Raw genomic sequence first — 72,089 nt, forward strand, 5'->3', positions numbered from 1 at the left:
AACACCAGCCTATCTTCAAAAATTTGTAAAAACGGTTCTTTCACCGAAAGTGCCTGAAGCTCGCTAATGCGTCTGGCTGTGGAAATAGCCACTAGGAACACTGTTTTAAGCGTGATCCATTTCAAGGAAAGTTCTTCTTCCCGAGACTTTTTCACCCATCCCTGTAACACAATTGACAGGTCCCATTTGGGTAAAATTTTGAAAGGAACAGGTTTAATCCTGGTCAACCCCTTAAAAAACCTGCTGACTAGCGGGTCTATCGCCAGGGGTTGATCCAAAAAAACAGACAGGGCCGCAATTTGTACCTTTAAGGTACTGATGGCCAGTCCCTTATCTACCCCGTCTTGTAAAAACTCCAAGACCGTCGGGATACTTATAGACACCTTTTTAGTGTCCAACCATGAACAAAAAACCTTCCAATACTTAACATAAATTGCTTGGGTTACTTTCTTTCTACTAGAAAGTAGTGTTTTAATTACACTATCCGAGAGCCCCTTAGACTTCAAGAGACTCTCTTCAGACGCCAGGCCGATAACTTTAGGGTCTGTAGCTCTGGCAACAGAACTGGACCCTGGGACAGCAGATCCTCTCTCTCGGGCAGTATGAGGGGAGGCTCGTCTGTCAGACCCAGCAGCATTGAGAACCATGGTCTCTTCGGCCAATACGGAACCACCAGTATCAATGTGGTCCATTCCTGCAAAAACTTCCTCAGGACTAGAGGTATTAGTTTGAATGGGGGGAAGGCGTAGCAAGTGCGAAACGCCCAGTTTTGTGCCAAGGCGTCTATCCCTTTTGCCCCTGCCTCCCTCTCTAGGGAGAAGTATACTGGGACCTGGGTGTTCGCTTTCCTGGCGAACAAGTCCACCTCTGGAAGACCCCATTCAGCTGGAAACTCTCCCTGTTCAGTGACCATTCTGATTCGTACACCCGGTGTCGACTCAGAAAGTCTGCCAGGTGGTTGTCCACCCCCTTTAGATGGACCGCTGAAACCGATTTTAGGTTTTCTTCTGCCTAATGCATGATCGTAATTGTTAGCTTGATCAAGGACGGGCATCTTGTTCCTCCCTGCTTGTTTAGGTAGGAAACCGCCACTACACTGTCCGAGAGGACCTGTACATGGTGGTCCTTCAGATCCCTGGCAAAAACCCTTAAGGCTTCCCAGATTGCCTGCAACTCCCTCCAATTGGCCGACCTCTGGGACTGTGTCTTCCCCCAGCAGCCTTGGGCTACTTTCGACCCCAAGTGGGCCCCCCAGCCCCAAGCACTGGCATCCATGGTAATGCGAACAGACACTGGAGGAGACAACCATAGACCCCGTACTAGTTTCTCCTCCCTCTTCCACCACCAGAGAGACCTTCTGGTCTTTGAGGATAGATGGATAGTCCCGTCCAGGGATTCTTGTGTCCCGTCCCAGCTGTTCAGGATATTGGCCTGAAGGCACCTGAAATGAGCTCTTGCCCAGGGAACTGCAGGGATTGTTGCTACTAACAGGCCCAACCCTGCCATAGCTGATCAGATGGAAATTGTCCGATTGGACTGCAAAAAGGTTACCGTCTCTTTCACCTTTTCTACTTTTTCCCCTGTGAGGAAGACTTTCTGTGACACTGAATCTACCAGAAAACCTAGATACTGTATGGCCTGTGTTGGTATCAAGTGCGACTTTTCTTCGTTTACCAACCACCCCAGCCTTTTTAGGCAAGAGATGGCTACCCTCAGATCTCCCTGCAGTTGGAGCTTTGAGGGGGCGAAGAATAAAAGGTCATCCAAGTATGGTATGACAGCGATCCCTTTCAATCTTAGGGGGGCCAACGCTTCTGCCAGGACCTTGGTAAATATCCTGGGAGAAGAAGACAGACCGAATGGCAGAGCCCTGAATTGGAGGTATCGAATCTGTCCTCCCCAAAGAATCGCTATCCTCAAATACTTTTGAGAGTCTTCTCGAATTGGGATGTGTAGATACGCATCCCTTAGATCGAGAGAGGCCATGAACCAATTTGGAGGGAGTACTGTTCTCACTGTAAGTTACCCACTTGTTCAGTAACTTCAGATTCAAAATCAAATGGAATTTGCCTGATGGTTTCTTCACTACAAACACGTGCGAATAGAAACCGTGGTTTATTTCTTGTGGCGGGACTGGCACTAGAACCCTCTGGTCTATTAAATCGCCAATTTGCGACAGTAAAGCTGTCGCTTTCTGGGGATCCTTGGGAGGCTTGGTCAGACACATCCTTGTAGGTGGGGTGTGCTTGAACTGTATTTTGTAACCCTCCTTGATGATCCTCAGAATAAAAGAATTTGGGGTAGTCTTTTGCCACTGTGGGAGGAACTGCCCCAGTCTTCCCCCCACAGGAACCAAGTCACTGTGATTTAGTGTTTTTTTTAGAAGAGGAAAAGAGATTGCCTTTCTGTTTTCCTCCTACCCACTGTTTCTTAGGGGTTGACTCTTTAAGGGTCTGTCCTTGTGACTGTCCCTGCCTTTGAGGACAAAAAAAGCGTTTACCTGTAGTCTTTTTGGGTTTGACAGGAAAGGCCTTCTTTTTGTCCGCAGTACGGTCCAGGACTTTCTCAAGATCCTGTCCGAACAAGAGGTCTCCCTCAAAGGGGATGCCACATAACCTCACTTTTGAGGCCGAGTCGCCTGACCAAGACTTCAACCAAAGTGCCCTGCGAGATGAATTTACGAGGGCAGAGGTCCTGGCTGACAATTTAACAGACTCTGCAGAGGCATCTGCTATATAACCTGCTGCTTTATGTAGCATAGGAAGGGAATCCAGAATTTCCTTTCTGGAGGTCCCCCCTTCCAAATGGCCTTGTAATTGTTCCAGTAGCTTTTTCTCTGGCTCCTCCCACTCTTTCTTGATTGAATCTATCAGTGTGCTATGAACCGGAAAGACCCTAACTGAATCTGCCTTTAGGGTCTGATACATCCGGTCATGCAAGGACAGGGAGACTGGCTCTTCTCTAATTTCGAGCGTCTCATAGATCACCCCCAATAAGGCATCAACCTCCTCGAGTGAGAGCCTGTATCTGGGAGAGCTTGACCCTTGAACAGGAACATCTCTGGATGATGCCGCCTCACTTAGGCCATCCAGAGAATCCAATTCCTCTTCCCCTGATTCGTCACCTTCCACTGGGGTGGAAGCAGGGGGAACTGCGGTTGGTTTTGGGGTTTCAAGGTTCGCTAACATCGCTTTGATGGACTCCATTTCTTTCTGTACTCCAGAAATCAAATCCTTACAAGCTCCCGTAGCTTCCTTATAGACCAATTTGTCTATGCATGGTTTACAAAGGGGCTTAGACCATCCTTCATTTAATTTACTCATACATGAAGGACATCTCTTCTTCCCCCCTGACTTCTCTGGTTCTTTGGGCAGAGCCTAAGGCAAGAGAAGGAGAGAAAAAGGAAGGGAAAAACAGACAAGCCAACGTCAGCGAAACCTTAGCAAAAATAGGACGCCTTCACCAAACACCTATGTGCACCCCACCAACCGCTAACAGGATTCGCAAGACTCTTTAGTCCGGATCCTGTTTGAGAGAGGGAGGGAGGAAAAACATACCTAGACCATTTCAAAATGCCTTTGCATTGATTAGTCCATCACTCCCCCCCCCCCCCCCTCTCTCCCAGCCCTGTAGGTACAAGACACCACTGTGTTTGCCTACCTGATTTGGTTCGGCTCCACTGCCACACTCCACTGCATCCATATTCGCTCGGAATCTTGCCTAACTGCCTGGAGGCTTTTCCCTTCGTAAGAGATGCAGCACGAACGCTATGTGGCCGAGGCTTTTTAAAATAGCCGCCAAGGTTCCGAACGTCCACGCTCGCCGCGCGACCCGGAACCGGTAGTGGATTGCCGGAAGTCCTCTATCCTCCTCCTGCGTTCCACAGGCCGGAACTCGATGCCTGTGCCCGCCCCCCGCCTGACTTCGCACCCAATTTTGAACCTATCGTCAGACGGGGAAACGCCAGCCCTCCCCGGGCTTCAGAAGGAGAACGCCGGTTCGTAGCTGCTGTCAACCCGACCGGAGGACTTCAGATGTCTGTTACGAACAACAGGTACCCAGAACTCCTTCCCCGTCTCTTATGGGCAATCCCACCGTCAGGGGAAGGAGAGCTCCTGATCCAGCCTCCTCCTCCGGTGGAGGAAACACAAAGACTGAAGGGGAAGGGACGGAGACCACCCTTTAAAGATCTGGTTTGTGTTTCCTGCCTCTGGAGGTGGAGCCTATCTCTCTCTAGTGCTGTCCTGGACAGACGACTAGAGAAATATATATTTTACTTTTTGCTATAGTAAATATTCTCAAAAATAAAAAAACAAAATTTCTTCATCAGTTTAGGCCAATAAATATTTTTCTACATTTTTGGTAAAAATAAATAAATCGCAATAAGCGTATATTTGTTTACGCAAACGTCATAGCATCTGCAAACTATCGCATACTAGCACATTATGAAATATTTTAGTTGGAACAAAGCCTTTCAGCCGCACCCTGTCACCGCTGAGAGGGCTGACATCTTCCCCCGGTCTTTCTTCTAAGTTTGCACGCTCTGGCTATGTGATTGCCCAGAGTCACGATGATGTCACTCCCACGCATGTGTGCAGGAGCCCTCGGTTCCACCACGAAGCTCTGAAGGTCCGACAAGGTATGCCAGACCTTCAGAGCGCATGTGCTAGCGACGTCACTGGCTGCATTCAGGGTGAATATCTCCTAAACCGTGCACATTTGTCCACTTTCACGCTGCAGCCTTTTAGAGATAAAAAGTGCCTGTAAACTGCCTCTTCTGCAATCTGGCTTTCACACTGAGGCAGTGCACTTGCAGGACAGGAAAAAAAAGGTACCAGTTACTTACTGGTAGCTGTGTTTCTGGGAAATCTTCCAGGACGGCACACCTGAGAGATGAGAGGCTCCTCCCTACAGGAAACTGTCAGAAACCATGAATCAGACCGAGGCAGAAGTACAATTAAATCACACTTGTTTATTAAATAAAAATGTAAATAGAGAAAGCGTAGTCAAAGCATAGCCAGAGTCCAGTAACCAAATCGAGTAGTCAGTCCAGAGTTCAATAACCAGATCGGGCAATCAGCCAGGCAAGAAGTCAGGGATCCAAGTAGAGCAACAGCAAGCAGGATAAGGAGCCAGAAGGGATGTCAGCAATCCAGTCTTTGAACAGAACCGCAGGAGATAGTTTCTAGTGATGTGACCAAGGTGAAGGCAGATATGAAGTGAGCTGGACAGCTTTAAGTAGGCAGGTCAGACGAGCTGGATCAGGAACAGCTGGTAACTGTGGAGAGAGATGAGAGTTGGCAATTAGCTGACAGCTGAGCAGCCAGCCCAGAGAAGGAAGGGCTAAGCCAGCTCTGACAGAAACACAATCAATCAATCGACAGCTGTTTTAAGTCCCCGCACTTCCCCTTGATCCTCAGTTTGTAGAGGAGTAACTACTGAACCCGGTTCACAAGGGAAATCATTCCTCATAGGCACTCACCTTCTAGTGTTCTACAGTTTTCTACAATTTTCCCTCCTCCAACGGGTGGGAAGTAGGCCTGCCGTCCTGGAAGATTTCCTAGAAAGACAGCTACCGGTAAGTAACTGGTATCTTTCTCAAGTCATCTTCCAGGACGGCACACCTGAGAGGATAAAAAAGTACCTCAGGCCTACCTTAGGGTGGGGCCACTGCAAGACTCTCTTGGTGAACCTTGGTTCTGCAGTGAGCTTTACCTCCACTCCATATGCTTGATGAAGGTATCTTAGCTGAATCATGCGGCTGATCTGCAGGTCTGCTCCACAGATGTGCCTGCCTTTTCCACTTCAGATGCAGGATCTAGGTGGAATGGGCTCTTAAAGATGGAATCAGAAAACATGTTAAACTTGTAGGTTAGCAATGTTGCCTGTCTCACACATCTAACAACCATGGTCTATTGTGCCTGTAGGTGCTACTTAGAACCACTAAAAAGATAAATCAGAGACCTGTGTTGTAAGACAAGGACACTACATTGATCAATAAGAGGGCTTGTCTTAACACTACCCTGTTCGGGGAAATAAAACTGTAAAAAAAGGGGGGCCCTGACAGACAACCTTTTTTGTTCCTTTTTACCTTTACGTCAGCAAAGACTAAAGGGAAGCCTACTTAAAAGGTAATAGATTAACAGAAGCTTGATCCCTGGGTTTAAGGCATGCCCAGTCTATGGCTTAAAGTCCATAGCAGGAGTAGAACACCCATATTGCTACACCTAGTTTTGCTAGAAGGGCAAAATGAAGGCCATGCACCGAGCCGAAACCTATTTGGTCGGGTATACATCTTTATACTTCAATCTTCAGGCCCTAAAACTTAACTAGAACAGAACTTCCCAAGTTCTTACTAAACACTATTCATTATCCCCTTCCTCCAGTGTCCCATAACCCTACTGGGCTTCAACCCTAGGAAATGGTTCTGGCATCCCTGAATGTAAGGGGTTGAGGCTTTCTGACATGTGACGTCTGCAGCCAGAACTCCTGGCCCCTCCATGGAAAAGGCGGCTGAAATACAAAAAAAGTGATACATGTATTATTAATGAAAATAAAAAGATTGTGCTATGGTGTAACAGGTGTGTTGATGGTATGAGCTGCCTCTACCTAATATTTCCACCCAATAGGTGAAAAATTAGTGAAAAAAGAAAAAGTAGACTAGGCGCTATACCTTTAAATATAGTGGTATAACCAAATATTAATAGTTTTTTTTTTGTAAGGGTAAAAACCAAAAATATATTCCAGCATTTCAGCTATAAACAGTGAAAAAGCAATAAATGGTGAAAGAAATATGTAACGTGAATATTAAAGTGAGGGGTGTGTCCCCAATCTAAAATAGAAAACTATGTAGTTACAAATCCCCTAAGTGTGACATTCTCACCTGTGAGAATTTTTTTTTTTTTTTAAATATATATATAATATGATATTAGTGTACGTGTATGTATATTATTTATACAACCAAGCTATGAAAAAAATCTTAAACTTAGATGCTAATAAAAACCAGATGGTAAAAAGAAAGGTAGAATCAGTCCATAAATCGCCAGACAACATGCGATAATAATATTGCAAAAAGACGCTGATTGAAAAAAGTTCCAAAGAATGTAGAAGCAAGCTGTGCAGTAGGTATGTGTTCACTAATACAGCAACTTCCCGGTGCGTATGACAAGTATTGATATTGCCCTCACCAGATTTCTTACCCCTGCTGGGGTGGAATAGCCTCCACAGTGTGAGCCCCTGTGTCGCTGTTTGTGGATTCTCTGGGGAGTTCGTTTGTCATCCGCCGGGGAAATGTTACTAGGCTCTCAATGGGAAAGAAGAATGTCCATAGTGTGACCGTTTTTTTTAACAAAACTTTTATTATATTAAAAAATTTTTACTCACATTCAAGTAAAGATAACACCGCCTATATATAAAACTGTCTGCCGGCTGCTACAGCTGATTGTGGAGAGTGTGCGTCCTGTGGCCATGTATTATTAATATCACAAATAAAAAGGATCATAGATTGTGGGCACTGCCCAATAGATTTAGACAGAGGACACAAGCATAGACAACAATGTTGTGTATCTGAGTGTGACCAGCTAAACCAATATATCAAAATACGGGAAGAGACCCAAATCTGAACCTCAATGTAGACAAACAGTCCTCACAGTCTGGTCTTCTGATGTGCTGCCAAGATGTAAAACCATTAAGACACAAGCAAACCCTAAATGCTGCGTATTTCTGAAGTGCAGCTAGCTAGGTCATAACTGATATATAAATACAGAAAGGACAGGAACCCCCCTTACTGTTGTGCTTTACTGATGTACAGCAAAACAAGGCTATAAATATAAGACAGAAAGACCCAAACTTCTATGTTGCGTATTTCTGACAAACCACCAAATACAGTTATAAGATCAATGTGAACACCAACTCCCGTGTTGTGCATTTCTGCTATGCCACAGGGTAAACTAATATGTAACACAAGACAATCCTATCTGTTATGCAGTTCTGAAGTGTAGTCAGATAGAACCAACACTGAGAAAGGACACAAGCAACCTGCAGCATTGTGTTTTTCTGAAGAGCAGTAAGGCAAGGCAATATGAAACAGAAAGCACCAACACGATCAATCTTGAGTATTTTTGCTGTGCAACAACATAAAAACAGAGACACTGAGAAAAAACAAACAGACAGCCTTTACAGCTGCAATCTTTCTGGTCTGATGCAAAATAAGACAACATGATGAGTATTCCTGCTGCGTAGCAAAACCTCAACCAGAAGGGACAGATAAGCTTAGGGCTCCCACACCCATGCGACCCAACCTGCGACTGCAAGACGCATGAGAATTCATACACTATGGCTTCCAATGGGTACCATTCGTGTCTGTGCGACTCCAGCAGTTACCGATTCCTGGATCCACAGACCTCAAGATTACTATTTTTTTCCCTGCGCCTGTGTAATCTACAGGTCGAACAAGTGAGGGGTCCCCAATGCTGTGACTCCCTGGAGGAGTGCAGCCAACAACCCCCTGCTGTGTATCCCTAAGAAGCAGCAAGGTAGATCAATGAGAAACACCGCTCACTGCTGTGCCTGATATACAGAAGAATATCCTACCAGACCCAGAGGCTTACCAAGCTTGTGGTCCAGCTCCCAGTGGGAGACCACCAGCCCCAGGCTTCAGGTCATTTGGAAAAAAAAAACTGTTTTGCTGTGTAGAGAGAAAAACAATAAAAAACTGAGGATCAAGGGGAAGGGTGGGGACTTAAAACAGCTGTCGATTGATTGTGATTCCTGTAGGGAGGAGCCTCTCATCTCTCAGGTGTGCCGTTCTGGAAGATAACTTGAGAAAAGTCCTGCAAGCAGCATCGGTGTACACACAGCACCTAAATCACCCCTGCCATTTAAATCAATGGCCAGTGCTTGCGAATCGCTTGCGGGTTAAAAGCGCCCCACTAGTTCCTGAAAAACGCTGCTAAAACTACGGTAAAGCCCTTTTTGGGGGGGGGGGGGGTTTGTACAAGCTTTATTTGAGTGTACAACACGTACACTTCATTCTCATTGCAGTGTGATTCAGGCTGGTGCGCTTCGATAAAATGCAGCATGTCTGCATTTTAGCACAGCACTAGGCTGCGTTGCAGTGTGAATGGGTCACATAGGAAACAATTGTTTCTTATGTATCCATGCGGTAAAACACCTGTCACTGTACATAGGGCTAGAGTTACTAAAACTGAAGCATTTGGAATCTGGTGCAGCTGAACATGGTAGCCAACACCTTCTAACTTCAGCTTGTTCAATTAGACCCCTTTCACACTGGTACTACACGTCAGTCGTACAACTGTGGATCCGACATTGCCATGCGACTTGAAGTCTGACATGCGTTCGACTTCAATGAATAGGGATCCGACTTTGATCCCCGACAATACCATGCACTGTCTGGTATGAATCTTTAGGGGGAACTCCATGCCAAATTAAAGCTGCTAATAAATAACTTTAAAAACCTGTGTACTGTGTTTTATTTTTGACTTTTTTTTTTCTCTAGGGGAATGGGTAGGAGTAAAATGTACCCGATACTCACTAACATAGGATAGGGGGCCGGAATCTGGGGGCCCCCTTGTTAAAGGAGGCTTCCAGATTCTGATACGCTCCCCAGCCGCAGACCCCAACAACCAATGCCCAGGGTTGTCAGGAAGAGGCCTTGTCCTCATCAACATGGGGACAAGGTGGTTTGGGGTAGTAGGCGCAGGGTTCCCCCCGCCCCAAAGCACCCCCCCCATGTTGAGGGCATGCAGCCTGGTACAGTTCGGGGGGGGGGGCTCACTCGTCCCCACCCCCTTTCCTGACCTGCCAGGCTGTGTGCTCGGATAAGGGTCTGGTATGGATTATGGGGGGACCCCCACGCAGTTTTTTTTAAATCCATACCAAACCAAAGGGCCTGGAATGCTCTTGGGAGGGAGAACCCATACCGTTTTTTGTTTTTTATTTGGTGTGGGGTTCCCCTTCAAGATCAGAGCACAATTTATTTATTTTTTTACATTTTATTTTTTATTTTTTATTTTTTTAGGTACTCCTATCGAAGTCTATTGGAGTCAAACAGTGAGGCTGGGTTCACACTAGTCCAAATTAGGATGTGGGTTTCCCCGCTTTCCAATTCACATGATAGGAGAGTTTGCCCGGCTCTCTATGGATCTGATTTACACATCTCTGGGGCGGCTGCAGAGCGACTTGCACAGGAATCTTGTGCGTCTTTGGCTCCATTTCAGGTCTGAATTCCGGCCTGATTCGCCCCTGAAATCGAGAACAGAGACACACCGAACCCCTACCGTGAGCCGCATGCAGAGACAGTGTGAACCCAGCCTGAGACTCAGAATAAACTTGTGTACTTGTTCAAGCAAACAAGCAACACTATGCTCGGGTGTGAATGGGCACCAGTCAATAGTACAGAAATCCAACGGTGAGCATTGAAGCACTTCTAGAGAAGCTTCAAAATGACCTCACCCTCTAAAAATGCCAGCTATCTGGCTGCCTTCCTTACTTCCTCAACCACTGCCCTGAAACAAATACAGAAATAAACAAATCCGACTTCCAAACCACCAAATGTAGCAATCAGCACCTACCATTTTTCCTAAGGGCTTGTTCACACAGACGGCAGTAAAAACAGGCGGATAGGCCGCAGTTTTTACCATCCCCTGACTGCCCACATTAGGGCTCGTTCACATGTTATTATTGCTGTAAGTGTTCCGTGGTTCCATGTGTTTGGAAGGTGCTGAGGAGGTAAAATGTTGCCTCTTCACCACCTGTTTTAACCCTCAAAATGCCAACCCACTACACCTCAACTAAATGCATTGAATGTGGTTGTTGCACAGCCAGCTTAATTTACATAAATGGGTCCCATTCAGTCATTTTCAGATCCTCAGAGTTCTTTGCAATGAGGTGCTATGTTGAACTTCCAGTGACCAGTATGAGAGAATGAGAGCGATAACACCAAATTTAACACACCTGTTCCCCATTCACGCCTGAGACCTTAGAACACTAACGAGTCACATGAAAACGGGGAGGGAAAATGGCTAATTGGGCCCAATTTGGACATTTTCACTTAGGGGTGTACCCTGCCAGTGTCATTAGTACAGGGACAGTGCATGTTTTTTTTTTTGTTTTGTTTTTTTAGCACTGGTCACTGTATTGGCATCACTGGTCCCCAAAAAGTGTCACCGAGCCAAGGTTTACACTGAGCGGCAGGAATAAAGCCATGCGGGTTCAGCTGAACTCGCACAATTTCACCCCCGCATATCAATCCCGATTTCTCCCAGGATTTCAGAGACATTTGTGCAGGTTTCTGCACAGATGTCAATGTAAATCGCAGCCTGAAATCGCAAAAAGTAGTAGGGGTTAAACGATGTAACTTGATTTTTTTCTCTATTAGCTAATAAAAAAAAACGCTTTAAAAAAAACAAAAGAAAAACTCAGGCTGGGTTCGCAAATTGGATGTGGGTTCCCCGTGTGCAAATTGGATGTGGGTTCCCCGTGTGCAAATTGGATGTGGGTTTCCCTGTGTGCAAATTGGATGTGGTTTTCCCCGTGTGCAAATTGGATGTGGCTTTCCCCGTGTGCAAATTGGATGTGGCTTTCCCCGTGTGCAAATTGGATGTGTGGTTCCCCGTGTGCAAATTGGATGTGGGTTCCCCGTGTGCAAATTGGATGTGGTTTTCCCCGTGTGCAAATTGGATGTGGCTTTCCCCGTGTGCAAATTGGATGTGGGTTTCCCCGTGTGCAAATTGGATGTGTGGTTCCCCGTGTGCAAATTGGATGTGTGGTTCCCCGTGTGCAAATTGGATGTGTGGTTCCCCGTGTGCAAACTGGATGTGCGGTTCCCCGTGTGCAAATTGGATGTGGGTTTCCCCATGCGCAAATTGGATGTGGATTTTCCGCATCCAATTCGCATGGCAGGAGATTGTGACCCACTCTCTATGGATCTGATTCACATATCTCTGGAGTGGCTTCGGTGTGAATGGCACAGGGGGGTCCTGTGCGTTTTCAACCCAAAAATTCAGTGAATGAGTCGCTCGTTCCTCAGTAAGGATGAGCTCCGGCGTGTTTGCATACTCCACGTGCACAGCCCGCCAGGAAGTTGGCACTGTGCTGTGCTAATCACAGGCAGTGAGACATTGCCCGGATGCGCGGCTGCAAAGAGCCCGCCAACTTCCTGGCGGGCTCTGCACGTGGGATGAGCTATCCCTATTCCTCAGTGTGAAACCACCCTTAAACTCCCATGCAAACCCCTGAAATTTGCCCAAATTAACCCTTGAAAATATGACACTCAGGTGTGAATGCAGACTAGAGGAGAACAAACTGTTCAAGGCAAAAATGAAACCATGTGTCGCCAACTGGCAGGTATCCCGACTGCCAAACACGACCCATTCAAGCGAACGGGGGGCGCAAAGCGCGTTGCACCATGCTTTTAGGCTTAAAACAGGCAGTGAGGAGGCGACATATGACTTTTTATAGGGGGCTGCAAGTGTGAGGGAAGGGGCTCAGTAATGGCATAGGAGGGGTTTGTGTGAGCACAGGTAATAGAGGTGATGCTCCTCACTGAGGAGTGTGTGTGGGCCATGGTCAGGTACAGGTATGGAGGGCTCCGTGTGCAGCGCTGATTGGTGGGAGGGGGAGCCGGCCGCACACAGGGGGGTCTCCGGCTTCTACAAGGGAGGCGCTGTTCGAGAATTCCGAGGCTTTTGCAGCCGGCTCTTTGCACCCGGCGCTCCATTCACACGGACTCCCCCTAGGAGATAAAGAGAGCGAGAGACACACAGCGCTGAGTATACCCCTGGGAGAGCAGGATGGACGGAGACGAGACGCTGCACCTCATCAAAGAAGACTCACGGTGAGAACTTCCTACAGTCCCAGAACTTCCCACTCATCTCCTCCACACCTGCTGAGTACCGTGCATGTTTGTACACCCCCAACCTCCATGTATGTACCCCTCACCTCCACCATGTGTGGACCCTGCCTTCCCCCTCCCATGTGTGGCCCCTGCCCTCCCCCTCATTTTGTGTAGAAGCCACCACAGCCATGGTTGTCCATAGCAACATAGAGTCCTAACAACTGAAACTTTGCTATGGTCAACTAGTCCACCCAATCAAAACAAAACCAAAAAAAAGAGTTTATATTATATATATATATATATATATATATATATATATATATATATATCAGTGTGTTTTAAATTCATGCACAATGGAGAGCTGCCGCAGCGCTTTGCTTTCGTTTGTGTTTTTTTTTTTTTGTGTTAACTTTAACATTTAAAAAACCTGCACTTCATTCATGACTATGTATAGCTGTGCAATGCATTCGCTGCGCTGTTGTACACATTTCATTTTTTTTAAAATGCAGCATGTTACATAGTTTTACATAGTAGGTGAGGTTGAAAAAAAAGACACAAGTCCAACCTATGTGCGTGATTATTAAGGATGAGCTCCGGCGTGTTCGCACAGCCCACGTGCAGAGCCCGCCAGGAAGTCGGCACTGCGCTAATCACACGCAGTGAGACATTTCCTGATCTCTGCAGCCGCACATCGGGACAATGTCTCAATGCTTGTGATTAGAGCTGTGCCGACTTCCTGGCTGGCTCTGCACGTGGGAACACGCCTGAGCTCATCCTTAGTGATTATATGTCAGTATTACATTGTATATCCCTGTATGTTGCGGTCATTCAGGTGCTTATCTAATAGTTTTTTGAAACTATCAATGTCCACCCCCCCCCCCCCCCACTGAGACCACCGTCTGTGGAAGGGAATTCCACATCCTTGCCACTCTTACAGTAAAGAACCCTCTATGTAGTTTAAGGTTACATTTCTCTTCTAATTTTAATGAGTGTCCACGTGTCTGGTTAAACTCCCTTCCCATGAAAAAGTTTTATCCCTATTGCGGGGTCACCAGTACGGTATTTGTAAATTGAAATCATATCCCCTCTCAAGCATCTCTTCTCCAGAGAGAATAGGTTCATGTCTGCATGTTAGCGCAGTGTGGATGGGACACCTAGAAGATCATTTTGTTTCTTTCATGCCCCTGCAGCGACAGACATTTTTATCATGCAGTCTATAGCCGCCTCTAGTGTGAATTCACCTCACACCTGAGCGGACCGATTTTTATTTTTGTAATTCTTTTTTAAATTTATATATTTATTTTTCCAGGCAAATTTTGAGCATTTTCATACAAGCGTTCTAGAAGTGTATTTCACGTGTTTTACAAGCTTCCGGCGCTTTTGTTTTGTTTGGCTGGGTTCGCACTGATGCAGCTGTGGGTCCCAGCAGGGTGTCTTGTATAATGATTCAGGTGCAAATGAGGTCCGATTTTTACATGTGTGTTTTTTTTTTTTTTGCCTGAATTCTCAACTGAAATGGAGCCAAAGATGCACAAGCCCCTTTTCCAATGCAGACTGCGGCCGCCCTGGAGCTGTGTGAACTGGTTTCACTGAGACAGTGACAATTCACATGAAGCCTGTTTCACACCTATGCGTTTTTTTTTTTTTTTTTTTTTTTTTTTTTGTGCATATTCAGTTTTGCAGAAACACACTACAGTCCATTTAACATGGTTTCCTATGGTTGCAGTTCACATCTGTGCATTTTATGGAAGGGGCCAAAAGCGTGTATTGAAAAACACAAAATGCACCTGGAATATGCAAACTGCATAGAAGTGAATCAGGCCTAAGACTCGATACACACTATTAGATTGTCTGCAGGTTTTTGTATTCAGATTTGCCAAAATCATGTAGCGAAAGGGCCTGTCTGATGCCAAACAAATTGAAACTCTTAAAGAGGGCCACCCTAAAAAAAAAAAAAATAGCATTAATATTCTTAATTTTTATTTTTTATTTTTTTTTATTTGAAGAAAATATATATTTCTCCAATTATCTTCCAGGACGGCACACCTGAGAGATGACTGGTCCACCTGACAGGAAACACAATCAACAACAAGTTTAAAAGTTCCCACCCCTCCCTCAGACCTTCAGTTCTTGATTGTGTTTCCCACAGGATGGCAGCGAAACCAAGTTTCTCCTTTTTTGTTTCTGAGGGGTCTGGGACCCCGTTTTTCTCTAAACAGGATTATTTTTCCTGGGACTCAGGCAGACAGGGTCTGTGATGGTCTCGTGTAACCCCCAGGGGCACCTGGGGGGGATAGGGTAATCCTCACTCAAGGTCTTTCCTCAGGAAAGCCTTGTTTTCAGCCGCAGGGGACAGGGGAGTTGTCCTAATCGTGCTGCTCCCCATTTGTGTTTGCGCCTTACCTAGAACTGTGTTCGTTGGTGGAGGCGGTGAGCTGCATCTTTCCAAGCAGTGCTGAACGCGGATGGCGTGCGTTCCAGCACTACTGCACATGTCCGGAAGTTCGTCGAAAGACGCGTCACTTCCGAGCATCGAGTTTCCGGATAGAGGAGATCTTGCTGGGTCTGGACGCCGGCGTGCGTTCCAGCATCACTGCGCAAGACCGGCGGTAGGGCCCGACGTCATTTACGGGCGACGGACCTCCAAAAAATGGCGCCATTCAGCGGTCATTTAAACGGCAGAGGGTGCAGTGGAAAGTACCCAGGCAGCATTTCTGGTGAAGCGCTTCATGCATTGCAGCATCTCCAAGACAAACAAGGGGAACGCTCAAGACAGCACCTGATCCAGCGATCCTGCAGGGCAGCTAAATCGCTATGGAAGTGGAAGGTCCGTCTGAGCAAACAGTGATTGAGGTCACCACATCCAGCTGTGTTTTGTAGGGGCAGGGTACTCTGAGGCAGACCCACCTTGCCCCTTTAGGACATGAGTAGCTAATTGTTTATTTTCTACTGTTTCCAGGGACTGAAGGCTCTACCCAGGGGTCAGCCTGTAGGTCTAAAGGAAAGGCTACTTCGAAGTCCAGGCGTTGTGGTTATTGTAATTCTAAATTGGCACAAGACCACAGCAAGCCTTTCTGCGATAGATGTATCTTTAAGCTCGCAGGCAAGGAGACCGCCCAGGTTGTGAAAGAATGTAGGGCCTTACAGTCAGAGATGTTAGCCACCCTCCAATCTTTCCAAACTACTCTATTGAAGAGTCAGGATGAGGGTTCTTCTGGGAGAGAGACCCCTCATTCACAGGAAAACTTTTCCACATCTTATACGGAAAGTTCCCAGGGCCAGGTCTCCCTGTTGTCTGAGGTGGAGGAAGGTCAGGTCCCAGATTTTAGTACTGGGAGGAAGATTCAGACCAGGATAGCCAGGGGGAGGCTAAGCCTAGGGGACTTTTGCTCTCGACTGAGGACATGCAAGGCCTATTAAAGGCCATTTACACCTCAGAAGATATCCAGGTCCCCTCTGCACAGGATAGGGTGTATAGGGGCCTAGGAAGGTTACAGGCCAGAACCTTTCCCATCCACCAGTCTCTGAAGGATATAGTCCTCAGAGAATGGAAGGAACCTGAACGTAAGCTCCTCAAACTGAAAGCTTGGGTGTCCCTTTAAGGATGAGGAGGAGGAGGAGAAATTTTTTAAAACTCCTCGTTTGGATGCAGCCCTAGCACAGGTGTCTAAGAGGTCTGATTTATCCTTAGACTCTGGAAACATCCAGGATCAGATGGATAAAAAGTCTGAGACATTACTCAAAAGGGCCTGGGAGGCGAATGGCGCCGGCCCTAGCCTCTGCCCGTGTAGCCAGAAATGCAGACACCTGGCTTGGCAGATTGATGGATCACGTCTCCCGGGGTAAGGAGAAATTGTAGACTCGCTGGAGGTAATCAGTCGAGCGGTAGCGTATGTGGCAGATGCAGCGGTGGAGACTGTTAGGACCACAGCTAAGTCAGCACCACTTCTAAACTCCACCAGGAGGGCCCTATGGGTAAAGACCTGGGATGGAGATTTCACTTCTGAGTCTCGCTTATGCGGCATTCCCTTTGAGGGTTCCCTGTTTGGGTCAGGGCTAGATCATATCCTGTCCCGTTCTACTGAAAAGGGAAAGAAGTTCCCTGTGAGGCCCAAGAGGGAAAGGGGTAAGATTTTTTTCGAGGCCCCCACTCAGACTGATCATAAGGGGAAAGTTGAACAGAGGAAGAAGTGGAACCTTGGAAAGGGGAAAGAAAAAAGTGCAATTCTTTTCTCCAGTTCCGGAGCCTCTCAGAAAGAAGGCAAATTACGCCACCGTAAGGGTAGGCGCAAGACTCAGCGACTTCCTTCCCCAGTGGGAAAGGATTACACAGTCCATATATTTTAAATCTTTTAAAGGAGGGGTACAGACTGGAATTTCGGAGTCTTCCCCCACAGAATTTTCTTATTACCTTTCTTCCCAGGGACCCAGCCAGGGCAGAGGGGTTACTGGGAAATTTAAAGGAGCTGGCAGAGCAAGGGGTAATTGCTCCAGTACCAGCCAGTCAGTTGTCCCAGGGTTTTTACTCACACATGTTTGTGGTTCCAAAACCCGCAGGCAGATTTCGGTTAATAAATTTGAGAGGACTCAACCGTTATTTACTTCCCAAGAGGTTCAGAATGGAGAGTAATTATTCAGTAAGAAAATATCTTCAGGCAGGAGTCTTTATGGTCACTCTGGACCTGAAGGACGCATATCTACACGTACCCATTGCTCCCGAACACCAGAAGTACCTACGCTTCGCAGTATGCATACAGCAGAAGGTACAACACTGCCAGTTCAGAGCTCTTCCCTTTGGGCTGGCGGCAAGCCCAAGGGTATTCACAAAGGTAATGGCCGAAGTCGTAGCATACCTACACCTGCAGGGGATAGGGTTAATACCCTACCTGGACGACTTGCTGATCTACAGTGTGGATGAGAGGCAAGCGGTGATAGACAGAGACATCATGTTAGAGACTCTGGAGACCTTGGGCTGGATGGTCAGTCGGGAGAAGTCCTCACTGACGCCATCTCAATCCAAACTATACCTAGGCTACCTGTTAGACTCGCAGGCACAGAGGGTATTCCTACCAATAGAAAAGGTAGTTAAGGTCCAGAATGCAATTGTCACCCTTCTCGAAAGAGGAGAAGCCTCTCTGAGATATGAGTCTGCTGGGTCTCATGACCGCCTGCATACCGGCAGTAACCTGGGCACAACTACTTTCTCGGCAGCTTCAGGCCTTCCTACTTGCCTCATGGGGAGGAAAAAGAGAAACATTGGAGAGCAGAGTGTCCCTCACAGAGGAGGTCTCTCTCTCTCTCTGCAGTGGTGGCTCGACCCACACAATCTGTTGAAAGGTCGCCCCTGGTCCCAGGTAGACCCATTGGTCTTGACCATGGACGCCAGTGCTTGGGGGGGCTCATCTGGGAGACCAATATACCCAGGGGTCCTGGAACCGCAGCCAAGCCAGGGAATCCTCCAATTTCAGGGAGCTTCTGGCAGTAGGCAAAGCCCTAGACTATTTCCAAGAGCAGCTGCGGGACAGAGAGTTTCAGGTCCTCTCAGACAACCTGGTCACGGTTGCATACCTAAACCACCAAGGAGGGACAAGGTCAGGCAAACTGAGGGAGTTAGCACAACAGATCCTTGGGGAAGCAGAAAGGAAGGTCCTTTCACTGTCAGCGATTCATATAAAAGGCTAGCTCACTCAATCTGCAGGCAGATTTCCTAAGCAGACAGCCCATCCTTCAGGGAGAATGGGGATTGAGCAAAGGAATCTTCTTCCTGGTGTGCAGACATTTTGGCAAGCCAGAAATAGATTTGTTCGCTTCCCGGAGGAATGCGAAGGTCCGCAGGTTTTTCTCCCTTTACAAGGATCAAGAAGCAGAAGGGATAGACGCTCTTGTACAGGGGTGGGATTTCAGGCTGGCTTATGCCTTTCCCCCACTGGTACTCCTTCCCAGAGTTCTACAGAAGTTAACCTACTCAAGGACAGACCTGGTGCTGATAGCACCCTGGTGGCCCAAGAGGGTTTGGTTTCCCACCATTCAGAGTCTCTCGGTAGCTCCCCCGCTGCATCTGCCGGTGCAACGAGGCCTGCTCAGTCAGGGTCCAGTCTTTCACCCCGAACCGGGACGTCTCTCTCTGACAGCATGGCTATTGAGAGGGAAATACTTCGTGACAGGGGCTGTTCGGAGAGAGTGATAGACACTCTTCTCCTCAGTAGGAAAGGCGTCACCAGAAAAATGTATGCAGTCTAAGGAGGGGGCTCTCCAGATGATACCTACCATCCTAGACTTTCTTCAAGAGGGGGTGGACCAGGGTTTGGCAGTCGGCACCCTCAAAGTCCAGGTGGCAGCCCTGTCCGTGTTTTTTGACAGGGAGCTAGGACAAGAACCACTGATAAAAAGATTTTTGTTGGCCAGGGAAAGGGTAGTCCCAGTCAGGTCGGTCAGTTGCCCTCCATGGGACCTGTCCCTGGTATTAGATGCCCTAACAAAGGGGCCTTTTGAGCCGGTGACTCAAATTTATGTTAGACTTTTACCATTTAAGTTGGCCTTCCTTCTGGCTATCACTACGGCCAGAAGGGTGGGTGATATACAGGCCCTTTCAATTAAAGAGCCGTTTTTGCGTATCCTAGAGGATAGGGTAATCCTCACTCAGGATCCCCTTTATTTGCCAAAAGTAGGCTTCGTTATTTCACAGGAGATTATTCTCCCGTCCTTTTGCCAGAATCCCAAGAATAAGGAAGAGGAAAGGTTCCATTTCTTAGATGTCAGGCGCTGTCTCCTAGTCTATTTAGAAAGGGTGAGAGACTTTAGGAGGTCCAGTCACTTATTGATCACCTCAGGGAAGAGAAAGGGTCTACAAGCCTCTAAGGCAACGATGGCTAGATGGGTCAGATAAACCATATCTATTGCTTATAGGCAGGCAGGTAAACCAGTGCCAGCCCGCCTTAAGGCGCATTCAACCAGATCCCTGGCGACCTCCTGGGCAGAAAGGGCAGGCGCCTCAGTCGACCAGATCTGCAGAGCAGCAACATGGACGAGCCATAGGACATTTCTGAGGCACTACAGAGTGGAGCTGTTGTCCCCTCAGGATTTGGCATTTGGCAGGAAGGTCCTACAAGCGGTTGTCCCGCCCTAAAGGTAGGCCTGAACTTCTTGCTTATCGTCTCAGGTGTGCCGTCCTGGAAGATGATTGGAGAAAATGACCAGTTACACTTACCGGTAACGGCTTTTCTAGGAAATCTTCCAGGACGGCAGGCCTACTCCCCTACCCTTGTTTTATTGGTGTGGTATGTTCATTCCTCACAGAATGTTCCCTCTGACACCGGTGTGGACTTTTCTTTACCATAACTGAGGGTCTGAGGGAGGGGTGGGAACTTTTAAACTTGTTGTTGATTGTGTTTCCTGTCAGGTGGACCAGTCATCTCTCAGGTGTGCCGTCCTGGAAGATTTCCTAGAAAAGCCGTTACCGGTAAGTGTAACTGGTCATTTTTTTTTTTTTTTTACTTACCAGAAACCCCTGTTGCTAGGCAGTCTTCCTAATCTCCTCCTCGCATTGTCTTCTGGACAGTGGGGTGCGACATGTTCTGGGAAGTGCGTGTGTGTCCCAGAACACAGCGCGCGCCCCATTCACAAAGCTCCGCGCAACTCACTCATGCACAGTAGGGAACGGGCAGTGAAGCCGCAAGGCTCCACTGCCTGTTTCTTTTAGTGAGGATGGCGGCGTTGGGTCACGATATGAGGGACTTTTCGACCGGGGGGGGGGGGGGGGCACATCGCGGGCACCCTGGACAGGTAAGTGTCCTTATTAAAAGTTAGCAGCAACAGTGTTTGGAGCTGCTGACTTTAAAAAAAAATTAATAAATTTCCGCTCTAACACCCCTTTTAAGGTTTGACCTCATATTATATGGTTTTGAAACATCTGAAGACAAAAATATGCAGAAAATCTAAAGCCCCATACACACGATCGGACATTGCACAAACATTCCCTTGGATTTTTGTACAAAGGGCGTTGCCTGTAAGTTTGTATTGCATACACACACGATCAGACAAACACGAACGCATTGGTTCTGAGCATTCGTGTTTGTACTTTGTACAAAAGTCCGATTGTTTGTTTGTTTGTTTTGTGTACACACGATCAGACTTTGCTCCATCAGACTTATGTTGTCAAAAAGTTTGTCCGTTCGCACAGCCAACAAAAGTCTGATGAAAACTGAAAAAGTTTGTCTGTTGCCTCAAAACCGCTAATTTGCATGTTTGTTGTCAAAGTCCCATCGTGTGTAGAGGCCTTTAGTGTGAACCTGGTGTTCAGACAAAATGTCAAATCCAGCAGAATATAGAACCATGTCACTTCCTGTGACGTGGAATCGGCTGTTGCAGAAAACCATGCGCACTGCGTCATTGGCACATGTGCAGTGCGTCATCGCTGACGTCAGGACACTGCATGTCAAATTCATCGGCCATGTTGCCACACCTGACACTCACCTGTACTGAGCCTGCAGTCAAAAGGCAGCAGCCAACATCTTTTTACTCCCACCCAAGTCTTGCATTGCACTAGTATTAACAGTAAGCTTATATAGTGCAAAACGGTATTTAGAAGTCCGTGACACTGTTTTTTGTTGAATTTTCAAAGCAGCATAAATCCTGCAGATCTGACAGGTTTGCTAATCTGACAGCACACCGCTGCTTTTAAAAATCAACATGAAAAGCGTGTGACGGATTTGAAAATACAGTATTTCACGAATATAAGCTCAGTTTACTGCTAAAAAGTGTAAACTGCAAGACTTGGGTGGGTGTAATAAGATGTCTGCTGCTGCCCTCTGACTGCAGGCTTGGTAAGCCAGGTGCGAGGTGTAGCAATGTGGCCGTCAGTCGACGAATTTGACATGCAGTGTCCTGACTTCAGCGATAACGCACTGCGCATGCACAGATGGCATGTGGTTTTCTGCAGCAGCTTATTCCATTTCCATGTTCGTTATTCTGCCGGGTTTGACGTTTTGTCAGAACTCCGACCTTAGCCAATGGAAAGCACAGGGGCGGACTACAGGAAATGTGTGAAAACCCTTGATGTGTGGATTTTCAGCCGTTGTGTTCAAGTCTTTGGGGCCAGAAACATCCAGTTTTGTCTCAAAAGCAGTGGAAATAGCTTTTAGAACATCAGGCGATGAGCTATATGTGCCTGAGCCCTTGTAGGTGAAGAGCCTGTAAGGATTTTGGATGTTTAACGCTCTAGAGCTTCATAACGGCTCAGGTATGAATGGGGCCTAAGGCTCCATTCACACTTGGCATTCTGGGATCTCGGGTGGAATTGCTGCGATTGTGCCTGTAATCTCAAAATGCACTACAAGCACAAACCTCGGGTTCACTATTTTCAACGGCATCTAAAACGCAGTGTGGTTTTGCCGTCATTGTACAATTTGTGGCAAAATTCATTGCGTAAAGCTTGTTGCCCCAAAAAGCAGTAGGAGCTTCTTTTGAGCTAAAAGCTTCACGCAATGCGATTTGCCATGCAGCAAAACTGCACTACATTTTTGGTGCCATTGAAAGTAATGGCACCTGAACCATGCGTTTTGCGACTGTAGTGTGTTTTGAGATCTTGGGCAGAATTGCTGTAAGTGTGAATGGAGCCTAAAGCCTGGTACACATTATCAGATTTGTTTTTTTTTTTTTGTTTTGTTTTTGCTGAACGAAAAAAAAAGTGGTGCTCAGGATGAGCTTGCTGAACTAACTTTGCGATTGTTAGTACGGCAATCTCCCTGCTGAGCTATTGTGTTCTGACAGGGGCAACTTTGCACCCTATCACCCACGCACCAGAGCACACCGGTCATTGCTGAAAAAACGGGCCGAATGTCAGCCGGTGTCTGCTGAACCGTCCAATACTGGTCGATATTCGGCCCGTGTGTTTTAGGCTTTAGGCCCCATTCACAACTGAGTGTTTTATAGCTCAAAGCTCCAAAATGCTCAGGGAGAAAAAAAATCTATTTCTCTATGGTGGTGGTTCACTTCTCTACTCCAAAATGCCGGAAACTCAAAAAAAAGTTTTGGCGTTACTTTTGTAGCTTGATTTGGATAGATTTGGTGCGTTTTTGAAGCCACTGAAAGAAGAAACGCACAGCAACAAATTATTTGACAGATGATCGTTTTCTCTTTTGGCTAATACAAAAACGCCAAAGCTGCTTGGAAAAAGCTGTTCAAAAATATGCAACAAATCTCCCTGAAAAACATGACGCTCAATCATGGATACAGCCTAAAGTAAATCTAGACTGAACAAGTATGGCGGCTGCTGCTGGCCCTTTTCAGAGGCATTTTTTACCTGGTGTCTATACTGATCCTCCCTCCAGTATGTTTTGTGTTTTTGACCTCCTGAACAAGTAAACAGGTTTAACCTCTTTCCAAACTGCATAATCTGCATACTTGTTATGGTCAGCCAAGGACAGCCAGGGTGGGCTACTTTAATGAAAACAATGCACTTCCTATGTGACTGATGCCTTCTCTCAATAGTTGTTCGAGTGTGATGACCATTTAAAAAAAAAAAAAAAAAAAATTGTCCCTGCAAAAAAAAGACTTTAATTTACCTGTCCTATCCTGAAAATTTTGCGCTTTACCAGAACAAATGTTTTTAAGCCTCTGTGAATTATGGGAAGGGCTTAAAGGGGTGGGGTTTAATTAAATTTGAGCCTATGCTGCTTCGGGCCAGGAGTGCATAATGCAGAGTGCAGGGGCCAAGATTGCATAACAGAGAGCAAAGGACAGGAGTCCTCCAGCTTAACTTCTCCCCAAGAGCCAGCCCACCTTTCATCAGAGTTGAAGCCACTAGAGGGAAATAGGCAGTGTGCTGTTGTGTTTTCAGGAGACCAAGGGGCCAATTCACAAAGCTTTACCGCATGCGATAAGGGTATTGTTACTCATTTGTATACAATATCGCATGCAGTAAAGTAAGTCCAATTCACAAACAAAAGATTGTGTCAGAAATGTGCCGGTAAATGCTGCATAAAAAGCTCTCCCAATTCACAAAGCGACCAGACCATTAAAAATCATGCATTAATTACCACCAGGGTTTAGCTGGCGGGCTCGCCAAGTGATATTTGTCAAAAAAACAAAAAAAAACCTTTTTATTTTGACAAATAGCTGGTTGCTAAGGAGCTGCCTGGGAATCCGGCCACCGTGTCCTTCATAACCAATGACTCCTCAGCTGTGAGCGTGCTTCCCCGCTCATGGGTCTTTGGGTGACATCACTGAATGGCCACACCCCATGGCTATTTAAAGCAAAGTTCCACCCAAAAGTGGAACTTCCGCTCATTTGTCTGCTTACCCGCCCCCCTCTGGTGCCAAGTTTGCCACCTTTGGGGGGTGGAGGGGGGAGCGGATACCTGTCTTTGATCGGTACACTGGGCCAGTAAGAGGAGGAGCGGAGAGGAGCGGATTTGCAGTTGGGTTCCCGTGTGAAGCCATAAGACTACACTGCCAGGTTCCCTTACCTGCAATGGCGGTGACAGCACCTGTGGTGCCGACATCGCTGGAGTCCAGGACAGGCAAGTATCCTATTAAAAGCCAGCAGCTGCAGTATGTGTAGCTGCTGGCTTTTAGTTTTTGCAGCCGTGGGCAGAACTCTACTTTAAGAAATGGCAGACAGCGGGAGCCGACACAATGGAGGCAGCAAGCGTCAGAGGAAGACTGGAGAAGAAACACTGGAGAGAGAGAAGACACAATTTTTTAACTTTGGGACAAGGTGCCTTGGGGTTGGGGGGGGCAGGGCATGGGGTTCCCCTTAAAATCCATACCATGCCCTAGGGCCTGGTATGGACTGGGGAGGGGAATCACACGCTGGTTTTTTGTTTTACAGTCAGCTGTCAGTGGGGAAATCCGCTGACAGCTGATAAGACAGTTGTTAAGGATGCGACGGCCAGCTTCCTGGCCTCCTCCTTGGCAACCAGCTCCATACAGTAAATTGCTGATAAACTGAGCAAATACTGCATGCACTATTTAACTGCAAATTCTTAGTGAATTTAACACTTGCACAATTGTTACTGCATGCAGTATTTTACTACGTAGGATTAGCCATTGTACAGCACCCTGCTGGCCCCTTCAACCAGCCATGATCTGCTTTATATTGCATAAAGAAGCGAAGTGAGCCAGTATTAACACTGGGTCTAACAAGGTATGCAGTGAAAATCTGAACAATTTGGGGTATGTGGCAGCCAGAAGTTTTTACTTTCTGCACATTAAACGCAGCTCCTACTTCATGTTGAACAGTGGTGTTTAGATTCAATATACTCACTTGTGATCTGTTATGTCTAAGGGTACTACTAAGTTCCAAATATCCCAATATTTGAGATGACGCACAACACTTTCATAGTTTCTCAACCAATTATAATCTTAATTATTGCTATATTATTTTGCACTTCGTTCCTGTGAACTGTCTGTGATTAGGTCTCTTGTTCATTTGTCTTCAGCAATTTGATAACTGGCCAGTTGTCTATGTAATGCATTCCTTTTGTGTAAGCTATATTAAAAGGCCTTGTCCTATCTATTCCTTTGAATATGTACACTACAGGTGCATGATTTTGTCATTGGCGTTGTTATGCCCATTTCAGTGCTAATAACTAGCACTGGGGGGGGGGGGGGGGGCACCAGACCAGGGAAGGCAAATTATAAGTAGATCAGACTTCAATTTTAAAGGACAATGTGCTTCTTTTTTTTTTTTTTTTTACCAATATTATTCCATGTCTATTTTTACTAGGTCGTACTCCGGAGTCCCTCGGCATGATTTCCGGGGCCCTGTGTTCACCTATTTGTCAGATCTGAATGACATTGAACTGGGTCACCAAGGAAATAAACACTGTCACTCACATCGGTCCCAGGAAGACTGGCAGAACACAGAAAAGGAACGTGCCAGGAGGAAACTATATGTGGCATCGTGTGTCTGCCTGCTGTTTATGATTGGAGAAGTTGTAGGTGAGAAACCTGTGGCATTAATGTTGCATTTTTATATCGGCTGTAAAAATTTTCTAAATTTTGTTAAAATTCTTAACCATTTCAATACAGGACACTTTTACCCCCTTCCTGCCCAGGACAACTTTCAGCTTTCAGCGCTGTCACACTTTAATGACAATTGCGTGGTCATGCAACACTGTACCCAAACAAATTTTCAGAATTTTTTTCACGCAAATAGAGCTTTCTTTTGTTGGTATTTAATCACCACTGGATTTTTAGTTTTTTTCTAATTGAAAAAAAAATGACAATTTTGGAACATGATTTTCTTTGTTAATGTTGCAAATAAATAAAAGTGCTTTATAAAATTATCCCAAAATGTATTCTATTACGTTTGTTGAAAATAACCCAAATCGGTGTATATTTGGTCTGTAGGAAAGTCAGTCCAAACAATTATGGTATATACAGTATCTGAAAATGTATTATTCCTGATGTACCGACAGGTTATCGTTTCTTGAGGCCCTTAAAGTGGTTGTAAAGTCAGATTTTTTTTTTTTTTTTTTTTTTAATCTTAATAATCTTAATTTTTTAACCCCCCCCCCCCCCCCCCAACACTTACCTGAGGTCCCTCTCTGTCCAGCAATGTTCACGAGTGTCTCAGCTGTCCGAGATTCTACTTCCTGATTGGCTGAGACATAGCATCAGTGCCATTGGCTCCCACTGCTGTCAATCAGGGGAGTGGTGGGGTGAGGCCAGGTTGGAGCTCCGTGTCTAAATGGGCACAGGGAGCTGTGACTCAGTTCAGGTGCCCCCATAGCAATCTGCTTGCTGTGGGGGCACTGAACAGGAGGGAAGGGCCAGAGAAGATCAGGGCTGCTCTCTGCAAATCCACTGCAACAGAGCAGGTAAGTATAACGTACGTGTGTGTCCTTTATTTTATTTTATTTTTTCCTATATTAAAAAACAAAACAAAAAAAAAACTTTGCAATTACAGGACAGTACGAGTAGAGGGTCCAAAGTAGTTAGTAAAAGGCATGGTATTTATTTTTTTGTTATACTTTTTTGGAAAAGATTCAAGTTGTTTTTTTTTTTTTAACATGTCACCAATGCAGTACAGTGTCATACCGTATTTATCAGCATATATAACACGTGTCGGTGTATAACATGCACACTAATTTAGGAGGGAAGCTTCAAGGAATTTTCTTTTTAAACTACTCTGAAACAAAATAATGGTCAGTGAGCCTCACTGCAGCCTAATCAGTGCCCATCTGCAGCCTTGCCGTAATAGACCAAACGGGATCTCATGTGTACTTGGCTCGGCCTGGATCCTGTGATGGACATAACGCCGAGACGTCAATGCTAGGAGCCGTCCAGGGGTTGGGACTGAGCGTAAATGTGAGCAGAGACAAGTACACCGGAGATCCAGCTCTATTTCGGCAGTGCTCATCCCCTCCTTTCCCTCGGTGGCAGCTTATATTGGCATATAACATGCACACACGATTTCACCCTATTTTAAGGGGGGAAGTGCGTGTTATATGCCAATAAATACGGTAATTGGTGTGGCGGTGATCAGGGACACTGACTGGTGACAGTATGGGGAAAAAAAAAGTTGTGTAGTACTACTCTGAGGAAGTGATCAGGATTTTTTTTTTTTAATTATTTATTTTTACTTTGTTTGCTTTATAGCAGGTAATTACAATTGCTATATGCAAGCATTTTACTCAATGAAACTGAATCTTTCAGTTTGTTCTGTTGCGATTCGTCAAAGCTAATCAAATGGTACAGATGGGCTGTGATTGGCCCTGTCTGGTCAATTTGATCACATGGTACAAACACAACTAGCAACATAATGTATGGCATGAAAGAAAGCCATCCAATGTGTAAAACTGTCATGTGACCTGCTGTGATTAATCATTAATCACTCAAAGTCAAGTCAAAGGTCACCCATATGGATTGATTTCATTGGTGGATAGACTAATTTTCCAATGGGTTATAGTCAGGGATTGGGGGAATCTCTGCTTCTGGAGCCTATGTTATGTGCTCCAGGAGAGATGGTCAAAATCTTTTGTAGCAATATGCATGAAGTAATAAATATGAATGGTAGCTGTAACTATTCTATAGTTAAGACCTTAAGTGATACTAAACGCACTGTTTAATTTACATTATGCCTTCTCTTCGATCGGGGCATTTGTACAAGTACTCATGCAAATGCTCGGGTATCGGCAATACTAGTATCGGTGCAACCCTATGCAGCACATTTTGATTTTGTGCTAGCAGCTACTGTAGTTGTGTTACTGAAGCGCAACCCAAGTATCTATATTTACTGTTGTAATCTGCTCTACCTGCAGGAGCCAAGCTGCTGGTTATCTCCTTGAATACATCCTGCAGCATATGCTGCACCGGCTGTGGTATTGCATGGAAAAGACTGCCCCCCCCCCCCCCTCCCCAAAAGTTTCTTGCTCTCGCTTTTCTCCTGCGTTTTTACTGTTGCGCTGCACAGTATGACGCTATAAATTATATTATTCTGTATGGTGCCCCTTCATATAAAAGCAGCTGCTGCTTGTTTTTGTAAAGGTGCAGGCACTACTTTGGTGCAGTTGCAGCATGCTTTTTGCCCCAGAGACTTCAAAGGGCACGTATGTAAACGCTGCATGTACGTGCAATTTTAGTTGGCAGAGTTTTTTGTTTGGAACAAAAAAAATAAAATCTTGCACTACAAAAATACACTGAAAAACGCATCATACATCAACAGCACTAGTGTGGACCTAGACTAAGGCCTCTTTCGCAAAGGACACAGTGTGCCGATCAGCAGTGGACCCCCTTCTGTTTGACTTTATCGGATTGGAGGTAGATGCTGCACAAGTTAGTTTACACCCACCAATCCATAGGGATGAATGGACCATTTGAGCAGGTCTGCTTGAAAAACGGTCGTGTGAAAGGGTCTTGCACATATGTTTCACCTGACAAATAGTTGAAGTATTTTCAGCTGACATTTGTCAATTCACCAAAAGTTTTGAGAATCTTTTTACTAAAGTTAGTACAAACATATGTTTGAAAATCTACCAGTGTATGGCCTGCTTTAGTTTCTAGAGGTTCTTGCAGCAGGGGGAGGGGAAGGGTATGTGGGGGTTAAAAGGGATGAACAGCCTGCCTTTTGTGCTTGCTTGTACTGTTCTCTAAAGTATGGGCTCATTTTATAATATTTGCCTTCTTTATTAATATGCTTTTTGAATAAAAAGAGCACTTGGTCTTTGACGCTCCTTTTGTTAAACTTTTAAACGTTATTTCACAGGTGGCTACTTTGCACACAGTTTGGCGATCATGACAGATGCTGCTCACCTTCTGACAGATTTTGCAAGCATGATGATAAGTTTATTTGCTCTTTGGATGTCTTCCCGTCCAGCCACAAAAACAATGAATTTTGGTTGGCATCGAGCAGGTATGAAGGTACTTTCCACTAGGAAATAGTAAGATGGTGGTGTTGGTGGGATTTTGGCTAATGGCACAGTTAGGCCTTATTCACACACGTGATTAGTGTTGGTACATGCTTATGACGTGTACACACAGAAAAGGTCAGACGGAATCATTCCATTGGATATTCCGATCGTGTGTGGGCTTCATCTGATTTTTTTTCTTTAGAAAATTCTGACTATCCTAGAAATATAACATGTTAGAAATTGATTCAGTTGGCAAGATTTATATCGGCAAAACCGTTCGTCTGTATGCTATTCCGACGGACCAAAAACTAAGCGAGGGCAGCTACTGGCTATTGAACTTCCTTTTTTCTAGTCCTGTTATATGTCACCGCGTTCTAAACGATCGGACTTTGGACAGTCTTGCCTACACATGATCACACCAGAGTTTTATTCTGATGGGAAAAACTGGTCGTGTACACGGCATTAGGTGTTTGCAGATGCTAAACCTGTAAAAAGCAATGGCGTGCTGACAGCAGCGTCATACAAAAAAACACAGGTTGCGGACATTAGTCCAACCAGAGTGATACACCAAGCAAACACCACTTGCCAAATTAATGTAGTGCATATGAACAAAAAATGCCCACTAGTAGTGGAGGGGAAAGCCTGACCATATCAGTGACAGAGCATACAGTGTTGGGATTAATAGGTATATTTATTAAACAATCAATTAAAAACCATGTATCATGTCCTACAAATGGAGGAAGATCATATAGCAGCAGGCTGGATATATACCCGAATGCCACTGGGCAGCATGGCCAATGGATATGGCAACTCAAACCAAAGGTTGATGAAAACAAAAACAGGACTAAAACATGTAACACATAAACCATCTGGCGTCCGGACGATTGTTTTATGTACAGGTGGCCATGCCATGGCACATTGCCGTATGGTAAGTAAAAAGATGGTATATGGCTTGATCCCCTGTGCAGGGGTCCCTGGGTACTCGAGTCAATTGATGGTAAAGATGGGGGTGGGTAAATGGGATGGTGAGAAAAGGGCTAGATGGACAGTCACTATAGCTGCATATATTGGTAGGAGGGAAACCAGAAAGGTGTGCTGAAGAAGGGATGATCACCAACTGGAGAATAGGTCTCCTTCACTGTCTTGCGATCCTGCAGTGCATGATAATGGTGCATATAAGACAATATGTAAAGGCTCGAAGTGACTCTTGCTGTGGACATACAGTGACACAATAACTGGTTCCTATCGAGGAGAATGACTGAGAAATGATATTGTGGGCAAACCAAACATTATGTGATCACCTTATATCGGCTGACTTGCCATAAAAGGGGGAGGGAGTGGAGTCCATATTAGTCTATGGTGTTTGGGTAATGAATCATACCTCTTGTCCATGTGGATTATTGATCATCCAGACGGAAGGGAGCCAGTGTCAGCCAGGGAGGGTGAAGCGGAGATCGGGGAGCACACGGGCTGCCTAGTATCGGCATATCTGATGGAACTGCTTTGGGAGGACCTACTCACAGAATCGAGAGCTTTGGGGAGTGAGCTGTCCAATGGTATCAACCATTAAAGGGTAATATACAGTCAGTTATTGTCCCTACAGACTGGATCTATACAGGGATACTCTATTAATGATCCACATGGACACGCGGTATGGCTCATTACCCCCAAAACTATAGACTGTATTGTGGGCTCCACTCCCTTCTCATTTATATGGAAAGTCAGCAGATATAAGGTGATTGCGTAATATGTTTGGTTTGCCCATTATATCAGTTTTCATCATCCTCCTAAATAGGAACCAGTTATTGTGTCACCATATGTCCACAGCGAGAGTCACTTTGAGATCCTTTACAATTTGTCTTGTATGCACTATTATCATGCACTTCAGGATCGCAAAACCTATCCTTCAGTGAAGGAGAACTATCCAGTTGGTGAACGCCTTACTGGTTTCCTCCCTCCTACCAATATATGCAGCTGTAGTGACTGTCCATCTAGCTCTTTTCTCCTCATCCCTTCCCATGTATCCAGCCCCATCTTTACCCTCAAGTGGCACCAGCACCCAGGGATTTCTGCACAGGGGATCAAACCATATACCAGCCTTTATTTTTACTTGCCATATGGCCATGTGATGTGGCATGGCCACCTGTGCAAAGACCATCTGGCATCCGGACAATTGATTTATATGTTACATGTTTTAGTCCTTGTGTGTTTTTATTATTTTTTATTTTGCATATCCATTGGCCATGCTGCCTTCAGGTATACATCCAGCCTGTTGCTATATTATCTTCCTTGATTTGGAGGCCATGATAGATGAGCTTTTTAATTTATTGGATTAATGGGTATATTATTAAACACTGTATGCTGTGTCACTCATATGGTCAGCCCTTCTCCACTCTCTAGTTGGGATTTTTTGTTGATATGACGGTGACGTCAGCTGTATGAGACTGTTTGAATGTAATCGCACATGGCATGATTACCTGCAGTTGCAGGCAGTCGCAACTGTCTACAACTACCTGTGAATCTAGCCACAGGAGAACGCTGGATTCCTGCCGCAGTTGACACTAATCGCGTGTAACTAAGGCCTTAGGTAGGCATTTGGGTACTGAACCACTATATAAAGTGAAGCTGATGGTGGGGGATACTAGGAATGCAGTTCTTTCTGTCCTTGTGTAGACTGCATTCAACTGATTGCTGTACTCGCTTAAATTGTATTCATTTTTTTTTTTTTTTTTTTTTTTTTTTTTTTTTTAGAAATCCTGGGAGCCCTGGTATCGGTCCTTTCCATTTGGGTGGTAACTGGAGTCTTGGTGTATTTAGCCGTGGAACGAATAATTTCAGGAGACTATGAAATTGAAGGCGACGCAATGCTGATCACCTCTGGATGTGCAGTAGCTGTTAATCTCATGTGTGTAAACCAGTAGCAGTTCTCTAGTTATAAGTACTGATAGTCACAAACACTAAACATGCTTGTAAACTGGCACTTTTACTAGGACGTTGTGATCTTGACCATCGTCTTATCCGAAATCTATAGTAGCTACTGCTACCAATCATGAAATAAATGCAGCTCTCCCAATTTTGAGGCTGCATATCTGATTGTGATTGAATAAAAGAAAAACGTTGCTCTGCCAATAGCGCAATTTGCCTGTTGGAGCCTATTTTGATTGAATGCATCGCCTCCCTGCAGAATGAGAGGGAGCCAGTGTCATAGGCCTGATTCACATGGAGCATACTATGGTGTACACCTGTGCAGGAGAATGTTCACTTGCACAAGGATGTACAGTTGTACTGTGCACCCACACGGAGGTCATATTGGGAGCAACAGCTGTGTCCCAATTGACATTATGGGGATGCACAGAACACCTGTAAACACGACCCTGAATGGATGAACGCTATAGTATGGCCCATGTGAACAAGGCCATACTCGGGGAATAATTATTTGGAGTCCAGGCCTTGGGAAGGTAGCAGCTTTTGCTTTTTTTACATCGGGACACAGAGCCATAGTAGTTACTATGTGGGTTATATGATAAACGTGAAAAAGTCCTGCGCAAATATGCCAAAAAATAGTCCTTGAAACGGCTAAGTGCAAAAAACATATAAATAAATGAATATATATATAAATTAAAATTCCATGGTGTTATAAAATCCCAGGAATAAGGGCTCTCAGAACGCTCACCTCAAAAAGAAGAAAACCAAGCACATCACAAAAGGGGTATCCCACTCCACTCCTCGTATCCAGCCACCAAGGGGGTCCTTTACTGTGCCAGATCAAAGATGGTGATTTCCATACTGGGCCACTAGAGGGCCATCAGTAGCACATACACTTATTGCGATGACCTGGAGAGTATTCTCCGTGATAAACGGCTCAGATAGGAAAAAAAAGGGGGGGGGAAGGAGAGAGAAGGGAAGCTCCAATGGTGTAGTATTTAGAATAAAATAATCGTTTTAATGATATAAAAGCAAATCGGACTCTCACATTTAAAAAGGAAAACGGCACAAGAAGTAAAAAAATGGTGGTATGGCGTCTTCCGCCAGTCCTACTTCACTTCCGGTACGTCCTACGGCCACTCCCTACGCGTTATGTCAAAACACGTGACTTCTTCAGGGGATTGAAACCCCTGAAGAAGTCACGTGTTGATTGAATCCCCTGAAGAAGTCGTGTATTGACGTAACGCATAGGGAGTGGCCGTAGGACGTACCGGAAGTGAAGTAGGACTGGCGGAAGATGCCATACCACCATTTTTTTTACTTGTGCTGTTTTCCTTTTTAAATGTGAGAGTCCGATTTGCTTCTTTTATATCATTAAAACGATTATTTTATTCTAAATACTACACCATTGGAGCTTCCCTTCTCTCTCCTTCCCCCCCCCCCCTTTTTTTTTTTCCTATCTGAGCCGTTTATCACGGAGAATACTCCCCAGGTCATCGCAATAAGTGTATGTGCTACTGATGGCCCTCTAGTGGCCCAGTATGGAAATCATCATCTTTGATCTGGCACAGTAAAGGACCCCCTTGGTGGCTGGATACAAGGAGTGGAGTGGGATACCCCTTTTGTGATGTGCTTGGTTTTCTTCTTTTTGAGGTGAGAGTTATGAGAGCCCTTATTTCTGGGATTTTATACCACCGTTTTCATCAACTTATTTTTATTATTGGTGCTTGTGATTATATGGACTATATATATATATATATATATATATATATATATATATATATATATATATATATATATATATATATATATATATATATATATATATATATATATATATATATATATATATATATATATATATATATACACATATACACATATATACATACATACACATTTGTTTTTTTGCACTTAGCCGTTTCAAGGACTATTTTTTGGCATATTTGCGCAGGACTTTTTCACGTTTATCACTTTATTGGGTAGTTTGTGTTTACTATCAGGTCTTGCTGCATTTTTTGCACCTTTATATTTGCACGTGCACTTTGTTATTATTTATACTGATTAGTTGAAGAGGTAATTTTTACCCTATTTGTATTTATATAGATTTTTTATATAGTAGCGCGAAGGCCCCCTTCTTTTACTATGTGGGTTATATATCGGACCGACGGGTAATGGACACTGGCACGCCCCTAAGGCAAGACTCTTACTCCCCTATATAACCGCTCCTCAGCTTTTTCACCAGTGTCTAAGGTGTTGGTCACGAGTAAAGATGTGCTGTGCTCCACTGGAAGCAATCCTTGCTGGGTCTAGCCATGCTGACCGGATCCGGTCTGATGTCTTTTTCATGGGCTAAATGAATGGTACCTGGGCTTCGTGTCCTAAGAAACAAGGTTTTGCATGCGAACACTTCTCTTTAGAGAGCTGGGCCCTGGAATCCAGTACTTTTTGGTAGTAAGGCCATAACGTTTTTTTAGTGGCGGGTGCTGTTGCAGGTCCAGGATTGTGGGTAACCCAAAGTTCCCCGGTTCCTGAAGGTTTCCTAAAAGGTCACGGAGCCCTCCTTGAAGGGTGAAGATTGGGTCTTTATCTCTGATAAAACCCTGCTGCGAGGATAAGGTAAGGGAGATTTTCTTCTATGTATAATGTTGTCACCACTGGGGGCTGTATTGAGCACTCACCGTGCTGACGCTGGAAACGGCAGATGCCTTCATTCTCCTCTCCTCCAGCCACAACTGACCCTCCGGTAAGAAGGGGAGGGGGTCTGGTTTCCTCCTGTGCCCCCAGATTGGCTTTATTCCCCTTCTGGGGACAGGATGCTAAGACCGTTTCCTTTTAAAAAAAAAAAAAAAAAAAAACAGGCTGCTCGGCGTAGGATTTACCCCACCATGATGCAGACTCCGCTCACACGGGAAAGTGCTTTCCTTTGAAACGGGGGGCCGTGGCTAGCTGCGTCAGACGCTGGCCACACGTTCACGAAGTGATTTAAGCGCTGTGTGTGAAGCTGCTGCCTGGCGGTGGAGGGACAGAGCAGAGAGGTTGGCTGGATCTGGTTTGGTGACACAGGCATTTCCCGTTGACACATTGTACTGTAAAGAGGCTAGGATTAATAGCAAAAATATACGCTGCGCTGGAATGGCTATGCACTAAATAATCTATATCTTTAATCTATAGTTCTAGATCCACAAGAATATAATAGTGTCGATAAAATAATAAACCTACAACTGATGAAAAGTGCAAGTGCAAAATATAGCTAAACAAATAACATGCACAAAATCTGTAAACACACAACTAAATATAAAGTGCGCAAGTGCCAATTGTGCCAAAAAACTCTGAGGTTATATGGACCCCTTAGAGTTACAAGGTGCCATGCACAATAACACACCAGGAAATAAAATAATAATAATAATAAATGAAAGTGCTAAATGCATACATATGTGATAGCAAACATGTATGAATAAGACATGTAAGAAGGTGCAAGTGCATAAACCATACAAGTGTCTCTATATTATTAAAAAATGGTTCTTTGTGGGAGCCTGTCTTGGGCTGTGATAAAAAAAACAAAAAACAAAAAAAACACAAAAATGTTGCTGTGAGACCAGATGCAGGTGATGTGATCTCCAGTGATCATACTATTGACATGCTTATTACATCCAAACGTGACTCTGAATCATGCATAGGTGAAATCCGGGAACCTCTCACCTCAGAGCATGTGACCAGCTTTTACACAGAGTCAAAACACGCATATGAACCACTATAGGGTTCTCAGCTGTTTTACTGGATCAGTGGTATCCTCAATGCAATGATCTCAGAGGCGCATGAAAAAAGGAAAAGGACTAATAGTTCAATACCGTTTTTCAAAATTTAATAGAAAAGTTAACAACCGTTCCCCCGCCAGGGTACTTGCATGTATAAGGTGCGTCAGTCCCCCGTACTTCATAAGGCTCAATAAAATACTGTAAACAGTATAGGTATGGTTTGTATCTCCTCTAGGCAGGTGTACTGTCTCTTGCTCCGTCCTGGCCCCTCCCCTACATGTGGTGATACTCAGGGTGTGGCATATCTTCCCCCTGAGGAATTGCATTGGGGATACCACTGATCCAGTGAAACAACTGAGAACCCTATAGTGGTTCATATGTGTGTTTTGACTCAGTGTGAAAGCTGGTCACGCTCTGAGGTGAGCTTATTGCCATAAGGGGTTCCCGGATTTCACCTGTGCATGATTCAGAGTCATGGTTGGATGTAACAAGCATATCAATAGTATGATCACTAGAGATCATGTCACCTGCATCTAGTCTCGCATCAATCAACATTTTGTCTGTTTATCACAGCCCCAAGACGGGCTACCACAAAGAACTGTTTTTTTTAATATAGAGACACTTGTATGGTTTATGCACTTGCACTTTTTCTTACATGTCTTTTTATTTATACATGCTTGCTATCACATATGTATGCAGTTAGCACTTTTTTTTATTATTATTATTAATAATTTTATTTCCTGGTGAGTTATTGTCCATGGCACCTTGTAACTCTAAGCCCCTGTACTCACGGTTGGAGATTTCGACAACCAAATCAGTCGGATTTTGTCCGTCCGATCTTGTCCGAAACTGTTGCATACACACGGTCGGACAAAGTTGTCGAAAAATCAGATCTTTCAGAACGTGATGACGTAATTTCGTTACGATGGGACTACATTCAGGCTAGTAGCCAATAGCTTTGATGTAGGAATTTGATCTGAGTATGCGTGGCACTTGGTCCGATCAAAATTCTCTACACATGATCGGAGTATGTTCGATCGGCCCAGTTGGTCGGGAAATATTTCCAACAAGTTGGAAAATTAGGTCCGACTGATATTCCGACAGAATCAGTCCGATGCATACCACACACAGTCGGATTATCCGACAACACGGTCTGATAGGACACATTCCGACGGATTCTCCGACCGTGTGTACAAGGGCTAAGGGCTCCATATAACCTCACTGAGTTTTTTTGGCACTTGTGCACTTTATATTTAGTTGTGTGTTTACAGATTTTGTGCACATTATTTGTTTAGCTATATTTTGCACTTTACACCAGTTGTATGTTTATTATTTTATGCATACTGTCATATTCTTGTGGATCTCTAACTATAGCTTAACCACTTTCAGACCGGACCATTTTGCTGGTAAATGACCAGAGGTCTTTTTACACTTTGGCACTGCGCTGCTTTAACTGGTAATTGCGCGGTCATGCAATGTTGTACCCAAACAAAATTTGCGTCCTTTTCTTCCCACAAATAGAGCTTTCTTTTGATGGTATTTGATTGCCTCTGCGATTTTTATTTTTTGCGATATAAACGTAAAAAGACCGCAAATTTTGAAAAAAAATGATATTTTCTACTTTTTGTTATTAGAAAAATCCAATAAACTCAATTTTAGTCATACATTTAGGCCAAAATGTATTCAGCCACATGTCTTTGGTAAAAAAAAAGTCAATAATTGTATATTTATTGGTTTGCGCAAAAGTTGTCACATCTACAAACTAAGGTACGTTTTCTGGAATTTACGCAGCTTTTAGTTTACGACTGCCTATCTCATTTCTTGAGGTGCTAAAATGGCAGGGCAGTACAAAACCCCCCCAAATGACCCCATTTTGGAAAGTAGACCCCCTAAGGAAATTGATAAGAGGCATGTTGAGCCCATTGAATATTTTATTTTTTTGCCTCAAGCGATTGAATAATGACAAAAAAAAAATTTCCCAAAAATAAATTCTGCTGCTTCTCCTGAGTACGGGGATATCACATATGTGGGACTTTTTTGGGAGCCTAGCCGCGTACGGGGCCCCGAAAACCAAGCACCGCCTTCAGGCTTTCTAAGGGCGTAAATTTTTGAGTTCACTTCTCACTACCTATTACAGTTTTGAAGGCCATAAAATGCCAAGATGGCACAAAACCCCCACAAATGACCCCATTTTAGAAAGTAGACACTCCAAGCTATTTGCTGAGAGGCATGTTGAGTTCATGGAATATTTTATATTTTGCCACAAGTTGCGGGAAAATTACAAACTTTTTTTATTTTTATTTTTTTTTTTTCACAAAGTTGTCACTAAATGATATATTGCTCACACATGCCATGGGCATATGTGAAATGACACCCCAACATAAATTCTGCTGCTTCTCCTGAGTACGGGGATACCACATATGTGGGACTTTTTGGGAGCCTAGCCGCGTATGGGGCCCCGAAAACCAAGCACCGCCTTCAGGCTTTCTAAGGGCGTTACAGTTTTGAAGGCCATAAAATGCCAAGATGGCACAAACCCCCCCCAAATGACCCCATTTTGGAAAGTAGACACCCCTAAATTTAGGGGTACACTAGTGAGACTAGGTAATAAATGGCGGGTGCCCTGAAACTATAAAAAAATAACTAACCAACCAGCGTCACCTGTAACAGTTATATGGTGATCACTGGTGAAAGGGTTAACTAGGGGGCAATCAGGGGGCTTTATGCGGTAGTATATGGGGGTCCCTGGCGCTATAAAAAGCTGCGGCGAACCTAAATACCTACCTGCCTAACTAGCGTCACCTGTGACACTAATACAGCGATCAGAAAAACGATCGCTTATTAGGCTGGGTTCACACTGGAGCGATGCGGGAACGCCACGAATGCGCGGCGGGTTCCCGCATCGCATGCCTCCCGACGGCAGTTCACACTGCCCTATGCGAACTGCTGGGAGTGTCAGTGAAATGTTACTGACACCCCCAGATCAGTTCGCATATCGCAGTGCTTGCGCGATGACGTGTACAGCACGTACGACGGGACTAGAAATAGGAAGTCCAATACACAGCAAAGCACCCTTCCGCCGTGTAAATCCTTTCTGGGCATGCGCCATTCTTAGTCCGTCGAACTAGCCTACTGACGAGCGGATTGTCCGCTGAAACCAAAGTACGACGGACAGAATTTCGGAAAATCCGTACGCCAGACTGCACGCTGAAAAAGTCCGCTGAAGCCCACACACGAGCGGACTGTCCGCTGAAATGTGTTTCGACGGACTAAGTACGCCATACAGTCCGCCCGTGTGTACGCGGCATAAGAGATGCTGTCATTCAAATCTCACGGCTTGTGCTTGGACTAGTGCATTCTCGCAGAATTCTTTGGCTGAAAAGTTGGTCAGCTGAAGCACTGTGTAAAAAGCTCTTGGCTAGTTTCCCTTTTCATGGTGAACAGCTATTTGGAGATTTGGATAAATACCTACAAAAGATCTAATGGCAAAAGCTCTTTTACCAGTAAAGAAGAAATTCAGACATTTCTCCTTTTTTAAGCGGGCTTCTTCTCCTGTGCCAGGGGCATCAACCTCTAGGCAGTCTCGACCGCTGCGCAAAATCGTGTTGTACGTGATCTCGCGAGGCTTGGATACCCACGATCGTCTCAAGGAGAGGAAGAACGGGGAAATGCTGATGTAAACAAGCATTTCCCCTTTCTGCCTAGTGACACTGTCACTGATCACAGCTCCCTGTAATCGGAAGCGGTGATCAGTGTTGTCACACACAGCCCCTCCCCCCCCACAGTTAGAATCACTCCCTAGGACACGCTTAACCCCTGCAGTGTGCCCCCTCCTGGTTAACCCCTTCACTGCCAGTCACATTTACACAGTAATCGGTGCATTTTTAATAGCACTGATTGCTTTATAAATGTGAATGGTCCCAAAATAGAGCCATAATGTCGCAGTCACGCTAAAGATCGCTGCCATTACTAGTAAAATATAAAATATTAATAAATATTACATAACTATCCCCTATTTTTTAGACGCTATAACTTTTGCACAAACCAATCAAACGCTTATTGCAATTTTGGTTAAAATAAAAATACGGAGAAAAGAATACGTACCAGCTGAGGACTTTTTTTTTTTTTTTTTCGTTTTTTTTAGTTTCTTTTCGTTTCTTTTCGGATATTGTAGCAAAAAGTAAAAAAAAATTGTCAATTTTTTTGTTTAGCGCAAAAAATAAAAACTGCAGAGGTGAACAAATGCCAACAAAACAAAGCTCTATTTGTGGGGGGAAAAAAGGACGTCAATTTTGTTTGGGAACCACTTCACACAACAGCGCAATTGTCAGTTAAATCCATGCAGGGCCGAATCCCAAAAAGTCCTCTGGTCTTTGGCCAGCCAAATGCTCTGGGGCTGAAGTGGTTAAACTCCTCTCTTATCAATGCTTGAATTGCATTTTTATTTTGGAAAGACTAATGTGTATTATGTTTATTTTTGCTTAATCTAAAATAATAAATTTTTACATTTTTGCAGAATGGGGTTGACATTGCATCAAACTGGCCATGGACACAGTCATGGAAATTCCGGTTCTCACGAGCACAGCCATGGAGAGCTAAATAACCCTAGTGTCCGAGCCGCCTTTATTCATGTCGTAGGAGATTTACTACAAAGTCTTGGTGTCCTTGTTGCTGCCTATGTAATTTATTTCAAGGTAAACTACTACTAACTTTTAAATCTTCATACATTCATGTAATTTTGAATGTACACTCTGACATTAAATGATTAGTTCACTTTTTTTTTTTTTTTTTTTTTTTTTTCCTTAAATGCACATGTTTTCGCAGTTTAAAAAAAAAAACGAAACGAAAAAAAAAAACTTGCATTTTTTTTTATAAAAATTTTTTTTTTCACTAGGAGCCTGGAAACATTGCACCTGTAATGAGCAGATGTTGGGTGCCATGCAGGACTCCTGCAGACTTGTCAGGAGTCCTGCATGGCATCCAAGATCTTCTGAAACATGTTACATGTTCCACCCTTAGTACAGGTGGAGCATGTAACATGTTCCAAAATGTGAAGTTATCAATTTAAAGCCCAGCTCCAGAAAAATCTTGATTTAATTTTGAACAGTGTGTCTTTGTCAGATTTTTACTACTGTCTGTGTTCCTATTGGGGGATATTTCCTTGACTTTCTGTTAATGACAAGAATTGATGAGAAATCTCGTCAGAAGGGACACACAAAAAAGAAAAACAAGTAAAAACAAATCAAACAAAATGCTTCCAATGCTAGATTAAAAAGATCTAAAGGGAGAAAATGGGTTCAGTATTGGGGTTTACATACTTATCTATGCCATTTACATGCATTGATTATCTTTAAAAGTAGGGATCAAGCTTGTGTCACCTGTCTGATATAGTGTTTTGCATGTTGATCTGTGCCATCTTCCTGACGGGTGCATCACTGAGTGGATGAAAATGGACAGATGGCCAACATTTCTATTGATGGACAATTCTGATATTCTATGTTTCACAACTAGTTGATTGTTAGCGGTAAAACCATTGACAGGTGGTGGAAATGCTTTAACTAATGAAAGCATGAATGTATAGTGTTGCTAGCCAATCGCAAAATGAGTAGGTAGCTTGCGAATTATTGTGCAGACTAAGTATCCTCAACATAGTGTCGTTTATAGTCTTAACAGCAGAAGATACAGGCCATGTGTGTGGTTTTTGGTTTCATCTTGAGTTTCAGAAGACTGTTCAAGAAATTTTGTCTTTCACCTTAGTTTATGTGCAATGACTGGACCAAAAAAACTTTTATTGTTGAACAATACACTTTAATTACTGCTTGCATAACAAACTGTTGGTAGTGTATGTTATGACTGGAGTCTATATGTGGGATAAAGGGAGCGGTAACAAATGTCTTTTGATATTTAGATGTAGGACTCTATTATAGATGGTACAGAGTACACCATCAGGGTAACCCATGCTTGGTAATATTGATTTTTTTATTTTATTTTTTTTCCAGCCAGAGTATAAAATCATTGACCCTATTTGCACGTTTTTGTTCTCTGTCCTTGTTTTGGCAACAACCTTGACTATTCTCAGAGATGTCCTTCTTGTACTCATGGAGGGTAAGTGTTGCTAATGGAATCCCAACAACAGAACCAAGAATATAATACAGCATGTGCGATCCCATAAGAAGTCAGTCATTTTTTTTTTTTTCTTCTTTTGCACATTTCATACAGGCACTCCCAAAGGTGTGGACTTTAACATGGTAAAGGATACCCTGCTTTCTATAAGTGGCGTAAAGGCTCTTCACAGTCTACATATTTGGGCTCTTACAGTATCTCAGCCTGTCATTTCTGTTCACATAGCAATCAGTAAGTTTACCAGACAATCTGCACTAATATATGTATGTGTGTGTGATTCTTGGTCTGTGTAGATTGACAGGTTTGTTTGATAAATGCAAAAAGCATTGTGCCACAATTTGTGGTAAACATTCATTCAGAATGTACAGTGTGTTTGTTTGTTTTTTCCAAAACTATTTGATGGAGTGGTGTAATTGGTTGGTATGGTTACTGTGCCTTTATGCTATTTATTGAATAGTATTGTAATGAGGTTTGAATGTGATTGTAATGAATGTTTTTGAACAATGTTTAAATGAAATAAGCATGAAAATACAAAGTGTATGTCAAACCTGTATAGTACATCTCTGTAATGTGTGCACATTTCCCCATGTTTTACTCCTTTTAACCACTGGCACACCGTGCTATTGGCAATGTATGGCTACAGCATGGCTCTACAGTTCTGGGAGGACGTCCCTTGGGGCATGCATCGTGAAGTGTCTATCGCTGTATCCCTTGAACACTGTGGCTCACAGATCTGAGTAAATGGCCAATCACAGTGGCCCTTTACCATGCGATCAGCTGTGCCCAATCATAGCTGGTCATATGTAAACAGTGTTGATAATTAATGATTCTCCTTTCCTCACACAGAGATGGAGTGTGTGGAAAAGACAGCCAGTCTCACAGGGCGCAGTGAGCAATGCCTTTACAGTACACTGATCATCAGTGCAGCCTCGTTGGTGAACAAAAATTACTTGCAAAATGTTAAAACGTAAGCTTAAAAAGACTGAAAATGTTGAAAAAAAATTAAAGGGGTTCTGCACTCATAATACAACATTTGCCCATTCTGTTGCCTCTAGTTAATATATCTCATAATGCCACCTGTTTTTTTTTTTTTTGATTCACCTACCTTTTGTAATCTTCAGTACTTTATTTTAAACCCCTGCGGCGATGGGCGGTCTCTTGCGGGGATCAGCGTAATTTCCTGTTGAAGCCCGCACTGTCTCCTGGGATCTCGTTCGTGTAATCCCAGGAGACATTGCGGCTAATGCACCCGACATCTCGCGAGATTTCGGGTGCTACAGCCGACATCTCGCGAGATTTCGGGTGCTACAGCCGACATCTCGCGAGATTTCGGGTGCTACAGCCGACATCTCGCGAGATTTCGGGTGCTACAGCCGACATCTCGCGAGATTTCGGGTGCTACAGCCGACATCTCGCGAGATTTCGGGTGCTACAGCCGACATCTCGCGTGATTTCGGTAATTACAGCCGAGATCTCGCGAGATCTCGGCTGTAATTACCAAAATCACGCGAGATGTTGGCTGTAGCACCCGAAATCTCGCGAGATGTCGGGTGCATTAGCCGCAATGTCTCCTGGGATTACACGAACGAGATCACAGGAGACCGTGCGGGCTTCAACAGGAAATTACGCTGATCCCCGCAAGAGACCGCCCATCGCCGCAAGAGACCGCCCATCGCCGCAGGGGTTTAAAATAAAGTACTGAAGATTACAAAAGGTAGGTGAATCAAAAAAAAAAAACAGGTGGCATTATGAGATATATTAACTATAGGCAACAGAATGGGCAAATGTTGTATTTTGAGTGCAGAACCCCTTTAAGTTTGCTTAGCTAAAAAAAAGGTTTCATTTGGGTATAGTTTTGCATGACCACAATCTTAATTGAACGTGTGACAGCTCTGAAAGCTGAAAATTGGCCTGATCAATATACTATGCTCTTAAAGAGGAAGTAAACCCTGATGAGTTTACTTCCTCTTTCATTCCCTGCAAAGGCAAAGCATAATGGACTACTATGCATCACATAGTAGTCCATTATGTGTCACTTACCTGACACAGGAGCCAGCAAAGTCGCCGCTGTAGCCTGCCATATCCATCTTCTTGGTGGGGTCTCGCAGCTCCGCCGCTGTCATTCGGCGAAGCCGCGATGACGTCACTCCCGCGCATGCGCACGGGAGACAGCACGCGCGGCAGCTCCGTCGTTGAGAATGCCGCGCTCAGTGCGCCTGCTAGACAGCGGTGCCTGTTTTCGGGCAAATATCTGCTAAACCATATAGGTTTAGGAGATATTTCTTGGACCTACAGGTAAGTCTTAATCTAGGCTTACCTGTAGGTCATAGTGGTTTGTAAGGGTTTACAACCACTTTAAGCCCTATTATGAGCTAACATGCAGCATTCTTGAGTGTCGCCGGCCTTCCCATTTGTCTTTTGCTAAACTGCTCAACTACTTCATTCAGAATTTTACAACATAGAAGCTAATAATTCTGTAGTAGAAGATGAGAACTAGGAGGTCTGTTTGAAATCACGCAGGGAGTATGTAGAGGACACAGGGCACCGCCGAATTTCTAACCATATTATTTATCAAATGGGTTTAGCAACAGTCATCCGATGGTATAATAAATGGAACAAAAGGCAGCAAATGGAGGTTACCCATCACTTTAACAATATGCTAATGTTCATGTTCTTGTCCAAGCTTCGTCAACTTTACCACATACTGGAAACCCTGTGCATTTAGAGGGGAGGGGTCACTACCACCCACCCCTAGTTTTAGACTGATTCTGTATGGTATCATATAGTCCTCTGCCCATGGTCTATGCAGTGACTCCACAACCTTACAGAAACTAGACCTGTTTTAGGAGGAGGATGAGGATGGGACGGGGCCTGAACATGGCGCAGACAGGGGGAGTGTCAGAAGGTGATCCAAGGAAGATCATGGGAGAGCTGTGGTGTGGGACTGCATTGCCCCCCACTTAGGATAGTCCTGGCTCTCGCTGATCACTGCTGACCCCCCCCTCCCCCCCCCCATAACTGAAGCCGGCTTGCGGCAAAAAAAATAAAAACCTGCACCTCTGCGCTGTAGCCATGGGAAAGTGTGCTGAGCGGCTGAAAAGTAAAGCAACAGTCCCTGCTTGCATGGAATTGTACTGACCGACTGGGAGAGAGGGTGCCGTGCTGGGGAATCGGACGATGGAGTGAGTCACTGGATGGTCAGCCTGGAACTTCCTGTCACTGGAGTGGAGTGGGGAGACGCCAAGGCTGGGGCCGGTTGACCTCACGGAGGAGGAACAGTCAGGGGCACTGAAAGTTAAGGGCTGTGCAAACGGACTGCAAGGTAACAGAGCTGGCTTGCACGTTTATTGAATGAGGAAGAGAAGGAACAGTGAGAAATGTGCCGTGATAGACATGGAGCCTGAGTAGAGGGTGAGAAACCCAGAGGACAAGGCAAACGGCCTGAAGTACACACAGCCTTGCACCCCTGGAGTGCTTTTACTGGTGTACTGCTCTTTGCAGTACTCCTTGTCTCCCACCCCCCCATCTTTTCTTTTAACCTCTCTACCCCTCTCATTGAAGATTTTGGAGGGGGGAGGAGGAGAGGAGGGGCAGAGACTTTTTTAGGTGCGTGGTTTCTGGAGAAACTAAGGAAGCAAAGGGAGGAGAAGGCGTGAGTGACAACTTACACCTAAAGTTACACATTTAATGCTTTATGAACTGCCCATGAAATGGCTTATGAGTCGCATATGAAAAGAGCATAGATATTCAGCAGGAAACTGCAACTACCAAAAAATAAAGCTGCGCTAGAACTTATAAAGTGCCAAAATGATCTTGTGACATATTAAATTCTAATATCAAATACTGAACAGTGTATATGACCATAAAAATGTGCAAAAAGTACTCAAAATTAAAACACATAAAAAGTCCAAAGAGGGAGAGAAACGCAAAAGAAATAAATTCAGTCCATTAGAGTGACTCTTTAAAACACCCTTCAGATGTATAGCAGGTGCGCCCAGAGAGAGAGAGGTTCATCCACCGACAAAATTCAGTAAGGCTTGCCAGCTGACAAGATCTCTTTAGGGAGATCATACAAGCTTGAAAACAAAACGATCGCTCCTGGTCTCTCCAATGGGTTCTGCTGGCGTCTCCAACTCCTATATCTCTTTCTTAGAGTGTCTCACATTCCACCATAATTGTTTGGTAAGAAAAAAGAGAAAGGCTCCCATAGCATAATTCCGTATAAAATTTTAATCCGAACGTAATAAAAAAGTAACAAACTCACAGATTACAAGCGTGTGTATAATCACGAGCCGGCCGGCTCTCTCCTATTTACACTGCCCGCCCTTCCTGGTCAACGGGGAATGGCGGTGACGTCAGCACGCCGCTCACCCTACGTCGCTTCGTCAAAAATGACTTCTTCCTGGGGTACGGGCGGCGCGCTGATCCACCGCCATAAATACTCACTGGCAAAGAACGTAACCGCCCACTTCTGAGCTCCTGGCTACAGCTCCTAATTCACCATTTTGAAATAGGGCAAAATTGATCGTTCGCCCTTATCCTAACTCTTGAATGGTAAATCCACTCTAGGGAACGGAAAAGGACCATTTCCCAGATGGGTCTACATTAACCAACTCCACTATGTTCCTTTAATTATCCCATCGGGAGCATATGATCGGATAGAGGCATCCCTCCATGTCTAATCGCACAATTCCATTATATGCAAACAGGAAACTGCAACTGCTTGGCAGCTGAAACAATATATGAATGCATGAATTATGTCTGAAACTGCTTATAAATTGGCTATAAAACTGCTCATAAATTACCCATGAAACTGTCTATGATTTGTAAGGGATGAGGTATTTTTTTGGAATGGTACTACAGTATATACTTCTTATTGAATTGTGTTAATAGTGGCTTTACATCCGTTCGCAGAAACAGCTGAACTGCGTATAAGCAGTTTATAAACCTCACAGTAAACCACATAAACAGCGTATGAACCATCTATAAAACTGCGTATGAACTGCATTTTGTATGAAAGGCCTACGAACTGCCTAAGAAGGGTTTAAGGAAAGGTATTCCCTGAATAAACATTATATACCCCTTATTGAACTGTGCTACAAGTAACTACTTAGTCGAATTTTTTTTTTTTAAAAGGCCGGTGGTAAAGAAGGTCTCCATTAACCACTATATGCACAGTTTTGAAATTCTTTAATATTCCACACCATATATTATACAGCTTTTTAGGAAGATGTGGAAGGTACATTAAGTTGAAAATCAACCTGGGGAAATGAAAAATTACAAGGAAAAAAACATGAGGTAGAACTAATAAAAGGCAATGAAACAAAAACTCCCAAAGAAATTGCAAACATAAGTACGATTAAGAAATATCTGACAAAGGACGGGGTCCAGGACCAGATAAACGGCAACAAGGGAATAAAAATAAGAGACCCTGGGGAAAAAAAGGTGACATCTCAGACCAATCCAGAGTAGATGTCGGCACAGAAAACAAAACAAGTAAAATGGCGGAACAAGGAGCAGGTGCCCAAATGCCAACAAGACTGGAAATGACAGACCTGTTCATAAGACTAGAGAACTCTATTAAAACAGAAATCTCTACATTACGGGTTGATCTAGGTCAGTTATTGACATGGGTAGAGGAGACGCAAGAAAAAAACAGATAAGCAAGCGCAGGAAGTAATGAAACTTAAAGAACAAGTTAAGGATATGCAATTAGAGCAGAGGAGAATATTCTATAAACTAGAGGACCAGGAGAACCAAGACCGAAGAAATAATTTGAGGATCTGTGCCTTACCAGATGAAAGAGAAGACCTAAGAAAAAGAGAAATATTTAACCCTCTCAAGGATAATATAGTAGAGGATGGACTCAAGATAGAAAGGGTTCACAGGATCAGAAAACCTCAAAGTATTTCAACAGATCTACCCCGAAACTTTATAGTGAGATTTCAAATGTATGAAGAAAAAGCAAAAATATGGGGGAACATGAGAGAACGACCACCGCTAAAATATGGAGTAGACCACCTAGTATTTACAGCTATGGTCATGTGCATGCCGCAGAGCATGACCCTGCAGGCAGCTCCATGAGTAGGATCGCGGGTCCCGCAGACTCAATGTCCAAGGGGATACCCGCGATCGCCTCACAGAGCTGAAGAACGGGGAGCTGCTAATGTAAACAAGCATCTCCCCGTTCTGCTTAGTGACACTGTCACGTGTAATAGCTCCCTGTGATCGAGTGCTATGATCAGTGATGTGTCACGCACAGCCCCTCCCCCTAATGGTTAGAATCACTCCCCAGGACACACTTAACCCCTTCCTAACCAGCTAGTGGTTAACCCCTTCACTGCCAGTGTAATTTTTACAGTAATCAGTGCAGTTTTATAGCAGTGATCGCTGTAAAAATTACAATGGCCCCAAAAATGTGTCAAAATTGTCAGTGTCCACCATAATGTTGCAGTCCCGATAAAAATCGCAGATCGCCGCTATTGCTAGTAAAAAAAAGTAATAAAAATGCCATAAAACGAACCCCTATTTTGTAGACGCTATAAACAAACAATTTTTATATATTATACATTTTTTTTTGGGGGGGGGGGGGTATTTTTATATTATAGTAAAATGTGCAAAAAATAAAAACCGCAGAGTTGATCAAATACCACCAAAAGAAAGCTCTACTTGTGGGGGGGGAAAAAAAGGACGTCCATTTTGTCTGGGAGCCATGTTGCATGACCGCACAGTTGTCAGTTAACCACTTTCAGACCGGACCATTTTGCTGGTAAATGACCAGAGGTCTTTTTACAATTTGGCACTGCGCTGCTTTAACTGGTAATTGCGCGGTCATGCAATGTTGTACCCAAACAAAATTTGCGTCCTTTTCTTCCCACAAATAGAGCTTTCTTTTGATGGTATTTGATTGCCTCTGCGATTTTTATTTTTTGCGATATAAATGGAAAAAGACCGCAAATTTTGAAAAAAAATATTTTCTACTTTTTTGTTATTAGAAAAATCCAATAAATTCAATTTTAGTCATACATTTAGGCCAAAATGTATTCAGCCACATGTCTTTGGTAAAAAAAGTCAATAACTGTATATTTATTGGTTTGCGCAAAAGTTGTCACATCTAGAAACTAAGGTACGTTTTCTGGAATTTACGCAGCTTTTAGTTTACGACTGCCTATCTCAGTTCTTGAGGTGCTAAAATGGCAGGGCAGTACAAAACCCCCCCCAAATGACCCCATTTTGGAAAGTAGACCCCCTAAGGAAATTGATAAGTGGCATGTTGAGCCCATCGAATATTTTATTTTTTTGCCTCAAGCGATTGAATAATGACAAAAAAATAATTTTTTTTTTTTTTTTACACAAAATTGTCACTAAATGATATATTGCTCACACATGCTATGGGCATATGTGAAATGACACCCCAAAATAAATTCTGCTGCTTCTCCTGAGTACGGGGATACCACACGTGTGGGATTTTTTGGGAGCCTAGCCGCGTACGGGGCCCCGAAAGCCAAGAACCGCCTTCAGGTTTTCTAAGGGCGTAAATATTTGACTTCACTCCTCACTACCTATTACAGTTTTGAAGGCCATAAAATGCCAAGATGGCACAAAACCCCCACAAATGACCCCATTTTAGAAAGTAGACACCTCAAGCTATTTGCTGAGAGGCATTTTGAGTCCATGGAATATTTTATATTTTGCCACAAGTTGCGGGAAAATTACAAACTTTTTTTTTTTTTTTTTTTTTTTTTTTCACAAAGTTGTCACTAAATGATACATTGCTCACGCATGCCATGGGCATATGTAAAATGACACCCCAAAATAAATTCTGCTGCTTCTCCTGAGTACGGGGATACCACATATGTGGGACTTTTTGGGAGCCTAGCCGCGTACGGGGCCCCGAAAACCAAGCACCGCCTTCAGGCTTTCTAAGGGCGTTACAGTTTTGAAGGCCATAAAATGCCAAGATGGCACAAACCCCCCCCAAATGACCCCATTTTGGAAAGTAGACACCCCTAAATTTAGGGGTACACTAGTGAGACTAGGTAATAAATGGTGGGTGCCCTGAAACTATAAAAAAAATAACTAACCAACCAGCGTCACCTGTAACAGTTATATGGTGATCACTGGTGAAAGGGTTAACTAGGGGGCAATCAGGGGGCTTTATGCGGTAGTATATGGGGGTCCCTGGCGCTATAAAAAGTTGCGGCGAACCTAAATACCTACCTGCCTAACTAGCGTCACCTGTGACACTAATACAGCGATCAGAAAAATGATCGCTTATTAGGCTGGGTTCACACTGGAGCGATGCGGGAACGCCATGAATCCGCGGCGGGTTCCCGCATCGCATGCCTCCCGGCGGCAGTTCACACTGCCCTATGCGAACTGCTGGGAGTGTCAGTGAAATAATGACACCCCCAGATCAGTTCGCATATCGCAGTGCGATCTGCAAACTCGGATCGCATGGTGTGAACACCCATGCGATCCGATTCTGCTGCGGACCAAAAAAAGGGTCCCGTGCGAGTTTGCGGCGGGTGCGACACGAATTCAGCCATACTATCTGTATGGCTGAACTCGAATCGCACAGAGATCGGATGTGATTTGCACTGCAGTGCGGTGCGAATCACATCCGTTCTCAAACCGCTGCAATGTGAACCCAGCCTTAGTGACACTGGCGACGGGGGGTGATCACGGGGTTAAACCTTTATTGGGGGGGTTAGGGGGGTACATTAGAACTAAAGGGGGCTAACCCTAACTGCCCTAACAGTTATTACAGTCACAAATGACACCAATGCAAAAAAAAAAAAAAGCAATTGGTGTCACTGTGACTGGGGGGGCAGGGGTAATTGGGGGGGTGATCGGGGGGTAAAGGGGGGGTGTGAGTGTGCCTGCCATGTTCTACTGTATGTGTGGTGTGTTGGTGCAACTCACCGAACCTCTCTCCTCGGTGCCGGAACGAAAAATACCGACACGGAGGAGAGAATACATCACTTCCTCTCCTGTGTTTACATTACAGGAGAGGAAGTGTCACAGAGGATTTCCATTCGTCGAGAGCGATCGCGAGGGGGTGGCCATGAATGAATGGCCGCCCCCTCATCCCGGATCGCTCTCGAAGGAATGGCGACCGCCGCAGGCACCGGGGGGGGGCCCGATCGGGCCCCCCACCCGCGGGCAGGCAGGGACTTATATATACGCCCATATGCCTGCCCGTGCCATTCTGCCGACGTATATCGTCGTGCGGCGGTCGGCAAGTGGTTAAAGCGACACAGTGCCGAATCGCAAAATGTGCTTTGGTCTTTGGCCAGCAAAATGGTCCGGGGCTTAAGTGGTTAACTGACAATTGCGACGTTGCACCCAAACAAAATTAACTTTTTTTTTTCTTAGAAATAGAGATTTCTTTTTGGTGGTGTTTAATCGCCTCTGCGGTTTTTATTTTTTGCACTATAAACAAAAAAACTGACAATTTTGAAAAAAATCATGACTGCGACATTATGAGCAGACACATTGTACAATTTTGACACGTTTTTGGGACCATTGGCCTTCATACAGCGATCAATGCTATAAAAATGCACTGATTACTGTAAAAATGTCACTGGCAGTGAAAGGGTTAACACTAGGGGGCGATCTAGGGGTTAACTGTTTCCTGAGAGGTGAGCCTAACTGAAGGGGTAGGGGACTAACTAGAGGAAGTGTCGGATCATGGTTCCTAGTTAATAGGAGCACACAATCTGTCAGAACTGGGAAGTGTTCTGTCTCCTGCTCACGATCGCTCGTGGCCGGCGGTCATCGTGACCGTTGGCCACGAGCATCAGCACCCCCCTCCTGTGTAGCAGGCACGTGTGCCTGTTGTCCCGACCCCGCAAGCCGATGTATGTATAGCTATGACGGCTCGCAGGAGAGCCAACCTGCCGCAGTATAACTGTGGTGGCTGGTCGGGAAGCGGTTAAAGGAGGTTAAACCGTATAAAGCTGGGGTAGTGTTCCTTCAGGAAACTCATATTTCCCATGATGCCAATGTAAAGCTGTTTTTGAGAGATCACCCAATGTGTTTTTTATGGGCATTCTACAACAACAGGAACAAAGGGGGTGGCCAGAGGTGTGCGGTTCATATTGGAGGAAATGATGACAGACCCTGAAGGTCAATACTTCTTCCTGAAAAGAAAACTATATGAAATGGAATGTACCCTGGCAAACGTCTATGGCCCCAATAAGAACCCAAAAAATTATCTGAGGCAGGTCATGGGGAAGTTAATGGACTTTAAAACGAGAAGTGTGATTATGAAAGGCGATCTAAATTACTGTTTGGAGAAGAATTGATAGTACGTCGCGGGCACAGGGGACCAACAATGTACAGTTGAAAATGATAAAAAAGAACTTGTATCGGTGTCAATTGCTGGACATATGGAGAGTGCAGCATCCTAAGACACAGAATTATACATTCTTCTAATCCCCTGTGCATGCAACTTACTCAAGGATCAACTATATAATGTTTGAACATAGGTTACTAGAATAGGTGACTAAGACAAATATTGAAATAACATTGTCGGACAATTCCCCAGTGAGCATGGAAATTATACCAGGTGCTCAAAGACCATTCAATTCATGGAGATTAAATGAAGAACTAAAGGGCAGAATTCACGCAGTAAAGATGACACTTTTCCCCCCGTCTTTTTATATTTATTTTGCTGTCTCCCAATTCCAATTAAAGAAAAGATTCTTTAGTAAATTTCAATCAGAGATTTTTTGCTTTGTATGGGGGTAACAAAGGATATAGGTGTCCTTACAAAATTATTTTTCGCTTAAAATTGCAGGGAGGGCTAGGTCTGCCATATTTATGGGGATATTTCCAGGCTGCACAACTCGCTCAAATTTCAGTGTCTTACTCTAGGGGTCCGAAGCCTGAATAGCTCCTTTGAATACCATAGACTTTCTTCTTGAATGCAACTCTAAACTTGGGCAAGCCATCCTATTCCCTACTCTCTCCCACTCAGTGGCTCTTTGCTCCAAGCTCTAATCACAGCACACCCTGACTTCACAAATGAAGCCAATAGCCCATTTGTTCCATAACGCTGATTTCTCACCAGGGATGAACATTAACCACTTCAGCCCTGGAAGGATTTACCCCCTTCCTGACCAGAGCACTTTTTGCGATTCGCCACTGCGTCGCTTTAACTGACCATCGCACGGTTGTTCGACGTGGCTCCCAAACAAAAAATTGACGTCCCTTTTTTTTTTAATTTTATTTTTTTTCCACAAATTACGCTTTCTTTTTGGTGGTATTTGATCACCTCTGCGTTTTTTTTTTTTTTTTTTTTTTTTTTTTTTAAATCTTTTTGCGATGTAAACAAAGAGCAATAATTTTGAAAAAACATAATTTTTTACTTTTTGCTATAATATCCCCCACAAAAAAATAAAAATATAAAAAAATAAATTCCTCAGTTTAGGCCAATACGTACTGTTCTACATCTATTTTTGGTAAAAAAAAAAATCGCAATAAGCATTTGACTGGTTTGCGCAAAAGTTACAGCATCTACAAAATATGGGATAGTTTTATGGCATTTAAAAAAAAAAAAAAAAAAAAATTTTCTTTACTCGTAATGGCGGCGATCTGACTGCGACGTTATTGCGGACACATTGGACATTATTGGGACCACTGGCATTAATACAGCGATCGATGCTATAAAATTGCATTGATTACTGTAAAAATGTCACTGGCAGTGAAGGGGTTAACCACGAGGGGGAGGCAGGGGAGGGGTTAAGTGTGTCCTGCTGGAGTGATTCTAGCTGTCTGGGGGATGGGCTAGCAGTGACACTACACTGATCGCTGCTCCCGATGACAGGGAGCAGAGTATCGGTGTCCTGTCACTAGGCAGAAAGAGGAGATGCTATTTACATCGGCATTTCCTCGTTCTTCAGCTCAGCGACATGATCGTGGGCATCCCAGCAGCGATCGAGTCCACGGTTACTGCGGTCACGGAGCTTGCGGCAGGTGCGCGCACGCTGGGAAATTCAAACTAACGTACAGGTTACTCCTTTATTTATACAGCATTGATGGCGGACTCGGACAAGCCTACCTATGCTCGGGTCTGGGAGGATGAGATGGGCAGCTCTTGGACTGCTCTGGACTGGTTCTGCACATCCAAACGAGCATACAAAGGTATCTCAACATCTCCCTTATTGAGGCTAGTCTCAAAGTTTCGACTAGGTGGTACTATGTCCCCGCAAGACTGGCGGTAATCTTTCTGGGATCATCTCCGTTATGCTACAGAAGATGCGAGCTGGAGGGTACGATGATCCATACATGGTGGACCTGCCTTCGCATTAGATCTTTCTGGCGGAAAGTGTTCCATACCATCAGCTCAATCACAGAGGTAATGGTGACTCCTGACCCTAACATTGTACTACTAAATAGGTATATCCTGGCTCTAGCTAAATTCTCGCAAGCACTGGTCTATGTCTCTTTATTGGGAGACAAAATTACTATTGCCAAAGCCTGGAAACAACCCACAGTCTCCTTCAGGGGGTTCAAGAGGAAAAGTCTCTTGGATTATGGCAAAGGGAAAAAATAGTTGCGAAATATAATGACAAAGTACTAACGTGGATCAGAAAACCCCTAGGGGTATCGCTGGTGGGAGCTGAGGTGGTAATGACACACTGGAACTCAACAAAGATGGTTTCCAAGGAGGAAAATTCCAAAAATAATGGTCAAAAATGACTGAGTGCTGAGAACAAAAGTGAGATTGTAAACTCATTATGTGGTACAATGGGTCATATGTCCTAAACTTGGTAAAGGATAGGATAAGGAGATGCTAATGAGCGTGTGGGTAAAGTTAGGTTAGTGAGAGTAGAATGTAAAGATGAAGAGGTGAACTACATAGAAAATTAAGAATGTTGAGAAACCATATCAACCAAGGAAAATGGGTAGAATAGAAGGAAAGTGCAGCATAAAACGTGGGTGAAACATTTTTTTTCTTTTCTTCTAAGATTGGTACACTGCTTCGCAGTAGACCCCAACACAGCTGAGATTAACTACAAATGCCTTACAAGGTGGTATATAACCCCAAACAAAAGAAGTAAATATAAAAAAAAAAAAAAAATTACCATATTGTTGGCGGGGATGCAAATTAGTGGTAACGATGGCCCATATAGTGGGATTGCCCAAAAATAAACTACTGTAAAGAGATTTTACAGTTTAATAAAACAAATTACTAAGAGACATACTAGAAGAACCTTGGATGCGCTTGTTTCACGGCATAGAAAGTTCAATAAAACAATATAAAGAATTAGTGATTCCTTATCTGATCAATGCAGCCAAAAGTCAGATACCAAGACACTGGCAAGAAATAGAAAGCCCCACAATAAAGGATTGGTGCGGAAGGGTAGAAGAGAAATAGAACATGGAATATCTGAGATACTGTGGAAAGGAGGGCATGGAGGGAATGATTGATAAACAGATGGAAAGATTAGAAGTCAATTTAAGAAGACTGAGATATGTGGAGGCTCTAGGAGGATGAGAGAGGGTGAATTTGAAGAAACAGAGAAAAATCAGATAAGAGAATGATGAGGAGTTGAAGGAAGAGGATGAAGACGGAATGAGGGGAGCAGGTAGGATGCATTGTTGGGGGGATTTAAAATGTATACATTAAATGTAATCAAGTTGACATCTACGGAATTTGTTTTTGTATGTGGAGAAAATTAAATTAAAATTTTGAAATGAGACCTAAACGCAACACTGCTTGTGCATTCCTGTCCTATCTGTGATTTTAGATGAATGGTTCCTTTCAGATTATTCATCGTTTTACAAAGGCTTATTATATGTATTCCCAGATTTCTAGGTACCAACACCCCGTTTTATCAATAACAGCATACTGGGGTCAATTTAGACAAGCTAATAAATCTACCAGCATATCTTTGGAGTTTGGGAAGAAAACCGAGTACCCAGCAGAAACCCATGCAGGCACAGGGAGAACATTCAGCTTCATGTGGGCAATGCAGTGGTTGGGATCTGAACCAATGGCCCTAGTGCTGCTGGGTGGAATTTTTAACTACTGCTCCAATTATTATATATATATATATATATATATATATATATATAATAATATAATTTTATTTTTTTTACCATGTAAGCTGTATGTGAAGGCTTAGTTCCCTAAAAAATTCCTGTTTCTTGGTTGAAAATGCAGTGGACATTTCAGATGATTCATTGGGAAAGTGCTTCCCCTAGTGCTGTAACATTAAAAAAGGAGCAGAATGCAGAGACATTGTGCTGCAGGCTGGTGCCACTGCCCCTATTCATTTCTCTTGTTTCAGTTTTGTACAGTGCATTATGTTGGTGGATTTGGGAAAGTGTATAAAATTATATGGCGACATTGCTTGTCCAGTTGGCTCTCATTGGTTTAGGATGACTTTTCTCTCTATGCTTGATGGCTTATTGCTTTCCTCCTTTTTTTTTTTTTTTTCTTATATTCCAGATGAAGATGCAGACTCACAGATGGTACTGAAAGAGGCCAGTTCTCGTCTTCAGAGTAAATTCCACTTCCACACGACTACAATCCAGATAGAAAATTATTCAGAAGATATGAGAGATTGTGAAGAGTGTCAGGACCCCACAGACTAAAGATTACTTGGACCTTTAGGCTATGTACATGAAGTGGTATTCACTTGAATGTGGAGCTGCCTCCTTTTTGTGACCGCTCCTAAGCAAATGACTGCATGCAGTCTTATGTGGGTGCAGAACTTTGTTTATGGCTTCTGCAGTGGACAGAACTGTACTGGGAATATATTTCATCCGAGGTCTTTCTTGTACTGGTTTACTCCAGAAGATCAGTTGCAACAACCATCTGTAGTCAGAATGCTTGGTGCTTTACCTTTTCCACACTTTGCAGATTTTTGCACATAACTATGGCATTGGACTTGTGGTATTTACGACAAAAATAAAACCTTTTATTAATGTTCTCTACAGCTGAAAATCTCTAAAGTAAAATGAAACATTTGAATCAGAACGCCAGTTCAAATTAGAGCGACACAATGTCCAATTAAAAGATTAATTACAAAAATTGAGCATTTATTTATTCAGTCCAGAGCCATCTGCCACAGTACTTCTTTTCCTCTACTATAGGTCTTCAGTCTTTTGGTTTGAAAGACAGTCAGCATCATTCAACCTCTTTGCTCTGACTGGAAGTGTAGCACAGTGGTCTGCATGCCCCTTGTCGGCATATGAACTAATTGTTTACTCATGCCTCTTCTTCTTTTTCAACCCTAGGTTCTGTTGTATAGGGACTTAATGAGGTTGATTCCAAGTCAAATTCAGGCATTTACTCTGCTCATGTTTACAAAAAAAATGCATTGCCACAATAATTTGTGTCTTTTATATGTACCTAGAGTTCAGCTAGAAGTTGGAGGGGTTCCATAGACCTCCTAATTTGAACTGAGTCTCTAGTAGACTGTATTAGGAAAGGTATGCAGGGAAAAACAGGATGTGACCTATGGTGTGCCGTAGTCATGTGGTGAGTATGTCTAAAGGGGGCATACCCAAGTGTAAGTAAAAGAGAAGAAAGAAATGGGAAAGGGCCGGTGGGACACAAAAGAAACGTCAACAGGAAATGGAGGCTAAAGGGCGGGCTTAAATACATCCCGACTGCTCCTACAAATTCAGGCTGATCTGCGTCTCTAGTAGACTGTATTAGGAAGAGTATGAAGGGAAAACGGGAAGTGACCTGGTGTGTGCTGTAGTCACGTGGTCAGTGTGCCTAAATGGGACAAAAATAACGACCGTGTATGCAGCATAAATCAGCCAAATGCATTAAATTCCCATGACAGCTCCACTGTGGACCTGGGAGATATAGTGTGTGTGTGTGGCATTACGTGAACAGGGACACCTTGGCAAGAAACCGCTCCTGTACTTATTCGTCGGCAGAATGGCTCAACTGTACGTTACTTTGAATTTCCCGCAATGCGTGCGAGCTCCGTGACCATGCCCGCTGGTCCAGCGGACTCTATCGCCGCAGGGATACCTGCGATCGTGTCACAGAGCTCAAGAACGGGGAGATGCCAACGTAAACAGCATCTCCCCGTTCTGCCTAATGACAGCAAACTGATCGTCTGCTCCCTGTCATCGGGAGCAGCGATCAGTATGATGTCACACACAGCCACGCCCCTAGGATACACTTAACCCCTCGTGGTTAACCCCTTCATTGCCAGTGAAAATTTTACAGTAATCGATGCAATTTTATAGCCTCGATCGCTGTATTAATGCCAATGGTCCCAAAAATGTGTCAAAATTGTCCGATGTGTCTGCCATAATGTCGCAGTCACAATAAAAAATGCTGATCACTGCCATTACTATTAAAAAAATTTTTTTTTATAAAAATGCCATAAAACTGTCCCCTATTTTGTAGAAGCTATAACTTTTGCGCAAACCAATCAACAACCGCCTATTGCGATGTAGAAGAATAGGTATCGGCCTAAACTGAGGGAGGGTTTTTTTTATATATATTTTTGGGGGATATTTATTATAGCAAAAAGTAAAAAAATGTGTGTTTTTGTGTGTGTTTTTTTTTTTTTTTTTTTTTTTTTTTTAAATTTTCGCACGTCCGCGCAATTGTCAATTAAAGTGACGCAGTGCCGAATCTCAAAAAATGCTCTGGCCAGAAAGAGGGTAAATCCTTCAGTGGCTGAAGTGGTTAAAGAATGGCCAGAATAAGCTTGGGGAACCTACCTAGCTTTGACAGCAGGGAGCGGCAATGTTCCATGAACTGTGCCATGTAGAGGGGAGTACTAGGGAAAGGTAAAAGCAGACTATCCCTGGGTTTATCCGCAGTGATTACCATGAGCTGGTCTCCAACTCTAACGTCAGTACCGGCTCCTGTCTGCTGCGTCTTGCAAGCGGAAATGATCGGTGTACATAACTAACTGGTAGATCAAGAGTATGCGGAAACTCATCCATTACGAATTAACTTGCCTGGCCTGAGGAAACCATAGAAAGCCAGATACATGGCCACCTTGAGGGCCAAGCTAAGCTGGGTAGCAGCCCAAAAAGGAGCCCTGGAGAGTAAAACAGACATGCCCTGTAATGGGGAGTCTGCTAACCATGGTAGGGGGGCTACTCTCAGAATCTCCTTTAAAAATGGCCTAGATGGGATGTGCTGCAAAAATGGATGGCCTGTTAGGGCCCCGCAACAGCAACAATGCTGAACACCTACCAGATATGACTTTATCGTACTGTAGGATAGCTTGAGCTATGAGTGGCAGAAAGCAACAAAAGTAGATATAGAATGCTGTGACAGTCGCGCCTAGGATACCTAGACTAGAAAGCCTGGAAGGTATTCCAGGCTGTGTCATGAGCTGAGATCTCTGCAAACCCTAGAATATCCAAGGTCTCGTCTGGCCATGGCCCAGCTGCCAGTGAGTGCCAAAAAATGGCTGCATAGCCTTTAGTGGCTGCGGCATCAGTCAAAACCTTGAGGGGAAAAAACAGCTCTGCAAGGATGAACATGGCGGACTCATCCCACATATGCAAGTCAAATAGAGTCACAGAATATAACTTGACCCTAGAGTCTGAGTCAGGGCCAGATAAAACGGAAAGCTTATAGTTGAGCCAGTGGCCCCTGGTCTTTACATTCACGGAAACGTTGCTGCAAGAGTAAGACTTGACAGCCACATCGTGGGCAGCAATTAAGAGGGACGCCAAATTAACGTCTTTCTTGTCTGAAATATTTATTACATTTTTTCATATTTCCAGGAATGAAGTGAGCTGGGGAATGGAGGGAGCACTTGCGTTTTTACCTAAAGCTAAAGGCCCGAGGCTTGGTACCAAGGGGGTCCTGGAACCTGCTGATGTACCTGGAATGGTAGGATCCCTGGGGGCCAGACTTGGATGGCTCTCCAAAGCCTCAACCCTGACCCGCAACTCCTGACAGGAGATCGCCAGTAAGCTCAGGGTGGCGTGAATCTGTGAAAAGGACGAGGCGACAGTCCATGGGGTAACCTGCTCAGCATGAGAGCCTGAAGTACAGGGTAATAATAATCGTAATGGTTCCGATTTGTGAGCTGAAACTGGATACCAACTACTCCTGCATCACAGTTCTGCCATGAGTCTTGGGTGGGTCCAGGTTCTTTAAGGAGGGCATGCTACCCTGTTACAAACCCCTGGCCAATGAAGGAGGGATGGAGGCAAGGTTTTCGATATCCACTGCCTGTGACAAGACCTACGCAACTGAGAATAAACTGTCATAAGCAAGAGTTATAACCTAATGTACCACAACTTACTCTAAGGAAAGGAAAATCGCTTTACACTTTTTTTTTATTTTTTCTACAACCTCCCAACAGTGATCATGGTTAATGACAAAGAATACATTGTGCAGGACTGAAAACGTATCAGTCTCAAGATCGACCAAAGACGAGTTACCTGAGGCATATCGGGCAAATTAAAAATGTAAACTCAGGCCTATGAAACCTGAAGACGTGTCAGACAAGTGATATGAGTAGTGAGATGTCGTGATGTATGAAACTTAAGTCGTATGAGAAACAGATGAGTAGACTTGCCACCACACATGTCAATTCCAAACGATCATCTCAATCCGTTAGTACCTATAGACATGATAGGTAAACCTGCAGTGGAATGTTGTCGTAATGCCTACAGTCTGAGGCTATGATCAAGAACCGTGTATGCTATGACAATGAACCTGGTGTAAGGGGAAAATGAAGTATGCGTTCTAAGACTAAGAAAGTGTTCACCATATGAATTACAGAGGCCGCGTAACCTGAGGTGAAGCAGGCCAATTTAAAAATGTAAACTCAGACCTATGGAACCTGAAGGCATGTCAGGTCAAATGTGGTGAGTAGTGCAATGACAGCAACATATGAAAACAGTCTAACGTCTACTGTATTAGAAACGGGTGAGGAGACTTGCCACCGCACAAGCCCATTCGAAACTCACCTCAACCAATAAAAGTTATAGGTAATACTGCAGTGGTGAAGGCAAAACATGTACCAAGTATGGAAATGGCAATGAGACACCGGTAAGCTAAAGTACCGATCTCTGAATCAAAAGCAACCATAACTTACCTTCGACCTACATTTCCTCTCTTCTCCTTTAATGCCTTCACCTGGAGACCAAGGCCAACCCTGAAATACAACGTATGAGTAGTAGGGATGAACACCCCCCGATTCAGTTCACGGCAGAACATGCGAACAGACCAATAATTTGTGCGAAAACACAAACCCCGTTAAAGTCCATGGGACTCGAACGTGAACAATCAAAATTGCTAATTTTAAAGGCTAATATGCAAGTTATTGTCATAAAAAGTGTTTGGGGACCCGGGTCCTGTCCCAGGGGACATGAATCAATGCAAAAAAAAAGTTTTAAGAACGGCAGTTTTTTCAGGAGCAGTGATTTTAATAATGTTTAAAGTGAAACAATAAAAGTGAAATATTCCTTTAAATATTGCGCCTGGGGGGTGTCTATAGTATGCCTGTAACGTGGCAAATTTTTCCCGTGTTTAGAACAGTCCCTGCACAAAATTACATTTCTAAAAGAAAAAAAGTCATTTTAAAACGGCTTTAGACTGTAATGTAATGTTGCCCCCCTGCCTATTACTGGACCCTTTGGGTCTGGTATGGATATTAAGGGGAAGCCCACACCCAAATAAAAAAAAAAGGCGTGGGACCCCCTGGCCCTATATACTCTGAACAGCAGTATACAGGCGGTTTCCGGGTTTAAAAAAAGATAGGGACTGTAGGTTTGTTGTTAAGTTGAATCTGTAACTTGGAACAGGTACATTTTTTTTAAGTGTAGCTCCAGACCAAAAATCTTTTTTTAAGCTTTTTGGATAATATAGGGCAGGGTTATCACCCCTTTAACATTTTATTTTGCTGTCTGTGCCCCTATTCAGAAGATTTCACCTCACTTTCTGTCCCAATGACAATTGGATTTAGAAAATTTTGGTTTATTAGGGAAACAAAGATTGGTGATAAAGCATCAGTGGAGACACCTTTTTCCCATATTGAGTCTTACAGGAGAGAATTTCCCTTCCTAGGGGTAGATTTCCTCTTGCTTCCTGTTGTCTCCCTCCGTTTGTAAGTAGGAGTCGTTTGTAAGTTGGATGTTTGAAAATAGGGGACCATCTGTATGTGCTATACAGCCTGCCCTATACACTCGCCGTAAAATTGGGCCTTAGGTGTTGGTGGTACCAGAAAACTGTAAGCCCTCAGTTTCTCTTGGTTGGCGCTGGAACGGGCCCTGCTTTGAAATATTCCCATCAAGAATATAATATGCCTGCCTCCTGCCCTGATCTCTGGCTTCCCATGGACTGATCCCTGCCTCCAGTTCCTGTTACCTACATCTGATGCCGAACCGATTACGCCTTTGCCTGCTGTTTATGCCTGATCTGCCCATCTGTTGCCGAAGCCTGCTTGTGACCCGACTGCGCTCCTGTCTGCTGTCTCTGTCTGTCTGTTGTCTACCCGGCCTGTCCGATCCTGCTCCCTGTCGCCATCCTGATTCAAGCTTCGGTTTCCAGTGGTGCACCTCCGCCTGTCTTCTGCCAGTCTGCCAGACATCTACCGTCTCTTCAGCCTACTACCTGCTGTGTTCCAGCTTCCTGTTCGTGAATTCCCCGGCCTCTACTGGTACAGACTTCTGGACTGATCAAAGGCAACCTTACCCTGCCGTGCTCTTGAGCCTGCTGTCTCACTATCAGCGGCTCACAAACCAGAGCTGTACGAGGGTCTTCCTCCACACGTCAGGCTCACCCACCAGGTACGTGTCCGTACCAAGCAACCATGACTGAGTGTCGCGGGAGGAACCTTTCTCACATCTGAGGTCTGCCAGAGCATCGCCGGCCTGAAACAAGCAATTCAGACCCTGCAGGAGAAGTTTGGTCAACTTGAGGAACATGTACTGGTTCTGCCTTCCCCTACCACTCCTGCTGCTGCACCTGCCACAGTGATGTCTGCTTCCGAACCACATGTACCCTGTCCTGAAATGTTCTCCGGAGACCGGTCCAGGTTTAGAGCCTTTCGCAATGCCTGCCAGCTCTACTTTTCTCTCCAACCACAGACTTTTTCTGCCGAGACTACCAAGGTGGGGTTCATCTCTGCTCCAAGGTGAACCCCAAACTTGGGCTCATCGTCTGTTGAAGGTAAAGGACGCACAACTTAATACAATGCCCTCCTTCTTCCAGGCTAATGTCCCGATTTATACCAGGGCCCCCTTCGGACTGTTACTGCTGAGTCCTCTCTCCATGCACTCCAGCAAGGCCGCAGAGCAGTCGAGGACTATGTTACAGACTTCCGATGCTGGAGTGCAGACACGGGTTGGAAAACGCAGCATTGCGACATCAGTTCCGCCTAGGATCAGCGGAGGATCTAAAGGATGAACTAGCTCATGTAGGGGTACCAAGTTCTCTGGGGGATTTCATTTCATTTTCGATCCAGATTGACCGACACCTTCGGGAACGCAGGCGAGAGAGGTCAGCAGGGTCTTCTCGGCCTGTGGAGATGATGCCTAAGTTCTCTGTTCACACCCAGCCAACATCTGCTAATTTGCCCTCTTCTGAATCGGTAACAGGATCTTCTACACGACTTGGCCTGATCCGCCCTCCTCTCTCCCATGAAGGATGCTACCAGGCCAGCCTCTGGCTCTATTGTGGTGGGACCGGCCACTACGTACAGAATTGCCCAGCTAAGAAACATAAAGGTCTGACCACCTCTTCAGTTACCCAGGCGGTCCTCACTTCTGCTCAACTGGTACTGCCTATCACGTTGTTCCAGCTCCCAGGAAGAAGCGTGTCCACTCCGGGGCATGCAGTTGCTTCATTGATTTGGCATTTGCAGACCTTCAACATATTCCCCTTCAATCCAAGAAGCAGGGACTTACTGTATTCTTAGCCGGCGGCTCCTGTGTAAAGTCTGGACTGGTGACTAAGGAAACTCCATTGCTAACTGTGACTCTTGCCTATCACAAGCAACTTTTACGTTTAGACGCTATTTCCTCTTCCTTGTATCCTTTCATTTTTGGGCCTACCATGGCTCCAGGCCCATAACCCATTGATTGACTGGAGTTCTGGCAGCATCAATTACCAGTCCTTATACTGTCGGGAACATTGTCTGCCCTAACCTACTACGCCACCCACTGCCCTACTTTGTATGGACGTCACAGCTGAACTTTACCAAAGGGTGCCTAGGGCTTGTCATGAATTTTTGGAAGTTTTTAGTAAGCGGGGAGCAGACACCTTCCCCTCACACAGAGCCTATGACTGCCCCATCGAGCTCCTGTCCGGGGCTGCAATTCCATTCAGCTGAATCGTCCCGCTATCCAAAAAGGAACTGGGTGCTCTGAAGGATTACAGTGACGAGTCTTCAAAAAGGGTTCATCCGCCCTTCTACTTCACAGAAATAAATATAGAACGGCAATACTATGCAAATTCGTTGTGCCACATCCTGTAAAGAGACTTTGGTGGTGGACTTTGGAGGCATGTACCACAATAGAATAGAATAAGAACAATTTTATTTATTCATTAAATTAATATAAAATCATCTCAAACAGTAATTTATGAGCAACATAACACTCAGCAGAACCCCTGTTTTATTGGGGTGGGGGGATTTCCTGGACCCCCCCTGCCTTTTGGCAGTAATAATATCTACCCCAGAACCTCATTGAATATTATTTATGTGTGGGAGACTTGGACACTGGGAAGCCACTCAATCCACTTGATCTGCCTTGCTGTTGCTTCTTACCTTGATATGTAAGTACTAAGTCAAAAAAGCATATAATGTCTGCAAACTATTTTCCTGTCCTAATGTCCTGTCATTTGTACTCTCCACTAGAATTACGCTCTATGCTTTATTTCCACCCCTGATGGAGACCACAAGAGCTCTGAAACGCGTAGGGTGATGAGCTCTATAGCTAATTGTATCTTGTATAGGTGATAAGCTTATTAGCTAAATTGTATCGTGTATACTGTTATGTTGCTCATAAATTACTGTTTGACATGATTTTATATTAATTTAATGAATAAATAAAATTTGTTTTTATTTAATATAAGATAATGGATAAGAAAGACCATTCGCTACGGCCGTGTGTAGATTACCGCAAATTAAATAAGATCACGGTGAAAAATCGCTACCCTCTTCCCTTCTTCTAAAGACTCCGCTTAGGTCTAATTTTGTGAAGATAGAAGCTAAGAGGAGCCTACAATCTCATCCATATACGAAAAGGAGATGAGTGGAAGACCGCCTTTCGTAACCATTTTGGCCATTACGAATACCACGTCATGCCCTTTGGTCTGTGCAACGCGCCAGCCACTTTTCAGCAATTCATTGATGACGTTTTTGAGGACTATTTAGACATTTTTGTTATCGTTTACTTAGCCGACATATGTTTTCCACTCTATGCCAAATGGGAGAAGTGTGAGTTTATAGCAGCGAAGTATCCAGTACTTGGGGTTAATCATTTCCCCCAGTGGAATTGAAATGGATCCTCAGAAGTTCTCAGCAATTCTATCCTGGCCAGCTCTCTCTGATAAGAAGGGAATCCAGCGGTTTGTGGGGTTTGCTAATTTTTACCGCAGATTCATCAAGAACTTCTCGGCCATCATTACACCCATTACACAACTTACCAAGCGGCATGTTTGTTTCTGCTGGTCTCCTGAAGCCCAAGCTGCCTTTGAAACTCTTAAGAGACTGTTTGTTTTCTTCTGCTCCTCTATTATGCCATCCTGCCACCCCAGCACTACCTTACATCCTGGAGGTTAACGCTTCCGAAAGTGCAGTCGGTGGGGTCCTGTCCCAACGCCAGGGTCTCAAGAACTTGATTCACCTGGTAGCCTCTTTCTCTCGGAAGCTTGCCCCCCGCTGAGAGAAACTATGATGTCGGTGATCGTGAACTCCTTGCCATAAAAGCCACCCTTGAGGAATGGAGATATTTGCTAGAGGGAGCAGCTCATCCAATATTGATTTACACAGATCATAAGAATCTCGAGTACTTTTAAACGGCTGAAACCTCGCCAGGCCCGATGGGCACTTTTCTTCTCGAGGTTCCTATTCCACATCACTTACAGACCTGGCTCTAAGAATGTCAAGTCTGACGCGCTGTCACCAAAAGACTTACTAGTGTCAGACACCATCCTACCAGCAGGGAACTTCCTGTTACTACAGACTGATCTCATGTCACAACTGAAGCGCGCATCTACAGCCTTGGTCCGTGATCTCTATGGACTTTATAGTAGAGTTAAAGCCTTCTGAAGATTGTAAGGCCATCTTTGTCATCGTTGATCGTCTGTCCAAGATGGCCCACTTTTTACCCTTGAAGGGCACATCTACTGCTGCAGAGACTGCCCGAATGTTCATCAGGGAAGTTGTTCGATCCATGGGGTACCTGTTGATATTGTTTCAGACCGAGGGGTCCAATTTACGTCCAGGTTCTGGAAATCATTCTGTGAGACCCTGAAGATCAAACTCTCAATGTCATCCGCATACCACCCACAGTCCAGCGGACAAACTGAACAGACTAATCACGTTAGAACAATATCTCAGTTGCTTCACGTTATTTTTCCAGGATGACTGGGTATCCCTCCTAAAATTAGCTGAGTTTGCTTATAACAACTCATACCCTTCAGCTACCAAACAGTCTCCGTTCTTCGCAAACTATGACTTTCATCCCACCTTCTTGCCCGGCATTGTTCCTGAGTCCTCAGTGCCAGCTGTTCAGAATACATTGGACTTTTTCAATCGCAATAATAAATTGTTGCAAGAAGCTGTAACCAAAACGCAGGAAGACAAAAAGAGGGCTTTCGACAGAAAAAGGAGGGGGGAGCTGAACCTGCAGCCAGGAGATCGGGTCTGGTTGGCCACAACTAACCTGGGATTGGCTTGCCCATCAAAGAAGCTTGCTCCAAAGTTTTTGGGACCATTTCCTGTAAAAAGAAAGATTAACAACTTTTCCTATGAACTGTCTCTGCCAGATTCTTTCGGTATATATCCAGTGTTCCACGTATCCTTATTAACCACTTAACAACCGGCCCATAGCCGAATGACGGCTACAGGGCGGTTGTTTAACTCTGGGAGGCCGTCATATGACGTCCTCCCAGAATTCCGCTCTCACGCGCACTCGAGAGCATCCGTGACCGCCGGGTCCACAGGACAAGGCGGATCACGGTAAACGCCCGCTCATCGCGGCCATTTACCACATGATCACTCCGTCAAATGACGGAGTGATCACTTGTAAACAAACCTCCCTCCCTCCCCCTCTCTGTACTGATCGGTACAGCGGAGGGGGAAGAGATCAGTGTCAGCAGCGCTGTGGGCTGCATCTGCAGTGCCCACATCACTGCTCACCGAAATTTAACCCCTCAATTCCCTGCCATTACTCTGCAATACCCTGCAACACTCTGCAATACCCTGCAACACCCTGCAACACTCTGCAATACCCTGCAACGCTCTGCAACACCCGCCAATACCCTGCAACACTCTGCAATACCCTGCAACACTCTGCAATGCTCTGCAACACCCGCCAATACCCTGCAATACTCTGCAACGCTCTGCAACACCCGCCAATACCCTGCAACACTCTGCAACGCAATACTCTGAGATACCCAGCCATGCTCGGAGATACCCAGCCATGCTCGGAGATACCCTGCAATACCCAGCCATAGACATCCCCCCCCTCCCGCCGCCCTCCGGTGCTTCTACCGACTCGCCAATATGATCAAAGCCAGAATCTTTTTTTTTTTTTTTCAGGCTTCCCAGCTTAGAGGTGAGATGCGGGGTCTTATTGACCCCATATCTCACTGTAAAGAGGACCTGTCATGCCATATTCCTATTACAAGGGATGTTTACATTCCTTGTAATAGGAATAAAAGAGATCAAAAAATTTATTTTTGGGGAAAAAAATGTCAAACTAAAAAAGTAAAATGAACAATAACATTTTTTTTTTTAAATTGCTCCTGTCCCCATGTGCTCGCATGCAGAAGCGAACACATACGTAAGTCCTGCCCACATATGAAAACGGTGTTCAAACCACATGTGAGGTATCGCTGCGAACGTTGGAGCGAGAGCAATAATTCTAGCCCTAGACCTCCTCTGTAACTCAAAACATATAACCAGTAAAAATTTTTTAAATCATCGCCTATGGGGATTTTTAAGTAGCGACGTTTGGCGCCATTCCACGAGCATGTGCAATTTTGAAGAGTGACATGTTGGGTATCTATTTACTCAGCGTAACTTCATCTTTCACATTATGCAAAAATTGGGCTAACTTTACTGTGTTTTTTTTTTTTTTTTAAGCACAAAACTGTTTTTTTTCCAAAAAAAAGCATTAGAAAAATTGCTGCACAAATACCGTGCGAGATAAAAAGTTGCAACGACCACCATTGTATTCTCCAGGGTGTTTGCTAAAAAAAACATATATAATGTTTTGGGATTCTATGTAATTTTCTAGCAAATAAATGATGATTTTTACATGTAGGAGAGAAATGGCAGACTTGTCCTGGGTGCTCCAGAACGCCTGATGGCGCTCCCTGCATATGCTATGTGTGAGAAATAAACTGATAAAATGACAATTTTGTGAAAAAAAAAAAAGTAAAAAAAATCTTGATTTTGCAAAGAATTGTGGGAAAAAATGACAACTTCAAAAAACTCATCATGCCTCTTACTAAATACCTTGGAATGTCTTCTTTCCAAAAAGGGGTCATTTGGGGGGTATTTGTACTTTTATGGCATGTTAGGGTCTCAAGAACTGAAATAGGCCGTCAGTACTTCAGGTGTGATACATTTTCAGATATTGGCACCATAGCTTGTGGACTCTATAACTTTCACAAAGACCAAATAATATCCACCAATTTGTACTTATTTTTACCAAAGATATGTAGTAGTATAAATTTTGGCCAAAATTTATGAAGAAAAAATTACTAATCTGCAAAGAAAAATTAATTTTTTTACAGAATTTTCTGTATTTTTTCTTTTATAGCACAAAAAATAAAAAACCGAGCAGTGATTAAATACCCCCAAAAGAAAGCTCCATTTGTGTGAAAAAAAGGACAAAAATTTCATATAGGTCCAGTGTTGCATGACTGAGTAATTGTCATTCAAAATGTGAGAGCACCGAAAGCTGAAAATTGGTCTGGTTATTAAGGGTGTTTAAGTGCCCAGTGGTCAAGTGGTTAAAGCCCACAGTGCCGTATCCTTTTTCTAACCGAGAGACTAGACTGCCCAAACCGGTGATCATCAACGGGGATGAGGAGTTCGAGGTGGAGGCAATTGTAGACTGCAGGAGGAGAAGGGGTCAGCTGCAATACCTAATCAAACGGAAGGGCTATGGACCTGGTACATGCATTTTTCCACAGTCACCCTCAGAACAACCAACTGGGCATCTGGAGGCTGCCCATGGGGGGCCAATGTCAGGGAAGACATCTGCAGACTACAGCTGCCACCCCCGGGTGCATACCTGTGCGCAGGCACCAACTAAGAGTGCCCAGAGCGGCCACTGGCGGTGACCCCGCCCCATTCCTATATAAGTCTTAGCGCACCGTGCACACAGCATTGCAGCGTCAGAGAGCATTGTGTCAACATCGAAAGAAGACTTGAGGGAAGAAGAGGATGGAAAACACCGGGCCACCTCTAGCAAAAGAGCAAAAGATAGCAGAGGAGCCCGGGAGAAGAATCGGAGCGTGGAAGAAGTGGCTGGAGAGTGGGAGAAGGCCGGAAAGCAGGAGAAGAGGCACGGAGAGAGTAGAGGAGTCGGAAGAGACCCCTCATAGTCCAGCAACATGGACAGGGACGTTACCTATCTTTCACTGCGCATTAGGTGACTCTTCTGGCAGCTGGGAAGGATGCAGGACAAGGTGCAGTAGGGTTGGAGGTTGTTCCGCCACCACGCCTCCAAAATGCAACTACTGGTTGTGACACACCTCTCTCCTCTTCTTCCTTTATGGCCTCTTCCTGCGCTTTGTCCTCAGAACCAGCGGTGCTCCGTAGGTGTTCGATGGGCTACGCAAGTACGCAGGCAAAAAGATGCCATGCCGTTCTTGCGCTGGTGTGCTTGGGGGACAGGAGCCACACTGGGGCAGATATTCTGTCAGCTCTGCAGGGGCAGGCTGAGAGGTGGTTGACGCTATGCCGGCTTAAGCCAGGAATGGTGGTTTGCGACAATGGCACCAACCTCCTCTCTGCCCTCCAACAGAGACAACTGGCCCATGTGCCCTGTGTGGCTCACCTCCTTAACTTGGTGGTGCAGCAGTTCTTGGGCAGGTACCCGGGCTTACAGGATGTCCTGAGGCAGGCCAGGAAAGTCTGTGTTCATTTCCGCCGGTCATATAATGCCAGTGCTCGGCTGGCTGAGCTCCAAAAGTAATTGAACCTGCCCAAGAACTGCCTTATCTGTGATATGCCCACCAGATGGAATTCAACGTTGGCCATGCTGCAGCGGCTGCGCACGTAGCAGAGGGCCATCAATGAGTACCTGTGCGACTACGGCACCAGGGCAGGGTCAGGGGAGCTCATTTTTTTCCCCACGCCAGTGGGCCATGATCAGGGATGCATGCACTGTCCTGTCACCATTTGAGGAGACCACGAGGATGGTGAACAGTGACAGTGCATGCATCAGTGACACTGTACCTCTTGTCCACCTGTTGGAGCACACACTGCGTGGAACAATGACAGGGCACTTGAGGCAGAACAGACGCAGGAAGAGGAGTACTTCCTTGCCTCTCAAGGCCTCCGTTATCCAGACAGTGTTCCTCCTCTCCCGCCGATCACACAGGAAGAAGACAAGGAGGAGGAGGATTGTGTCAGCATGGAGGTGGAGCCTGGCACTCAGCATCAGCAGCAGTCTTTTAAGGATGATTTACAGTCCCAAGAAACCCATGGACTTGCGGATCATGTCGTCCTTAGTGACCCTTAGCAACTACAATATTTGTGAGTGATTGAAGTATTGTGGCACCAGTGCCTAAGGCCCAATTTTTCAGCCCCTGTTTAACAGGGGCGTGTAATTCCAATTTTTGATGCAATACTTTGCAGCAGGGCTCATTCCTGCACTCCAACTAGAGTATCTGTGAGGGGTTGCACTGTCGTGGCACCAGCACCAGTGGCTAAGCCCTTGGACACACAGTCAGAAATTCCGAAGGAAACAGTCCGATCGGATTATATTGTCAGAAATTCCGATCATGTGTGGGCTCTATCGGACTTTTTCCAACAACAAAATCCGATCAGACTTTTCCCGATCGTTTGTAGAGAATTCCAATCGGACAAAGTGCCACTCATGCTCAGATCAAAGTACAAGAGCAAAGCTACTAGGCTGAACTTAGTCCCGTCGTAATGAACAAACGTTATCACTTTCCGAACGATCTGATTTTCCGACAACTTTGTCCGACCGTGTGTATGCAACACCAGTTTTGGACAAAATCCATTGGAAAAAATCCGACTTATTTTGTGGTTGGAATTTCCAACCATGTGTACAAGGGCTTAGGCCCAATTTTTTTAGCCCCTGTTTAACAGGGGCGTGTAATTACAATTTTTGATGCAATACTTTGCAGCAGGGCTCATTCCTGCTCTCCAACTAGAGTTTATGTGAGGTCCTAAGGCCCAATTTTTTCAGACCCTGTTTAACAGGTGCATGTAATTACAATTCTTGATATAATATTTCACAGCAGGGCCCGTTCCTGCGCCCACCGAGAGTAACTGTGAGGACTTACAGTGTTGTGACATCACCACCACCAAAGGCCACATTTTTCTACCACTGTTCAACAATGGTTCAACCAATGTTCAACAATGGTATGTAATTACAATTCTTGATATAATTGTTCACAGCAGGGCATTCCAGCGCCCACCAAGAGTCACTTTGAGGGCTTACAGTGTTGTGGCAACACCAACACCTTAGGCTCAAATTTCTGCAGAGCATATAGGGCAGGCCCCTACTTTCAAACATCCAACTTACAAACGCCTCCTACTTGCAAACGGAATGAGACAACAGGAAGTAAGATGAAAAAATACGGACGGCAAAACAAATTATACAGGGGTGATAACCCTTCCCTATGTTTTCCAAAAAGCTTAAAAATAGATTTTTTGAGTGGAGCTACACTTTAAA

The 72,089-nt window shown here is 44.5% G+C and overlaps 1 protein-coding gene across 2 annotated transcripts; it reads left to right on the forward strand.

Moving 5' to 3' along the window:
* The first annotated feature begins 12,709 nt into the window (after positions 1-12,709).
* SLC30A2 (solute carrier family 30 member 2) lies at positions 12,710-56,969 on the forward strand. Of its 2 annotated transcripts, none has more exons than XM_077481075.1 (8): positions 12,710-12,856; positions 25,584-25,798; positions 29,067-29,213; positions 31,963-32,116; positions 40,411-40,588; positions 41,894-41,999; positions 42,114-42,248; positions 56,482-56,969. In XM_077481075.1, the coding sequence occupies exons 1-8, from the start codon at positions 12,813-12,815 to the stop codon at positions 56,625-56,627; spliced, it is 1,125 nt and encodes a 374-aa protein (XP_077337201.1). In that variant the 5' UTR covers positions 12,710-12,812; the 3' UTR covers positions 56,628-56,969. The 2 variants fall into 2 exon arrangements, with proteins under 2 accessions (XP_077337201.1, XP_077337200.1); XM_077481074.1 differs by lacking the exon at positions 56,482-56,969 and adding an exon at positions 54,057-54,448.
* The last annotated feature ends 15,120 nt before the right edge of the window (positions 56,970-72,089 follow it).

Source organism: Lithobates pipiens, unplaced genomic scaffold (genome assembly GCF_037356315.1).
Source record: "Lithobates pipiens isolate NorthernLeopardFrog02 unplaced genomic scaffold, aLitPip1_a1.2 Scaffold_16, whole genome shotgun sequence".
In the NCBI taxonomy this organism is placed as follows: domain Eukaryota; kingdom Metazoa; phylum Chordata; class Amphibia; order Anura; family Ranidae; genus Lithobates; species Lithobates pipiens.

Excerpts from the sequence above, each read along its gene's own strand:
- SLC30A2 (XM_077481074.1), top strand. The coding sequence starts at position 12,813 with ATGGACGGAGACGAGACGCTGCACCTCATCAAAGAAGACTCACG. Across the intron at positions 40,589-41,893 it reads CCTATGTAATTTATTTCAAG|CCAGAGTATAAAATCATTGA; the intron begins GTAAACTACTAC and ends TTTTTTTTCCAG. Across the intron at positions 42,249-54,056 it reads TTCTGTTCACATAGCAATCA|CATTGATGGCGGACTCGGAC; the intron begins GTAAGTTTACCA and ends TTATTTATACAG.